General features: G+C 45.4%; 3 protein-coding genes across 6 annotated transcripts; 2 read left to right on the top strand and 1 right to left on the bottom strand.

Moving 5' to 3' along the window:
* Nucleotides 1-13,981: 13,981 nt before the first annotated feature.
* Nucleotides 13,982-41,944, top strand: SMYD1 (SET and MYND domain containing 1). Of its 2 annotated transcripts, XM_071447294.1 has the most exons (10): nucleotides 13,982-14,118; nucleotides 24,315-24,491; nucleotides 26,004-26,217; nucleotides 27,621-27,751; nucleotides 29,475-29,513; nucleotides 32,198-32,390; nucleotides 36,575-36,667; nucleotides 38,119-38,282; nucleotides 39,784-39,952; nucleotides 41,406-41,944. In XM_071447294.1, exons 1-10 carry the CDS (start codon nucleotides 13,982-13,984, stop codon nucleotides 41,562-41,564), a joined length of 1,476 nt encoding a protein of 491 aa, XP_071303395.1. In that variant the 3' UTR covers nucleotides 41,565-41,944. The 2 variants fall into 2 exon arrangements, with proteins under 2 accessions (XP_071303395.1, XP_071303396.1); XM_071447295.1 differs by lacking the exon at nucleotides 29,475-29,513.
* A 1,765-nt stretch (nucleotides 41,945-43,709) lies between these two features.
* On the bottom strand, nucleotides 43,710-46,742 carry FABP1 (fatty acid binding protein 1). Its single transcript, XM_071447435.1, has 4 exons — nucleotides 46,676-46,742; nucleotides 45,473-45,645; nucleotides 44,341-44,433; nucleotides 43,710-43,800 (listed from the first exon to the last, which is right to left on the bottom strand). Exons 1-4 carry the CDS (start codon nucleotides 46,740-46,742, stop codon nucleotides 43,750-43,752), a joined length of 384 nt encoding a protein of 127 aa, XP_071303536.1. The 3' UTR covers nucleotides 43,710-43,749.
* Nucleotides 46,743-56,313: 9,571 nt separating this feature from the next.
* Nucleotides 56,314-65,149, top strand: THNSL2 (threonine synthase like 2). 3 transcript variants are annotated; one of them, XM_071447343.1, is made up of 9 exons: nucleotides 56,314-56,613; nucleotides 57,292-57,516; nucleotides 58,168-58,362; nucleotides 58,612-58,764; nucleotides 59,472-59,702; nucleotides 60,554-60,702; nucleotides 63,413-63,538; nucleotides 64,425-64,564; nucleotides 64,686-65,149. In XM_071447343.1, exons 2-9 carry the CDS (start codon nucleotides 57,294-57,296, stop codon nucleotides 64,918-64,920), a joined length of 1,452 nt encoding a protein of 483 aa, XP_071303444.1. In that variant the 5' UTR covers nucleotides 56,314-56,613; nucleotides 57,292-57,293; the 3' UTR covers nucleotides 64,921-65,149. The 3 variants fall into 3 exon arrangements, with proteins under 3 accessions (XP_071303444.1, XP_071303443.1, XP_071303442.1); XM_071447342.1 differs by having other exon boundaries at nucleotides 57,289-57,516; XM_071447341.1 differs by lacking the exon at nucleotides 56,314-56,613 and having other exon boundaries at nucleotides 56,652-57,516.
* Nucleotides 65,150-70,380: the final 5,231 nt, after the last annotated feature.

Genomic DNA, 70,380 nt, shown 5'->3' with positions numbered 1-70,380 from the left:
GTAGAAGAAAGACAGGACACACCCAGATCCCTCCATCTTGCCTCTTGAACCTCCATTCTAAATCTCCAAAATTCAACTTTTTCACCCTGTGATAAATTCCCTATCATTCTATTCAAACCTCTGTGGCTTGTAACCCTTCTCACAAAGTTGGTGATTGTTTCCATGGGCTAAGATGGAAGGCACAGGTGTTTTTGACTCCATGCCAAGGTCTCTGAGACTCCTGCCAGGGTGCCAAGTCCTCCAGGGCAGCCAGAAGGATCCCATCCAATGCAGGAGTCCTGACACAATGACATGAACAGTATTTATAGATAATACAGCTCTGCTGCAGTTTTACACTAGAATTGGTGAATTTTACACTAGTATTTATGAAGGGAGCTGCTAAGGTGTCCTGTGGCAATGTAACCATGGCTTAAACATTAACAAAGAGCATTTCTGATGTCTGAAGTGATGCAAGATATTCCAGCAAAATGTTGTCAAGTACTGATGAGAATAAACCAGTCTGAAAAATTACACAGTATTATAGATGCTCAACTCAAAGCAAGCACCAATAGATACCAATCTAGTCAGTCCAGATTTCATTAAAATAAGATCAGTTTAAACATGATGTGAGACAGTATCACCCCAGGAGTGTGGCCCCAGCAAGGAATGCCAAACTGGGTATCAGAATGCTGCTGATTGGCATGGAGTGCCATTAGTTTCCTATATAGGAATTAATTTTCCAATTAAAACTTTATTTTTATGACACACAATGGGCCTGGTGGCTCATCTTTTAGAGATTCTGTATGCTGTGGTGTAAGTCATCCAAAAAAGTTCAATATTCTACTGTTACTGATTCATGCAGCTTAACCCCTTCAACAGAGGAGTGAAAGATGGACACAATAACTTGAGCTGAAGAAGAAAGAAAAGATTTTCACACAAGAAGAAAATTTTCACACAAGAAAATCCAGTGACTGAGTTCTGACCATCAGATGAAAGCCCTTCTTGCACACAAAATACATAAATTGCCAGTGTTTGTAGCAGAAAAGGCATTTACAGAGGAAAATTGCAATTTGCTCAAGTGTACTGAACTGCAGAAAGAGTTACCTAGAGAAAGATAGAAGGAACAATACTCTCTGTTAAAAACCTACCACCCAGTTAAACAAAGGCCAATTGCAGCTGGGCACAAGTCTATGAACTGTTGCTATCATGGGCAGTATTCACTCTATTTCAAGTTGCATAACTTCTCACTGGAACACATGTATTTGTTTCAAAGACAGACTTCTTGATATGAATCAAGGACAGTACTTTCTGTATATTTTCCTTGGATTAGCAGTGAACTGTGCAGCCTTCTTGGCAGAAATAACCCAACCAAGTACACACTACAAAAAAGCCCTAAAACTTTATAATGTAAAATTTTAAATGAGGTTTAGTTCACCTTTTTCTTGCTGACCACTCTACTGAAAAGATTGGATTATAGGGAGTAACAGTCTGGTTGGCCAAGTAACATCTATTGTGCCTCCTGGAGCAATCCTGGACCCTGCTGTGACCTTGTCCTCAGTATTTTACAGTAGCTGATGAATTGCACAGAAATATATTCTAGGGACAGCTTCAAATATTACCCTTTGTTATTACAAGATCCATTTTCAATCCTTGGTGTTGTAAAAAGGCTGACAGGACTAAAGATTCTTTTTTCTTTGTAAATTCATCATATTTTAGTTCTCTTTTCATATTATTGTCTTTTCCCTTGCTCGTTAAGTCAATTTCCCCACCTCTTAAAAATGTAGTGCCTCTGTTTGTGCTCAGTCTTTGCCAATATAAAATTAAGCTGCTCCAGCTGAGTCAGCAGTGATGAATGTAGAGCTACAACAACCTCTTACCTCAGTATAACACTTGTAGTGCTGCTAATTCATTTGTCCCACGAGAGAAACAGCCTCAAAAAAAAAAAAAAAATACACAGAATTCAAAACATTTGTCTCAGTTTTGGAACCTGTGGAAACCCAGGGCACACAGGGAATATTTCTCTGTCTGCTCTGGGGTGCCCTGACCCCCAGGGCAGCACTGACTCTGACCCTCATTCATGGAGAAAGTTTCCCAGACTTCAAGATAGACTGGAACCCACAAAACTGTGAAATAGATTATAGAAAGTAGTGTAGGTGTATCACTTGGGGAGAAATTGAGGTTTTGGGATTTTTAGTGTGTTGTAGATGGCAGCAAGATGGAGGGCACAGGGTGTCATCCTGGGTTTCTTCTTCATGCTTCTTCTTCCTTCTTCTCCATGGGTTTGGGTGGCATTTTGTAATTGGGCAGAAGAGTCTGCATTGTGGGCTCTGTGGGATCAGTTATTGGGTTAAAAGGGAAAATAATCGAGGTGTCCTTTCTTAATTGGATAGTTTAGTCTTAAAAGCCCTTGTAACAAGAGTTTGTTGGCCATTTTGTGCCTTCTAATGAAAGGCTGCAGAACTCACAGTAGAGAGACTGTTTTACTGATCAGAAATAACAAACACTTGAGTCTGAACATGAATTACTGTCTCAAGTGCCTTCAATCCAGACCCAGAAAAACCAATGACTGCTACCCCCACAGGAACCCTACAGGTTCACTCTGCTCAGGTTTTCTGCATGCTCACAGGATGATGTTTAACACATTTGACATGAAACAGGCTGGGTTCCCAAGCAGTGACTTGGCTGGGGAAGGCAGGGCAGCACCTCGAGCATGGCAATGTCACCTGCTCTGGTGCAGCTGCTGGCACTGCCCTGCTGTTCCATCAGGAAATAGCACAGGAGCTCAGCTCCAGCTCTGCCAGGGTCACAGAGCCCAGCACAGCTCAGCCTGGCCTGCTCCCCCAGCCCAAACAAGGCTGGGACATCCTGATCCACAAATGGGGACAGCAGCTGCTGCTGGGGATGGGGATGGAAGAACAGCAACTTCCAACTTCAGGAGTGCTGGGTAACCACTTTAAAAAGCCTGATCTGGTATAATTTCAGCTTCAAACCACATGAAAAAAAATGTACAGACACATGTAGCATTTTTCTTTTTATTTCTTTTTATTGTTACTTCTGCCCTGTCTGTAATATCACAGATTTTATTTATTTCTATTTTCTTATTTTATAAGTTATCAGATTTTTATGCAAATACATCAAATACATGTTTGTATATATATATATAAAATAAATAAATCAATGTACATATATATGTACATATATCTATATAGACATATCTATCTATCATATCTATCTATATAGATATATATTGATATACAGATATATAGATATCTATATCTATCTATCCTAGTTATTTATCATATATATCTATCTATACAGACATATACATATATAAATATATATAAATATATATATAAAAATAAATATATATATGTATGTAATACAGATATATAGATATCTATATAGATATCTATAGATATATAGATATACAGATATCTATATATAGATATATAGATATCTATATCTATCTATCCTAGTTATTTATCATATATATCTATCTATACAGACATATACATATATAAATATATATAAATATATATATAAAAATAAATATATATATGTATGTAATACCTGGGCAGGGTATTTCTACATTTGGTATTCTGACAAATCTGGACGAGGCAAGCTCAGGAATAAAGTGATGTGTCTCTCACTGAAATCCCAACCAGGCAGTGAGCTGTAAATGGTTTTCAGTTTGGTCTGGGACACTGCAGGCTCCTTCCCAAGGGCACCACACACATCCACAGCTGCTAAATGACACATCCCTGCTCACTCCCAGAGAGGGGTCATGAACAAGTCTGGCCTTTCTCCTTCATATTCTGCCTCAAGGCCATTTGTTATACACAAAATTGACAGAGCATGGGGACATCTACATTCCCACTGCCTGTGTGCAGGCAGTTCTAGAAATGTTAAGCCAAATTTTAGGTCTTTTTCCTTTCAGATTCACAAGACATCTTTCCTGGCAATGAAGAAAAACTTCTTTAAAAGGCTACCTGACAGTTTGTAACCATGTCATCAGAAACTTTTGAGAGAATCAATCAAAATCTGTGGCCCTGCAGAACTGCCAAACTGACATTGTCATTTATATGCCTCTGAAATATTTAATGGTGCTGGTGGTGTGAATTTGGAGTGGAACAAATTTCTGGCATTAAGAAATGGTTCACTGCAGAGCAGACCAACTACTGATTGTCACAAAGGTGCAGCTCTTGAATAAAAAGATATTAATAAAAATGCCTATGAAATGTGAGACGGATTTTAGTTGTTGGTTTTTTTAAATAAAAGATACAAACATGATGAAGTCAAACAATAATTTTCAGTTTTTCTTTCCCTTTATTTTTAGTCTAAACAATTTGTTTGTCAACAGCCAAATGTCAGAGGGGATGCCAGATTTCTGACTGGAGACATGGATCCAGCCCACATCTCCTTTTTACCAGAAACCAGATTTCCAGACTGGAGACATGGATCCAGCCCACATCTCCTATTTACCAGACCCAATGGCAATATCTCCTCATGTGATTCTTAGTAAATCCTATGGTCTGTCCTTGCCACGGGTTCCTCAGCTGTGTTTTGGAATTTATGGCACCTGGCAGTGCCACAGACATGCTGTGAGAGTTCATGGCTTGAGAAGTCCACTGACATACCATGGCTACAGCAAATATTGACAGCAGTTTAAGCATCTCAAAGGAATGCATAAATGAAGCAGCAAACATAAGGAGTTTCTAGAGAACAAATTATGAATCTGATCCTACTGGAATGCTAAGAAGGGCTTGGCAGGTGATTTTAGCACAAGATATTTAGCCTCAGACACTCATGAGATTCCACAAAGAGAATTGCAAAGATCCCTCCAAGATTTAGTTTCACATTCATGGGAAGTGTGGAGCTGTAACAATTCCCTCTGGCTTCTGGGGTGAGAAATCCCACAGAACAGATTGGTCCCCCTGCAGTTATGGCCCTGTTTTAGTTTCACAACACACCATCTGCCTCACCTGTACCATTGGCTTTGCCCCATCACCCTTCCCAAGCACTACAGAAATAATTCTTTTCAGAGGGAACTGGGCTGCAAAAAGCACCTGTCAGAGCTGACTAGACAGAATGGGAGATGAGTGTTGAGGCACCAGCCAGGCATAAAGGGAAAATCCAGCAATAAAACTGGCAACATCTTCCTGTTCTGTCATACTTCACTTGCGTGCCCAGAAAGTAAATGTGAAATACAGCCTAGACTTCCATGAATGTACTACCTAAAAGCTGTCCTTTAAATAGCAGATATATGTGCCAAGAAAAGCAGAATATTATTGTTGTTGGATTGTCAAGGCCAAGGAAAGCAGACCCTGGGGACTACTGCTACCCAGAGTGACATGATTCTTTTCACTACCAACTCTCAGCAGCCATAAAGTATTTCCTGTGATTCCTTAGCTCTTTGATGATTCAAGAACTTGAAGTCTAGGACAGAGAATCGGTGCCAAAAAGATTTTATCTATCAAAATGCCTGCAAAATGTTAACAAAGCAAAACACGTGCACACAAAAGTCAATCTGTATTCCTTCCTGGGTGTGTAACACTATTCATGTATAGCACTCATCTGAGATACTTGGGCATTTTAATAAAAGGCTGCTTTACAATCAGACTTAAATTCCAAATGTGCTCCTGAGGCTATGGAGCCCTAAGACAGGAGGGAGGGAGGAGGTGAGAAAGAAGAAGGCTGGAAAGTTGGTTTATGGCTCTGCACAGAGACAAGGGACAAGACTTGCTCAGCACCCTTGTATATACATTCTCACGTGTAGGTACTTTTGTATTTAGGCCTGTAAGTCTGAAATCTGCTTTTCACTTCTGTGCATCTCTGAATCCTGCAAAGGTAGCATGGGAGCAATGAGTTACTGTAAAGGGATGAGTTAAAACTCAATTCTTATGTATGAATGTAACTTTGATGGACTTTTCAGTATTACCCCAACCAGCAGCACTGGCATTAACAGCATCACTTTAAATGGCTGTTTTCAGTTGGGGTATGAACAATCTTTGTTTGAATTCACTGGTTTTATCAGAAAACAGGTGTTTCAAAACTGTTCTAAGTGCTTGACTCCTCTGAGCAAACACAGTCAGTGTTTTTGCTGCTTCACTGCTCCCTCTGAGCCAATGTTCACCTTAAGTCACACTTGGAATTCTGCCTCATAATTTAACTTTCTGCAATACCACTTTAAAAGCTTGAGACAGAGGTTTGTAAGGAAATAGTTTGATTGGAAACTAATGTTTTAGTGAGTTGGTCTCAGTCTTGCAAGTCCTCCAGCATAACACAAGCCATGGGTCACTGAAAATTTATTAATTAGCAAAAATCACTCAAACTTTACAAAGACTGAGAGATGAAGACTTTCCTAAACACATCTACTTTTACTCTCATAAAAATGGCTTCTCCTTCTTATCTCCAATGTGACTTAAAAATGGCATGAATAAAAAGAAACTGTTATTAAAACAATAAATCATAACAATAAATGCATGCTTGAAAGCCAGCATGCTATTTATTGGTGTAATTTTCTGACTTGTGCATTCTGAAGGAAGGACACAACACTTAATACACCAGATGAAAGGACATTAAAAGCAGTCTGAGATAATAGTGAATAACAGTGAAGACAGAGAACAACTTAATTGTTTCAACATTTAGACAGAAATTATGGACATTGAGAAGGCAATGGGAACTTCAGGCTCTCTTAACAAAAAAACCTGAAGCCCTTTAAATAAATAAAAAGTATAAAAGTAACTAAGGTGGATTTTGAAAACCTGAAACCAAACAAGTTGCCTAATAATAATTAATCAGATTCTTGCTGTGTGAATTGAAAGATAATGATTTGCTTACTGTTTCTCTATTCTCCATTGTGATCTTAGAATCACACCCAGCTTTTTAAAGTTTTTTTCCTCATTGTTACAGCAATTCCATAAAGCCACTAAAACTTTGATATGAGTACACTTAAGGACATTTTAGCATTATTATATTTGCAAATTTTACCACTTGAGAGAAGTTTGAGAATGTCTTTCCAACTTTAAACCGTTGCTGTCTGTTTCCTTACTTTTGCTGCATTAATTGTAGAGGAATCTTTGTAGAATTCCATGTAGGAAAGGCAAGGAGAAAGGTGTTCCCTGGGGGCAATATAAACATGGTAGGAAAAATAGTAACAGTAATTAAAATATCAGAAAGGAGGTAATTTTAAAAAGTCTGTTCACCCCAGGATTTTCTACCACTTGATTAAAAAGGAAATGCTCCCAGCTTAAGCCTATTATTAACTTTTCTTTCCCAATACTTCAGGGCAAAGAAGACAGAAAACAGAATAATGGAGTAAAGAAAATGTCTAAGCTAGACAAACCCCTTAAGGCAAAGGCATAAAGTTTCAAGTTCAAGGTACTAAACCCACAAAATGACACAGCCAAATTGTACCTTCAGATGCCAAGAGCAAACGCAGCATTTTAATGAGAAGTAGGTGGATGTGCATGAATCAGGTACAACAACTGCAGTTCCTCAAGAGCAAACACTGACTCACACCTTTCTCAGTTTATGAGCCCTTCCACAGCCTCACACGCCATGGGTGTGGGAATCCTTGAAATCAGAGGGCTTTGGGAAAGCTGCAAAAAGCCTCAGAGAGAGCAGCACTGTGATTAGAGCTAAGCAATAGTCATAAGATTTGTCAGCAGAAGTTATATGAGATGTAGAGAGTAAGGACAAATAGAACATTGGTCTGTGTATTAATGCTAGGTTAGAATAACTCCCTAGGCTACAGAAAAATTTATCTAGGAAGATATTAGGAAGTTCTAAGCTTCATAATGGAGCTCTGTGCATTGTATTTTAAGGTTACAAGCAGGCATTGTATTCAAAATAAGCAATTGTTTAAAATTTTTTTAACTAAAGTACGTGTATCAGAAAGCAGGGCAACCCTGACGAGGGGAGAGAAGCGATGAGGAAGACTCCATCAATATCAGAAGACTAATTAATTACTTTATTAAACTATATTATTCTATATTATATTACACTACATATAAACTGAATCTGCCAAGCACCCAACTCAACTGCTCAGAATCTCGTGACTGCCAGCCCACAGTCCTGACACACACCTGGATTCCATTGGCAGTGAATCAAAACACTCACACCAGAATCCAATTACCAATTCCCTTCAGATAAACAATCTTCCCCAATGCATTCCAATTGTGAACAACACAGGAGCAGTAAATGAGATAAGAATTGCTTTTCCTTTTTCTGAGGTTCAGAGAATGTGAATCCCAGAAATATTCTTGGGAAGTTGTGCCTCGCTTTTCTCTGTGAAGAGAAATGAGGATACATACATGTGCTTATAGTGGTTGGCTAAATCTACTGTCAATGTGCTTTTGCTTTGTGTGATTGGTCAAAAAACTTTTGAAGTGAGTTGTAACATTGAGTTCTTTGTCTGCTGACTGGGATGTGAGCTGCTGGCACCTTCCCATTGGCATAACCATGGAATGAGACTGATGCTGCAAAACAAACAGCTCGAGATGCAGCTCTGTCCAGTTTGTGGTTTGTACATAAACCCCTGGCTGGCAATCCTGGGGTTACAAACCTCACCAGGACCGCCTGGCAGCCCCACTGGAGCTGTGCATGCTCAAGCCTGTCCCAGCAGCACACAGAACAGGTTCATTTGCATCACGTGCACCTCATTAATATCCACATTCATTTGTTTCACTCTGCAAGCAGCGAAGGCAGCGCCTGCAGGCTGTCACTGGCTCAGCTGACTGCTTGCAGCTCCACATCATGTTAGAACTCTATCAGGCATCATATTCCTGCTCCAAAAAGGGAGAAAAGATGAACAGAAGCTTGGATGCTGAGAGTATCAGGTGTGTCAAGCTGCAGGCAAAGAGCAGCACTGAAATCCCTTTGGGCTGTGGGCAGAGCACAGGAGGAGTCACAGAGCAAACATGGAAATTCACTCAGATACCCACAGAAATTCAACTTAGAAAGGGCAGGCAAAGGTAACAGTCTTTAAATCCCCTATCAAGTACTCTGGACTGTGGTGTTACAGCTCTGTATTTCAAATGAGAAAGGGAGGCTCTACTAGTGAGATTTCCATTTCTGCAGTTAGGTGAAAGGCTTATCCAAGCAAACAATATTGTAGTAGCATTAAATTTTCATTCTCTCAGTGAGCTTACTCTCTGAATATATTTTGAGTGATTTTTGTTTTGTTTTCAAAGCTCATGGGAGTGCACAAAATTGAAACACCAGAGTGGTTTCTGCTTGGAAATGAATGCTGTTAATGCTGGCACTGTGTTTCCATAAACTAGTTTCATCACTCAAACCCAAAGAATTTCCCCCCACAGAATATTGAAACAAGAGTTAATTTACAAGCTTTCATAGGCATCTTTGAACACTACATTAGCATTAATTTGGCTATAACACAGGACTAAGCCTGTCCTCTGCTTCCTCCTTTCTATCACACCCATGAGAACTGGGCCAGATTATCAGTGCTGCAGCAGACTGAAATCAGCTATTCTGATTTTATTGGGGAAAAAAAAAGAAAAATCTGCACTTTTTTAAAGTGTCAAAAGATTTTTATTGAAACCAGTATCTCAGGATTTCAGAAAACAAGGATTTGATTTTTTGTTTCAGTTTCTGTGAGTATGGTTTGATCCAGCTGTGCCTTAATTCACGAAATACACCAAAAACTTGACCAGGGTGCAGCAGAAAGCTGATTAAGTCTATGCTGAGTGGCTGATTCCTTCCAAAGAAGAATCCTTAGGATAATAGACTCTTTTCCCTTTCCACACTGGCATGTTTTAGTGCTCCTTGTGCCCTGAGAACACAGTAAGAAATACACCTCACTCTGCAGACTCTCTGGGGCAGGTTAAGACAAGGTTCTTGTCCTTCTGTCCAGCTCCTTTCTGACACACAAATGCTCCCATTTGATTGTAAGAGAGCATTTTGTACAGTGTTATTTCCCAGCCTCCTCTCAGTGCCCTTGAAGAGGGGTTTGTGGAATTCTGGGTGAGAAACACCATCAGTAAATTGGTACCCAAACTCTTTCTCCTCTCCAACAAGTGAATAAGATGTGCTGAAGAAGGGAGAGAGGAAAATGAGTAATTTCTAACATCTGAGAGCTACTTATTGAGTCTTTTAAAAGGATGCATGACTTTAACTACAGACTGACTCCATTCCGACAGGTACCAAGGGGTTTTAGCTTGAACACTGAGTCAAAAGAAATTCCTTACACAAAAACAAACAAAAAGAAACAAAAATGATAAATTCTTTATCATTTAATCAAACAACATACACATGCTCCAAAGGGAGGATGTGTGAGCTGTGTGATAAAATCATCAAGAATTGTGCCATTGAGCTTTCCAAAGCTGAAAGTTACTGCTGATTTTGCATGGAAGAAAAGGGTACCCTCTGTTCTCACAGATTCTCAGACCAGAAAGTACCCAAAATATGCAGTTCAACACCTCTGTTTGGCAGAGGTATGAAGTGACAAACACAACCAACAGTCCTTGCTGTGTCTGGCTCATGACAAAACCCGGACCAGCTCTGCACTAAAAATAAGAGTGTGAGCTACCTCTAAAGGTTAAAAACCACAACCCTCAGACTCCTAAACCCCTTGCTGTTTCCAGGAGCTCAGAGTGCTTCTGAAGTTGTTAATGTACCAAAGCAGATTTTGGAGTTCAAAAACATGGCAATTCAATTTAGGAAATATGTGTGAAAGTAGGAATTTAAACCTAAACATAGCAAGGCCATGTTGGAACTTTCCCCAAGTATATTCTTTTGGAGAGCTCTCATACTTTCCTCCAGAAAGCTGACTGCTTAAAATAGCTGTCAGCTTTCTAAAGGGAGTGATTAATTCCACTGGAGTTATTTCTGCTCCCAAGAATACTAATAAAATTAACTGACAATGGGGAAAGCTGCTGCTAATGGATGTCTCACATATTTTAAATATAGCCCACATTTATGTGTTGCTAAGTGTGTGGGTTTTTAGTTTTTTAACTTGATTTTCATTATACAACCTATCAGTCAATGCTTAACCACTGACCAAAGCCATTCAATGAATTGTAGAGAATGCTAGTAATTAGTTAGTACCTGCCTTGTAATTGCCTCAGAGCTAGAAGAACCTGTCTAGTAATTCCCAGTAACTACTACAGCTAGTAAATCCCTAGGAACTGCTCAATAACTGCAAGAAGAGTTTCTCAGTAACTACTAGGAAGAATCTAACAAATTGCAATAACATAATAATAATAATAATAATAATAATAATAATAATATTGATACGATAATAATTGTGGTAACTGCTGATAATATCTTAGTGCCTGACAACTGCTAGTAATGACTTTGCAGTGTCTAACATCTAACATTTACTAATCTAAATATCTAACAATTACTAATATACATCTAACATTTACTAATCTAATATCTAACAGTTACTAAATTACTAATTAATTTGTAACTGCCTAGTAAATAATAGTTGCTGCCTAAGAGCTCCTAGTAGCTACTCAATACCTGCCTAATAATTACTAGTAACTGCCTAGTTGATACTATGCCTAATTCCAGCCCTTCCCTTCATGGGCCCATTGACCCAGCCCTTTTCAGGGCTGAATTCCCATTGTTTCCACCCCAAGGAGAATGAGCAGAGTAATTTCCCCCCACTTTTCTCCTAAAAGGGGCTTCACTGAGATCAGGGCCTCCTCTCAGCTGTAGGTGGTTAAAGCTGGATTGCAATGGCAGGAGGAGTCTCAGGAGCTCCTGCTTGGCACAGGGATTTTTTTCCTTGTGCTTTTTTTGTTTTTTTCCTCTCTAATTCATGGCTTGTCTGAGCTCTGCTCACAAAGTCCAAAGCTGCTGCCATTAAATTTGATAAAAATCGTGCTTTGGATAATTTTTAGAGGGCAGCAGAGGGTGCTGTTAATTCTCCTGCTGGGAGGATGGGGCCATTCACCCCTCCAGCCCAAAATCCAGACAGACCCAAAGCCCAGAATAATCTCCTGCTGAGGGCTCAGCCTTGCTCCATGCTCCAAAACTGGTGCTGAAATTCAATTCAATTTCTCCAGCTGGCTCTGAAATTCAATGGTTTTTTCAAGGGGCTCAGAGTAGGTTCACTGCTCTAAATATGGATTGAAAAAGAAGGAATCCCTGATATCCAGCACCTACTTTGAAAATATGGATTCTTTGTTGTAATTTTATTATTCTGTTCTGTATTATTTGTTATTTGGGAACCAGAAACAATGCTTGGTGTGATTAATGACTGTGTTCAACGTAGCCACACTGCAAGCTGTGTGAGTTTGGGAGGAAAAAAACAATCAGCAATGATTTTGAGGTGCTGAAGTCCTTCTAAAAGATGTCCATAGCCAAGGGAATAACCTCTGAACAAGAGATGAGACCAGAGCATCTCCTGCCATCACCTACCACACATGCAGAGCATTGCAGCTCAAATTGCCATTGCTTGTGGGAGTCAATTGCCTGTAGTGACTTTTCTGTGCTGCTCAGGGTGAGCTGGGAGCCTTGTGCTGGTGGCTCTGGGACAGCTCTGGTCCTCTCAGGAGCAGTGGAGGTGTCTGGTGGTTATGGAAATACTGCTCCCAGCCACATGAATAGCCAGATCAGCCTGCATTTGTGGAGCTGTGGATTGATCCTGCTTGTGCTTGGCACAAACAAGACAAGGCACTTGTCTTGCAGGCAGGCTATAAGGCAGGGATTTGTTATGATACCAGACTTCATCTGCAGGCAAGAAACACTGCCAGAGGCTTTTAGCAGAAGCTGCAGTGCAGTTCTGTGTCTCAAAGAGCCCAGTGAAACTTCCCACTGCCTTGGAAATGTAGAGGATTCATTTTACTGCCACAGGATGCACAGGATTTTCCCTCTTTATTTCCCTGCAGCTCACTTTTGCTGTTAACCAGGCAGATTTTCCTGTGCAGCACAGAGATGTGGGAAGAGGACTGCAATCACTGTTATCTGCACAGTGCTTAGAGCAGGACACAGCATTAGGTTTCCTCAGTGGAGGGTGAGATTAGCAGGAACCAGCCCTGTGAATGCTGTTGAATGATAAAGAAATGCTGAAGGGCAGTGTGGGCTGGGCTCAGTTTTCACAATGAGTTCACTCTTACACATGAGGGCCTTTCCTTGGGGATCCCTGGACTTGCACTGGTGCAGAGAGTAAAGCCAGGGCCTTGCTGCTCCTGAGTTTGGTCTCTCTGTTGGGCCCATCCTTTTCCACTCAGGAGGCTCAGATTCTGTTCCACAGCTGAGCACTGGAGATGGAGACAGCTCTCAGGTGCTGGTTTAAAGAGGTTTAGAGCATCCAAGGTGGTGAGAGTGTCAGGATGTCCTGCTTGCTCCTGCAGTCTGTGCTGAACTCTTGGTGTCCTTCCAGCTCCTTCCCCACTGCTCTGTACATACGCTGCCACTGGCATTTGGGATGTGAATTCCTCTTTTCCTGGTGCTGACAGGATGCTGAGAATGTCAAGGCACATGTTTCTCTGTTATCCCTGCCTCTGAACTCACTGTCCATCTCTTGGAGGGTAAAAATAAAGCAGCTTTGTTTGATTTCTAGAAAAAGCCAGACAGCAGAGCAGGGGTCAGAAATAGGCATCCCAGCCCTCCCCATCCCACTGTCTCAGCTGTTGCTTCCTGAGAGACAGAAGCATGTGGTGGCTAAAAATACCCTGTGAAGAGAATACACTCTCTCTCCAATGGGAGAGTATAAATTAAGCTGAGTTGTAATATATACAACTTCTTGTGGCTGGGAGAAACACCTCCCCACGTCCCTTTGGGAGAGGGTTTTCCTAATGGAGCAGAAACCCCAGCCATGTCCCATTCCTGCATAGCTCAGGGCTATTGAGCAGAGGATCTCCTGCCTCTCCTGTTCCCACCCCCTGGCCCTCCTATGGGAATCCATGTGCCCAGGGGAGGGGGCAGACCAGCCCTCCTTTTATAAACCTCCCAGCACATCCAAGCTGGCAGCAGTGCCAGGAGGTTTGGCTTGCTCTGAGACACGCACCTCCCAAAGCCTGGGGTCCCTGGGATGACCAAAGGAGGAATGGAGTCAGTGGAATTGTTCACAACTGAAGGCAAAGGCAGGGGTTTGAAAGCCCAGAAGGAATTCTTGCCTGGGGATGTCATCTTTGCAGAGCCAGCCTACGCAGCCGTGGTTTTTGACAGGTAAGAGAAAAGCGCTTGGAAAACTCAGAGCAAAAATGATCTCGCTGCAAAATTTCATCTGGGTGGTTGTACAAAAGTTTGGAGGTGCCTGGATGACATCAGAGGGAAGTCAGAAGTCTTCTGGAAAGACACCTTCACAGTTTATAGTGAATGTCCTTCCCAGGGCTCAGACCCGCTTGCTCACTTGCAGCAGGTGCAGTTTGTTTCCAGGATGTGGCCCTGCAAGGTGCTTGGTGGTGGAACCTTTGAGAGAAGCACTGAAAGGTGCATGCACTCAGTGCCTCACAGAAGCAGCCCCGTGCTGCACTGCAGAGAACTGCCAGGAGCCAGGGTAATTCAGCTACAGGAGTGCCAGACTGGCTTTGCAGAAGTCTCTGGTGGGTAACACATGATAAAAGTGAGTTCTGTGGTGCTCTGCTCACTTTTACCATCCCCAGCTGCCCTGGAGCGAGGAGCTGCTGGGGATCAGCAAGTGACACTGTTTCTGTTAAACAGATTTAATATTTACAGCTGGCTGAGCTAACTGGAGACAAATGTCTGCTTTTGCTCTTTCACGAGACTGGTTTTGAATTTATGTTCACACTGATGTAGCCAGACTCTGAGTTCTGGTGCAAGGATATTTTTCTTTTCTGCTGCTTGTTTTAATCACAACATTCACTCAACCTGTGCTGCTGGTGTTGCTGGTTAGGTGCACACTTCTGCCCTTTGGATCAGTGGAAGATTCACTTAAATAACCTGGAAGAGAAAAGATGCAAAAATGGATTTCTGTGTTGATTTCCATTGGATTAAATATAAATTAAAGCCTCTGACACAAATGAAATTTCTTCAGCCTTATAACATGGTAACTGAGAACAGAATGTGGCCCTGATTTTTAAACTGAGGACTTAGATGGCAGCTGAAGGTTTAATTCTGAGCTGAAGAAAGTTGTGAGTGCTCTTCAAGGGCATCATGGTGAGTCCTGAGACTGAATTTTTAGCCCCAGACAGCCAGTGACTCCAGTAAATAACCCTAAGCCTGCACACCAAACAGGGCTGTGAGCAATTCTGCTTAGCTGAGTTTGTCTAATTAAATCAGCTCTGCTGATGAAGTCTGGGGCACAAGCAGAGGCTGTGCTGCTGTATTAGCCCTGGTCAAATCATAGCTGAAGCTGCTCAGTGCCACGGTGTGATCTGGCAGTAGCAGAGAATTGGATATTAAATGTGCAGAGGAAGAAATAAGTTTTTTTATGTGTCTTTCATTCACTGTTTCTTTGTCCTTTAACTGTCAGTGGGTGAACATGATTATGAATCTTGGCCGTAGCAGGAACGACACCTTTAGTTTTTATTTTAATATGTCATTGCAAGAGCTCACATGAAAAATGTCTTTTTCCACTTTAAAATGTTGAGTTCTTGAAGTCTTAACCCTGAGCTCAATTACAGGAGTTGGTGACAAAATAATTTCTCCTTGATGTGTCCTTTTAGCTCTTCAGTGAGTACTTGTTTCACTCATGTCACCAGCTGGAATTTTGTGGTGATTTGCTTTGGAAGTGCTATGGACAATTATTTCTATCAAATGCCTTATTAAAAATACTTTTTTTTTTTTTTAAACAGCTGGAAACATCTTGGCTTTTGATGGTGGGTTAAAAATATTTTTTCTTCCATGTGCAATGTTGCACCATGCAGAGAGCAGAGCTGCCCATGTTGAAGAGCTGCAACTTTGGTGCATTTTCAAATGTCACTGGTGTAATGTGAGATAAGGGCAGAAGCTGTCACAGCTCAGACTGCAGGCTGGGTCTCAGGCTGAGGTTTCCAACAGAAAACCTCAGATGTGTTTCCCTCCCTTCCTGCCCAAGCTGGGCCTGTTTAGCTCCCAGAGGGCAGGTCCAGAGGTTGAGCAGCAGAAGTCAAGGTAAGCACAGCCCTTCTCTGCAACTGTTGAGCAATAACAATGGATTCTGACCCTCCTGTGGCACATTTCATCTCAAAGCACTGAATATGGGTCAGGGGTGAAACACAGCCCCAAAATCTCCGAAACAGACCAAATGCTTGTTGGTAAGAGCTTAGCAGGACATAGCCTGGGTGTGAGATATAATGGAAACACACATTTTCCTTGTGGCAATTACCCTGATGCTTTTCTTCCACACACAGGGCTTTGCCTTTAAAGGTCCCTTCTATTGCTGTCCCAGGGTTTCAGCTGCATCAAACTCCATTGAATTAATTGCTGTCAAAGAAGGGTTGCCTGCATCCTCATATTCTTTATTCCTGCAAGATTAAATCCACACCTGGCCTTGGTAGCTGGTTTTATCCTAGAGGAACTGCTGTTGTCTCTGCATGGATGAAGAGCCCAGTGAAGGGGCATGTGCCTTTCCTAGCCCACAAACACAGGTGTATAGCTCCTAAAATTGCTGTTGAATCTACACTATTAGAAAAGGGCCTCAGCCTGCACAGGGAAACCCAAAATCCAGAGTCCCTCATCCTAATTCAACTCAGTATCTCCCATGCCTTGCTGAAAGCACGGTGTACTATGGAAAAGGGACTCAAATATGAATGATTGCTGGGTTTAAGCTTTTGGCTCAGGCCCTACCAAATATGTGACCAGATTTTCCAGAGATCTCAGCTGCCTTTGTGCATAAAGACCACACAGATGCACTAGAGTGCAGAGCTGGTCTCTGCTTTGCAGCCCTTTGAAGAACTCAGTCCTTTGAGAAGTCCATTCCCAGTCTGTGGGTGTTGAGACCCTGAAATCCTTCCCCTGGTTTTGCTGTTGAAAAGTGTCTGGAAGGCAGCTGCAGTGCAGAGGCCACACAGGGATTTCTGTATGGCTGCATAGGATGTGCAGGCAAAGCAAAGATCTCTGAGATTAGGAGGAGCAGCTCTGCAGAGATACAACACTGTTGTGCTGTCCAGAGCACAGCTTGGAATGGAGATCAGACTGGGATATCAGCCACAATTTACCTGGCCAATAACCAGATGGTCAAGTTTAAAGTCAGTAGCAAGTTACACATGGGAGCTTAGACAAGCTGCCAGGCAAATCAATCAATGCCCTTCCTGCACTTACCCAGAAATTCAGGGCTGTTATCACTGCTGGGAGCTGTTTGGAGAGGTTCTTCTATCAGCCCACTATGGATCCAACCCATATATATACATATATTTATATATACATATATATATATATATATATATATACACACACACACACACATTTATATATTTATATATTTATATATTTATACATTTATATTTTTATATTTTTATATTTTTATATTTTTATATTTTTATATTTTTATATTTTTATATTTTTATATTTTTATAATTTTATTTATCTAAATGCATATATGTACACACACATACATATATATATACATGCATTTTTATATATACACATACATACATTTATATATAAACCCTGTGGATATCACAGTACAGACTCCGACCTGACTGACATGTGTAGATAGAGATGGATACCTAGACAGACAGATACATGTGAGGAGCTGTCAAAGTAATTTGTCACCCAGCTGCACTTTGTTGATGTCTGTCTTTCAGCACGAGGCTGAATTTGAGGAATTGAGATTTTATTTTGCTAGGAAAAAAGGCAAACGTTTCCTTTGACAAAACTCTATCATCAGGTAGAGCCTAACACTGGACTTCTGTGTCCAGACAAGTGAATCCAACACTAAATGCTGATATAATTATTGGAATTTTGTATGTTCAGTGAACACAGACATCTACCTTTGAGCTGAATGGCTTTCCAGACCCCACTGAGTCTGGTGGGGAATCTCTACTCAGACACAGGGGGTCCAGATGAGCACATCTAGGTGTCCAAATCTACAGGCTGCATCCCACCCTGGAAATCCCTGAAGGTCACAGGGACCCTGAAAGCCCCTGAAGTTGTTTAAGTTGGGGAGGGCTTGTACTCTTTAGGACAATGATGATCATCTGAGCAGCAGTTTTTTACATAGTGCCAGAGATTTTAATCCAGAAGTATGTAAAACTCAAAGAAAAATGAGGTTCCTATAAACACCAGCCAGCTCACAGTCAGATTTTAAGGCCAGAGCATGACTCACAAGGCTAACCCTGTTCATTTCAGGGGGGTTGGACTAGGACTGGGTGACCTTTAAAGGTCCCTTCCAACCCAAACCATTCTGATTTTATGATTTTATGACTTAGTTGCTTAACACACTGTGTACTTAGCATTGACTCCTGTATCAAGCCTGTTACTTCTACCTGAATGAGAGCAGGCTGCTTAAAGAAATGGTGAATACTGATGGCAAAGGGATGCAGAACTCTGTGTGATTTCCAGGATAAAGTGCAGACACAGCCTGATCTCTGATTTACCCTTGCTGTCCCCAGCTGAAATATCACCCCGAAAACATCACTGTCAGGCTTTGCTCAAGCTGGAAATGCATCTTCTCAAGGGATTCTTTGCTTTTGTTGGGGTAATTTTTCAATTTGCAAGGGCCCTGAGACTCTCACTGAAGCTTTTTCTAATGCTCCCTCCCTCTTTGCTTTCTCCCTGAAGATCCCAGGTCTCCTTTCCTCCATCACCTTCCCCACCATGGCATTCCCAGTGCCTGGTCTCAATGTGCTGTATGTGACCTTCTCCTCTGACACATCCCTTGGCTCTCAAACCTACAAGAGTTTACATTTCCTATAAGCAAGGGGATGCCTCATATGTCTCTGTCAGCCTTTGCCAAGAGAAATTTGCTCTTTAGCCAGCAGGATTTGAGGGACAGTGGTCAAGGGAAACAGTGTCATGTGGTGGAAAGTTGAGTCACCTGAAGGTCTGCTTGATGAGTGATCTGCAAATTGATAAAAAACTGAGATCTTGCAATTTTTGTGTGTCTTTTTGATGTACAAAGAGGCCAAAAACATTTTCCAAGGAAATGTGGGGAGGTCTGCTATTGTAGTTAGGGTGATCTAGACATACAAGAAATCCAAAATTTTCCATAACAGCATAACTGAAAAGATTATGGGAACAAATTCTTTGAGTTGTCACCAATAAAAACTGAGAGCTAATGTGATCATATTCATATTTTAAAAATGTTCTGGGGTTTGATCTTTTATTACTATCTCATTTGTTCAAAAGCCTAATTAAAACCTGGGAACAAACCCAGATTTCTAAAAGAAAATCTCACCCACACCTCTAAGAAAAGGCTGGGAAATCTTGTAATGAAAGACTAAAAATAAAATAGTCAAAAATTAGTCTAAAATAAATCCTCCTCTCAAATCAGAAAAACTAGGATATCTCATCCCTGACATTTTAAAGATGAAAGTACTAAGCTCCAACTCTTTTTAAAGGAGCAAACCCATTCTTATGCTGATAATTCATCTTTAGGTAGCAGGTGCATTTTCTTAGGCTGTTGTCTTTAATGAAGTGTTACAGCTTCTGCTCTGAAAACCAAGGAGACTTTGCCCTACATCCTAAGTTGTTCTTATGCTGTTCTCTGTAGCAGACTGAGGAGAGAGATGTCCTGCCAAGCAACAATAAATAGGATTTAGGTGTAAGTTAGGCTATCTCTGTGTATCATCTGTGATGTACAGAATAGCAGGGACCCATGGTTAACAGTTTGGGAGCTACTCACTGTGTCTATCAGCTCCTCAATGAAATCCTCCTCAGTTCTTTGCACTAAAGCCATCTCACCTGGCTTCCCCAGGCCATTGAATGAGATGTTTTGTGTGCTGGATGGCAGATGTTTGGGCTGTGCATGTCTCAGAGATGAGGGTAATACATTTCCTTGTGACAGTGCTCAACTCTGGCAGGTCCAACAGACCTTAATCTGTCTGAATCCAATCCAAGCAGTTACAAGAGTTATTTGTTTCTTGTGCTTTCACTGCAAGCTGGGCTTGCAGGAGCCATGGTTTAGCTGTCAGTGCTGTGTTACCTCTTGCATTTGTTGGCTGGCACGTTGAATCACTGTAGCTGCATTCAGGATTAGTTGGAGCTGTGTGTCCCACCTAAGTGTGGGGGTCCCAGTTGCCAGGGTCCCAGTTGTTGATTTCTCTGGGTCTGGATTTTAGGCACTTGAGACAGTAAATTGTGTTTGGACTCAAGTGTTTATTATTTCTGATCAGTAAAACAGTCTCACTACTGTGAGTTCTGCAGCTTTTCATTAGAAGGCACAAAATGGCCAACAGTCTCTTGGTACAAGGGCTTTTAAGACTAAACTATCCAATTAAGAAAGGACACCTAGATTATTTTCCCTTTTAACCCAATAACTGATCCCACAGAGCCCACAATGCAGACTTTTCTGCCCAATTACAAAATGTCACCCAAACCCAGGAAGAAGAAGGAAGAAGAAGCAGGAAGAAGAAGCATGAAGAAGAAACCCAGGATGACACCCTGTGCCCTCCATCTTGCTGCCATCCACAACATACTAAAAATCCCAAAACCTCAATTTCTCACCAAGTGATACACCTACACTGCTCTCTATAATCTGTTTCACACTTTTGTGGATTCCAGTCTATCTTGAAGTCTGGGAAACTTTCTCCATGAATGAGGGTGAAAGTCAGTGCTGCCCTGGGGGTCAGGGCACCCCAGAGCAGACAGAGAAATATTCCCTGTGTGCCCTGGGTTTCCACACATAAGTGATGCCAGAGCACGTGGGCCCTTCAGAGTTCAGCTGGGTTGATGCTGGGGTGGGAAGGAAAAGTGGCCAAGGAAACCTGAGGCTCCCCAGAAAGTCATTCAGTGACTCAGTCAGTGGCATCTGCCCTCTAAGTCAGCCCTAAATCCTGACCTGGCAAGCTTGTGATGGGCTGGAGGCATCACTGTACTGAAGAAGGTCCTGGTTTGGGCAGGGTGAGAACCAGTTCTCACTATGTGTGGAAAAGGGCACTGATCACCTCAGGGGCTGTGGAGTGCACAGACAGAGCAGAAACCAGTTGTGCTGTCCCTGTGATGAGGCAAGGGAAGCTGAGCAGCAAGACCCAGAGGGTTCAGACCTCCAGGGTTCCTTGGTGGGTGCCACAGCAGAAGGCGCCTCCCCAGGCTCCTCTCCAGGAACTTTTAGTGCTGCCTTTGTGCCTCAGGTTTTAGCTTTTATATTTTTCAGATTCTGTGCTGCTTTAGTGTGTAATTCTGAGCTTCATGTTAGGGGATGGTGAGCTCTCTGCACAGAGCAGGGGGAGAAAACAATTCCTGCTCTAGCTGGGAACCAAGGACAAATCTCAAACCCAAGAGCATCAAAAACGTGGACTGAAGAGAGAAAAACAAGAAGGATGGGACTTCATAAACTGAAGCTGTAATTGGACAATTAACTCCAATATGCAAATGGAGCAGAACTTATAAAAGTGACAGACCCTGTGACTGGTTGTGCATTTTGTGACCATTTTGGGTTCATCTTGGGTGCAGCCCTGGCTGGGTTCTTGTGCTGCCCAAGGTGGATCCATTGAGGCCTTCTAATAAATCTCTACTTTATTCTTTAGCTCTGTCCAGCCTCAGCTCTAGGTCAGCCCTCACAAGGCATCAGCCTGGCCATACATGGGCATGGGCTGCTCTCTGTACTGGAGGGGAGATCTGGGGTACCTGGCACCATTTTGGGTTGTGTCAAACACTTTCTAGACCAGACAGAGAAGGTTTTGTAGACCAATGATTTCCGCAGGCTGAGAGACTTAAATTTAATCTCAGGCTGCTCCACCTGGAGAACCTCAGCCTTGCAGAGGGGATGAGAGAGGAGCCTGTGAACCATGCAAGCCTTTGGTGTCTGGGTGTTGTGTGTCTCCAAGACAGGTGGAACCAGAACCCAGCCAAGGCAGAGCCCCACTTTGTCCCTCCCTTTTGGAGCATCCAGTTCTGAGCTCCTCTGACACAGCAGGAGTTTCACAACTGCCAAGGGGCACCTGGGGGGTTTAGGTGCTTGCAGATGCTTAAGCAATGCTAGTTGAAGTTTTATGGAATGGATCTCAAATACTTGTGTCTCCTGATTTTTTTTTACCGTGCCAGGAGTTGAGCCCAGGCCTCTAGAGTCCTGATAACACACAGAATCCACAGATCCAGTATTCTTTGAAAGCATTTTGGGGCACAGAGGATCCCATAATGGTTTTGTAAGAGCTGCAGTATTTCTTACACTTGCCAGTCAGATTACCTGGGAGTAATTGTCTCTGTAGTTTCAATACCACAATGGCTGCTCCTTCTCTTTCTCAGAAAGTCTTGTATAACATTTTTGGAGCATTTCTGCATCTCCTCAGAAATGAGGGATCTCCAGAGCTGGTGGTAAGTTCTGCCAGCCAGGTTTGCTTTGGAAAATCTGGACACCCCATGCAATAAACAGCAAAATGCAAAGTCAGCATTTCAGTATTATTTTATTCTCAGGGAGCAAACTGAGGGGAGAGAAGTACCTGTTGAAGCCTTGGATTTTTTTTTTCTTTCTTTCTTTCTGACGGCCCTTAAAACACCTGGGTGGCAGGAGGGACCCCCATTCCCCATGTGAGATATCTCCCTGTGCTTCCTGGCACGATGTAACCATGTGGGTTTATCAGCTCTCTGGCTCTGCTTTGCCTTACAAGGAGTTTAATCTCTCTTGCACCTCTCTGCCCCCCTGACCTGACAGCTGACAGAGCACAGCCTCACATTTCTCACCAGCTCTCAGCTCTCCCATTGGACACAGTGGAGCTGGCTGCATCCCCCTTCCCAGACACATTTCCCCCTGCCCCATCCCAGCTGCTTGCCTTACATTGAGCTCCCTCCAGCACTGCTCACTTTCCTAAACCTTTTTTTCCAAAACCTCATTTTTGCACATGGTTTTGTCTGATGTGGGGGTCATCCTGCTTTTAAATATGTGGCCCTCTTTGTCCTGCAAGAGCCAAGGCACAGGGTTGATTAAGTCAGCAGCTCACACAATATTTTCAGAGAAAAGAAAATGCATTTAAAATGTACTGTGATATAAATATAAATATGCATATGTATGTGTGTACCTATATATAGGTATAGGTAGCGCAGGGACAAAGGAGAATCTTTGGGCTGGAATCTCTGGGGCTGTGAGTCTGATTCCTGCTTGTGGCACATCCTCCTTACAGGCTCATCAATAATATCTTTTTTTATTTCCCCATGCCTCAGTTTCCCCAGTCTGCACTGTGCACAATTATAAATGTTCCTTTGATCACGAAGCCTCTGTGGTCCCTGAGCTTTTTGCAGTGAGGAGAGCCTCCCTTCTGGCACCAGCAGTGCCTGAGTGATGGGAATTTAAATTCTCCTGTACTGTCAAGCCTGGCTGGAGGCCCAGATAAAGTGGGTGGTTGCCTGGAGAAGCAGACAGCTGCAGACACCAAATCAGGCAGTGAAAGCCTTCTCTAGCAGCAAGGGGAAAGTCCCAAAATTTTTTGGACAGGAGACCAAAGTGTCTCCCCCTCCTTCTCAGTGAATTAAGTTCTAGGAGCAAGAGCTGGACACCTGAAGGGGAATATGGGGGAGGTTTCCCCCCACTTTGGGACCCTGGACACTCTCAGAGGGAGGATGTGAGGTCAGACTTCATCATCAGTATCCTCCCCCAGCCTTGGTTATGGTTACATGCACACAATTGTAGGATGCTTCTTGGAAATCCTGTTTTGAACTCCCCAAAGATGAAATACCCCTTTTGAAGGGGTCCCAGTTATTCCATCACCATTTAACTTACAGCAACAGCACCAGGCAAGAACACAACCATTAAGCTGGGTGGGATGTTTCTCCATCCTCCCCAAAAATCTTGAGGGGTTCATTGTTGTGGTGTTGAGAGGGTCCTCAGGATGAGGTGAGAGATGAGAATCTGACTCCAGGTTCTCAGAAGGCTGATATTATATTATTATATTACTATATTATATATATTATAATATATAATAATATATATTATATATATAATATATATAATATATATATATTATATTAAAATGATATACTAAAACTATACTAAAGAAAGAGAAAGGAGACATCAGAAGGCTAAACAAGAATGAATAATAAAAAACCTCTGACTGACTCAGAGAGTCTGACACAGCTGGCTGTGATTGGTCCTTAATTAAAAACAACTCACATGTTTTGATAAGCAATCTCCAGGCCACATTATAGAGGAACAAAACATGGAGAAGCTGAGGCTTCTCATCTTGCCAGGAGAAGAAATCCTGGCAAAGGGATTTTTCATAAAATACCACAGTGACAGTTCATTTGTGCGCAGGGGTACAAAACTGGCAGGGATTTCACTGGGCAGAGCTGGGGCCTCACTGATCCAAGGTGTCCTTCTGTCCTTGCAGCCTGACACACGTCATCTGTCACACCTGCTTCAAGAGGCAGGAGAGGCTGCACCGCTGCGGGCAGTGCAAGTTTGCCCATTACTGCGACAGGACCTGCCAGAGAGCAGCCTGGCTCAACCACAAAAACGAGTGCTCTGCCATCAAGAGGCATGGCAAGGCACCCACCGAAAACATCAGGTGAGAGCTGGCCCCCGTGGCCTGGGAGAGGACAGGACAGACATGGGACATGTTCTTCTTGTGGCAAAGAACAGCTGGGTGGCCTGATTTGGGCAAGGTGGAGGTGGGAGAAGGTGTAGGATAGGCCAGGAGCATCCCTGAGATAGGGAAGGTACGTGGAGGAGTGTTGTGGTGTTGTGAGGGTCCCCAGGATGAGGTGAGAGATGAGAATTGACTCCAAGTTCTCAGAAGGCTGATTTATTATTTTATGATATTATATTAAAAGAAATTATATACTAAAACTGTACTAAAAAAAAAAGAGAAAGGAGACATCAGAAGGCTAGACAAGAAATTATAATGAAAACTCATGACTGACCAGAGTCCAAACACACCTGGACTGGGATTGGTCATTAAGTTAAAACAATTCTCATGCTGGGTAAACAATTCTCCAAATCACATTCCAGAGGAGCAAAAACATGGAGAAGCTGAGGCTTCTCATCTTGCCGGGAGAAGAAATCCTGGTGAAGGGATTTTTCATAAAATATCATGGTGACAGAGGAGCATCAGTGGCACAAGAGATGTGTTCTTGTTTGGGTTTTTCTTGGTGCTGGGCCCCAAAAACTCTGAACATGGTAAGGTAAAGCTACCCTGCATGGTTTAGGAAGTGTGGGAAACTGGGGAGTAGGTGGGAAAGTGAAAGAAGAGATGGGTTCTTCCCCAGTTTGCCTATAGGATACACTAACTTTATTGTATTTGCTGGGAATGTCCCAATGAAGGCAGGAATGATGAATCTCACTCCATGTTCTCAGAAGACTAATTTATTACTTTATTATACTATATTATATTGAAGAATACTATACTATACTAAAGAATACAGAAAGGATACTTACTCAACACTAAAAAGATATATAAAAATGAAAATAATGAAACTAATAATGAAAACTCCTGACTCTTTCCAGAGTCCCAACACAGCTTGGCCCTGATTGGCCAAAGACTGAAACCAACTCACACCAGAGTCCAATGAAGCAATCACCTGTGGGTAAACAATCTCCAAACACATTCCACATGAGCACAACACAGGAGAAGCAAATGAGATAAGAATTGTTTTCCTTTTTTTTTGAGGCTTCTCAGCTTCCCAGGAGAAAAATCCTTGGCAAAGGGATTTTTCAGAGAATGTGAATGGCACATAACTTGTCTTCACATTCTAGCTCCACCATAAAAAAATGAGAGGAATCCTCAAGGGAACTGGGAGCAGTTGTGGAGGGCTGGGGACCTGGGGACCTGTAGAACATCTCCAGATGAGAACACACATGCTGGGACAAACCCTGCATCTCCCTGTCCTTCAGAAGGCTGAGGATGCTGACCATCCATCACCCACTGGATGCTGAGCCTGTCTCAGTCAATCTACCTTCACACCATTCCCCCCAGGAGATGAGTTTTGATGAATTTTGTTTTCTCCACGATGAGTTTTGATGAATTTTGTTCTCTGCCCGTGGCGCTGGTGCTGTGACCCCGTGGCTGTCCCCTGGCCAGGCTGGCTGCCCGCATCCTGTGGAAGATGGAGCGGGAGGGCACCGGGCTGTCCGAGGGCTGCCTGGTGGCCATCGAGGAGCTGCAGAACCACGTGGACAGCTTTGGGGAGGAGGAGAAGAAGGAGCTGCGAGCTGACGTGGAGAGTTTCCTGGAGTTCTGGCCGCCCCACTGCCAGCAGTTCGGGATGCAGCTCATCTCCCACATCTTCGGGGTGGTATGTCCGAGGGGGGCAGTGCACCTGGGGAGGGTTTGTCATGCCAGCTTGGGGAGAAACTCTGCAGCTGGCCTCATGGGAGGATGGCTGACTTCATCCCATTCCCCACCTGCTTCTCCTCTGCACTGACACTGGGAAACTGAGGCATAGCAAAGGCTGAAGCATTTTGTCTGTCTCAATGTGCAGACAAGTGTTTTGCTCAACCATAGGTGCTACATTTTCATCACATGTCCCACTGGGCATCTCTCTGCACCTGGGAGAGCTGAGAAAGTATATTTTTAGTGAATACATCTAGAATATATTTGAATATAGAAGATCTGGTTTAGTAGATACATTAATGTCTACTAATATTGCGTGCATTAGATTTTTTACGTTGACATAATATATACAATAAAAATAGTAAAAAATGGAAATATATTTAATAATATCAATCACGAAGTTGTTAACTACACATTTTTGTTCTCAGTGTAGCAGAGAGGAAAATTCCAGTTCAGGCTGAGCTGCTCTGCTCCCAGCCCTGGGTATCCCTGCACTGCCCCCTCAGCTCCCAACACTGCCAAGAGGAGACACAGGCTCTGCTCACCCCTCTGCCAGTGGCTGCTGTGCAAGACAAGCTGGCTTTTGCCACTCCCAGCACAGGGAGAGGACACAGCATGCTTTGGTCCTTTCTTTTGGAACCCACACCACAAAGAAAACCCAGTCCACTGGACACAGGGAGACCCTCTGTGCTAGTGACCAGCACAGCTTGTCTGTGCAGGAGAAGGAAGTACAGAAAAACAACAGAATCAGTTCACAAAGGAAATAAAACTATTAATAGGGTAAAATAATCAGCAGCTGAGTTAATTATTTCCTTTGATTTATCCTATCATGTTTTCTCTTTGCAGATATTTCCATTATTTATGCTTGTGCCTAAGAACTGCTCTGTTCATAATAGTGGATCATATAGAAAAGTGAAATAATTCATTCTTGGAATATATGTCATGCAAAAGTAGGAATGCTGAAAATTCACAGCAAAGAGTAGTAGCTGGTTTTTATGAGTTTTGAGGGCAACCCAGCAAACATGAACAGGTTCAATACAGCAGTCAAGGTTAATTTCTAACTGATACCTGTTTTCATGAGTGTGAACTTTGCTTTCTGCTTGAATTGCCTCAAAGTCATTTTCCTGTGACCTTTCTCTGGATTATTTTCAGGAACCAAATATAAGGAAATCAATGCATGGCCAAACCAAGTTTATCTTAGGCATCCCAAGTGAACACTGACAGCAAATATTCTCTAACATTGACTCAGCTCTGGCCTGGTCCCTCTGCACGAGTCCTGCATTGCTTCTCTTCTGATGCTTTATGCCAAATGTGTTTCAGCTTTTTCTGCTTTAACACTTCTTCCTGCCTGTGTTTTGGGGCTAGATCAGCTGCAATGGCTTTACCCTCAGTGACCAAAGAGGACTGCAGGCTGTTGGTGTGGGAATCTTCCCCAACCTCTGCCAGGCCAACCACGACTGCTGGCCCAACTGCACTGTCGTCTTCAACAATGGCAAGTGAGTGGATTTCTTTCCTTTGGTGCAGCAGGGATGGATCCTAACAGCCAAAACTCAGCAGGGTCTGCCACCCCCAGTGCCAGGTCCCTGCCCCAGAAAAATCTATTCATTCTTCTTTCCTTCTCTAGCTCAGAAAAAAAACCCCAAACAGTATTTTCTTGCTGAAGACAAACTGGTTTTTCTCCTCATTATTTAAAAAATTGCCATCTGATGCACTAACAAATACATAAGATTTGACTCCAAATCCAGCAACTAGCGAAGAATTTTTCCCTAGTCTCTTATGAGTTTTGTAACTAGTCTCAAAATAGGTAGCTAAAGTAGTAGCAGCTGTTTAACTCACCCCTTAGATTGAAGTCTCATTTATAGACAGTTGAGGAGTAATTCTACTTGCAAATTATCAAGCATTATGCTGAGTCTACAACCCAGGAGTTTCTCCTAACTGAAGCTTGCACTCAGCTGTGTATCACTGTCTGCTGGTGTGTTTATAACCATTCCTAACACAGCCCCCAGCTGGTGAGAGTGCCATCTCAATTAATCACTGATTAACTCTTTAGCAACGGGACCTTAGTGACAGGTGTGATTGCTATCTGCAAGCAGAGTCACCTGAGAGTGCAGGGTGCTCTCAGTCTCTGGTCTTTTCCTATTCCCACCCCAGTCCTGTAAGAAAACCTCTGCAGGACGAGTGAGATGGGAAAACATTCAGTGGGAGATGGGAGATGTTTCAGCAGAGCTGGGAGGGGAGGTAGCCCACAGGAGGGATGCTCTGCCCTTCCCAGTTTCCAACCCATGGCAGGTATAAGCTGCTGTTGATTCAGAAAGTTGCAGTGTGTGCAAAACATTAACTGTGGGAAATTGCTTGCCAAAAACTGCACAGCCACAGGATTTCCTCTGATCTTTCTGCTATTTTACAGCTACCTGTCCTCACTAAACTTCAGTGCTATAACTTAACCGCCCCTCTTCCCCCCTGCCCCTCCTTTTTTAACTAACACATTGGTTCTGCACTCCAGTTATCACTGCTGGTTTTCCCTGATAAAACTACACCAGAATTTTCCAAGCAGCTGATAAGCCAAGAGAAAACAAAACTGGGTGATTACCTTGGTGGGAAATAGAGTCTGATCCAAAGTCAGGTTGGAGTCTGTACTATGATATCCAGTTGCCCTGGATTGGATCCATAGTGGGCTGATAGAAAAGCCTTTCCAAACAGCTCCCAGCAGTGATAACAGCCCTGACTTTCTGGGTAAGTACAGGAATGGCATTGATTTGCCTGGCAGCTTGTCAAAGCTCCCACATGTATCTGGTTACTGACTTTAAACTTGACCATCTGGTTATTGGCCAGGTAAATTGTGGCTGATAGCCCAGTCTGATCTCCATTTCAAGCTGTGTTCTAGAGAGCACAGCTGATGTCAGTGGAGACCTTTCTGTGCAGGAGATCCAGTCCCCTTGCTCCTGCCAAATATCAGGAGCAGGTTTTTTGTGTTCCCTGACCTAGACCACTCCTAAGATCACAGTGCCAGGGCAGTTCTCCACCAAATCCTCTATGGCCCAGTGATGGACAGTTTGGTCCTGGCAGCTGCACATCCAAAGGGAAGCTCTCCTGCAGTGCCAGGCACAGGCAGCCCCCTTGTCTCCTGTCAGTGCAGTGTCCAGTGCTATGCCATGTACCCATTTTTTTGTTGTTGTACTTGTACACGTGTAAACTGCAGATGTTTGTTTTGTCTTTCAGTCATGAGGCTGTAAGATCAATGTTCCACACACAGATGAGGTGGGTCAGTCTTGAAAGCATCATTCTCCTCCATTACCCTGTACCCCCCATGTCTAATGGAAAAGATGCAAAGACCCCAAGGGGCTCCCTCTGTTTACTCCAAATTCCACTTTTCCTGTTTTCTAAACTTCTCCTCTTCCCCTGTGTAAAGCCCCACTAAACCCAAACCTCACTTAACTCTGCATTTTGTAGTAAATTAAAATAATAGTGGTAATAGACTGTTCTTCCCCAGGGTGAATTCACTCTCTGCCTTCCCACCCCCTCCCTTGGCTTCCTCCCTGTCAGTATTTCCCCTCTCCACTTCTCATTTCTCCTCCCCTGACCATGGCAAGAGCATGAAAGTCAGAACAAGGTCTTGCTAATCTTGTACAGCCCAAAATAAAGCCTTGCATATTAGGAGATGAGAAATGACTGTGTTACTGACACACTAAATACTCATGCAACTCATGTTTCTCCTGCAACAAACTGTGCCCGAGGAATGTGTTGCCTACAGGAGCAGTACCATGAGATGTAGGTTTCAATTCCTTTTTATCATAATCCATGATTAATGTTCCACCTTTTAATGATGCCACTGTTACCTGATCCAAACTAAATAAATCACAAAAAAATGTGGAAAAAAAAGTCTTTGCTTGACTCATGGCATTTGGTATATTATAGTTAGTGTTCTTAAGGGGACACTGTTTGCCTTTAAAATTTAATTTCAAGCAGGCATGCACTTTCCTCAAAGAAGATGTGAAATGCATTTGAAGTGCTCTTCTTCACCACTGAATCTTACTCAGTACATTATAGATAAGGCCATAAAAAGGGGGGGAAAGGAGTTTCAGTTCTGATTAGAGTTGCTATTTGGGGCAATTTGAGTTTTGAGCTATCAGGCACTCACTGTGCCTGTGCATGCAGCTATCCAGGTCCCTGCTGCCCCTGGCAGACACTGGGGAAAGAGCCCTTGACAAGCTCAGTGGTGTACTCCTGGCTGACAGTGTCTCTTTAACTACAGTATTTAAAATATGCCATGTGTTTCCTGGCTTACCCCAAGGGCTATCAATGCCCTCCACACAAGGGATGGCTGCTTAAAATACCCCTGTGGTGCTTGGGCTATCAGGGGCATCATGAAAGTCAGAGGCTTGATTTTGCTTCTCTGGTTGCATGACTCACTTTGACAAGGATCCTGTGAAGTGTGAACAGGAATGTTTATGTGTGTAAACTTTTCAGTTGGGAATTGCTCTTTTTTGTGCACTTCCTCCTGGAATAGCTGGTTGCACCTTTCTCTGTCTGGCACTTTCCTGTGGTTGTGACATAACTAATAGCTGCCCTTTGTGACAATGGCATGTTTGGTGGTAAATTTTGTATGAAACCTGTTTTTGATATGGCAACACCCAGAGAAGATCAAGACCAGCCTTGGAGAAGAATTTTGACAGCAGCTTTAGCAGAGCTGGAAGACTTAGAGCTACGCCCTTGGTACTGAGAGCCTGTAACAGGAATTCCAAGGGAATTAAAAGGCAATTACAGGAGAATTAAAATCCCTTTGCAAAAACATGATCCCATAGAATAAGTCATGTCCTTCCCAAAAGGCTTCCTTCTAAAGCACCAGGTGATAGCTGTGAGTCCTCTGCCACCTCTGCCTTTGGTGAAGCTTTTGTTGGGTTCCACCTAGGGCACCTCATGCTCAGGTGGGAGCCAGCAGGTCCCCCCCAGCTCCATCTCAGGGCAGACATGTACATTAAACACACTGTTGAGCTCACTAGTAGCTGGGAGAGGAGGTGGATACAAAAGAACCCCTCACAGTTGGTATTTGATGGATTTTTTCCCCATTCTGGCCAAATTCTCTAGCCAGTTGTGCCTGTTTAGCCCCTACATCTGAGAGATGGCCCAGAGAAACTGGGACATTCAGTATGTGGAGTGAAACAGCAAGGGAATAGTTCTGAATCTCCACATTATTTAAGAACTGTTGTAGGGAATGACATGAGGAAAAGGGAGGTACAAAGGTCTGGCTTTCCAAATCCCATCATCAGGGGCTTGCCATGGATTTCAGTAACAGAGATTGGCAACTGAATTGTGGTAATAGGTCAAATGAGCTACTTAAAAATAGACTCTCTCCAGATAATTACTTCTAAGCTTTTATGTGGAAATGCATGAACAGGGTGAGGGCATCTCTTATGCAGCACCCAGAGGGAATTTATCTTAACTTTTCAAAGTGAAAATGATACCAAAGGCAGCAGAGCTCAGGATCTGGGAGTATAGCCAGGGGTGTGTGGGTAGAATGCAAAACAGCACTTAAAAAAAGACCCCAAATCCAAACTCAGCATTTTGGTGTGTATTTCTGATCTCAATGGGTTTTTTTTCTTCTGGTGAGATCTGCAACAAACTAAAAATTGATGTCTAGGTTGAGTCACCACATGGATAAATTAATGGAGCCATAACTTTATAGCTCAGACCTTTACATACCCCTACCAGGGACTTGTAGAAGAGCAGGAAAACCTGGTGTGAGTGTGTTCATGCTCTGTATTCAGTTACCAGGCTGCTGTTCACCTCTGCACTGCCTCCCTGAAGACTTAAGGCAGCGCCTTAGGGCGAGGGCTCACCTCTGCAAGCAGGGCAGGCTGCAGGATTTGTCCCTGCCGGCTCTGTGGCTGCACTTCTGCTTCTGCTGCTTCTCCAAACGCACATCCCATCTCCTGTGCCCCCAGGATCGAGCTGAGGGCCCTGAGCAAGATTTCCCCGGGGGATGAGCTGACAGTTTCCTACGTGGATTTCCTCAGCCTGAGCGAGGAGCGGCGGACGCAGCTGAAGAAGCAATATTACTTCGACTGCACCTGTGAGCACTGCAAGAAACAGCTCAAGGATGACCTGATGCTGGCAGTGAAGGCAGGGGAAAGCAAGGTATGGTCTGTCCTGCAGTGTCCAAACCCAGGGGTTGTCGGGTCCGGCTGTCTGTCTCTACCTGGACATTGGGTAGGGTGGTTCTTGGGTGGCACGCGTTTCAAAGGACGAGTCTGGACTCTTCAGCTTTTCGATCTTCAGATTGTTTATTGTTTCTTATCTACAAAATTTTCTGTCTGCCCAACAGAGGTCTGATCTGCAAGGCAGCCAAGGGCACTCTGACCACCCACGGGGCGGTCGTGTCTTTTTATACTAAAATCTACGTACATGATATTTACTTTATTTTCTAATACTTTTCACCCATGTTGGCAAGTGCACCTTCACCATAAACCAATCCCCAAGTGCCAACATCACCACAGGAGATGGAAGACAAGAAGAAGAAAGAAGAAGGACGAGACACGCCCTGATCCCTCCATCTTGTCTCCATAACCCCCTGTACCAAAAACCTTGAAGTTTATATTTCACCCTCTAAATGTGTCCCTTTTACACCCTTCACTCTAAAGTGATTCTCAAGCCCTCAAACTGCTGTCACTTCTGTGGATGGATCAAAATCAAGCCACCAAGCACTCTTGGCAAAATTCCAGGATTTCTGAGACCCCCAAGGGTTCTCCTGGCAACTCTGGACATCCGGAGTGATGTGCTGAGTTCCCACAAGGGGTGGCTGCTTCTCCTCTACCAAGGCACCTGTGGGTCTCTAGGATTGTGGTTTCTCAGCAGTCTCGATAGGAACATAGTCAGATTTTGGCAATGTAAAAAAATGAGAGCAGAATTGGACCTTGATTGAGCACAACAGCAATTCAAGCCCAACATACAAGGCTAGCTTAATCCTTATTATGCAAGATAAGTACAGTTTTTAATTTCAAAAAGCCTCCAGAAGTTACCTTTAACCTAAAAATCCAACAATAGACAGGATGCAAAAATATTGTAAAATTAGGTCTAGAGCTGAGAAAAAATGCTGGCATTTTGAGATTCTTGTGGTTTTTTGTTCGTTGTTTTTTTTTGTTTGTTTTTTTTTGTTTTTTTTGGTTGGTTTTTTTTTTTTTTTGGTTGGTTTTTTTTGGTTTTGTTTTGGTTTTGTTTTTGGAAAAACTGCAAGGGACTCTACATTTTGAGTGCAGAAAGAGAAATGTGTTGCAGGTGAGCCACGGTGACAGGACTAATGAGGGCTCCTGAAACTCTGTGCTTTGTACCCTCACAGCAGCTCCAGGAATGTGGGAAGCCTGAACTCCCAGCCCCTCTTTGCAAAGGCCTGTCACAAGGAGTTTGCACCTTCACTTGACATCTTTGCAGGCTTGCTGCAGGCAGACTGACTGTGAGGAATTAACAAGTTGAACTGCTCATTTTTAAGAAATCTTTCTTTTCCTTGGAGGTCTCACAAGTCATCCAGTAGGAGGTATAAGGCTGTGTCTTGCTGTTGGCAGTGGCTTGGCCAGCAGCTCCAGTTTATGAGTGTGCTGGCAGCTCTAAGAGCTTCTTTTTAGTTCCTCTGCCCAAGGATATAATTGCTCACAGGTTTTGTGATCTCTGGCAGTGTTAGCTTGGGGATTTCTACTCCTGCAAGCCTTATAAAGTTTATAAGGAAAGGCAAAGCAAGGCAGAGCAATAAGTGTATCACCAAGTCATTGATCTGCAGTGTTGAGCAGTCCCACCATGAATCAAAGAGCCCAGGGTTGATGTGGAGCAGGTGGGAAACGAAACAGAAAAGTTGGGATGAGGAAAGGTGGGAAATGAAACAGAAAAGTTGGGATGAGGAAAGGTGGGAAAGGAAACAGAAAAGTTGGGATGAGGAAATGTGACCTCACAGAAGCAGTGCCACCAGGAGAGGCCCAGTGAGATGCAGCTTCCTGGGAAGGAGCACAGAACTCTCAGCCTCCCTCTCAGGAGGTGCCAGGATGCCAAGCTCAGTCCTGTAACTCTTCTTTCAGAGAGATGGAGCCAAGTAAGGCTGGATACTGCAGAGTGCAAATCTCTCCTTGAGAAAGGTTTAGAGAAATACTGTTGAGCAGATACAAGGGAGATCCCTTAAAGGAGAGACAGGAGATGGATCTAGAGGAGACCCTTTCCTTGCTGGGTCATGTTCTCCTCTGCTGCAAATGACCCTGCTATAAACCCATTTTAAATTATCAAGCTTCATCTTACAGCTAATGCTGACAACTGTACCTCTCCACTTCTAATATAAAGCTGTTCAGAGCTCAGTTCTCTGATGCAGAAGGATTTTTATCTGGTTTTCTGCAGGAGTATTTTTGAACACATTCTCCAGTAGACAGCATTAAAAAAAAATCTCATCCCTCATTCAACACCTGCTATCAAGTCTTGACTGAACAGTGAGACCATGAATCACAGAATGATTTGGCTTGGAAGGGACCTTATAGATCATCTCATTCCATCTGCCCTACCATGAGCAGGGACACCCTTCCACTAGCCATGCACCATTCCCTTTTTGAGAGCACAGCACATAGCAGGAGGACATGCACTTCTGGGGGAATGTCCTCCACAGTGTGAAGTGCTTGTGCAGAAAAAGCCTGTAAGTATGCCAGGTGCATGATTTCAGCTATTAAAAATACACCCCATCCACAGACAATAAGCATCCAGGCTGACCTCACCCTCAGAGCACGTTGGCTGTGTCATATTTCCTGAGCTCAGGCACACCTGTCTGGGGGCAGCAGCACTCACAGCTGCATGGAAAAAGAGCTAGGAATACATGGGAGATGGACAGCTTCCATCCTCAACAGCTGCTCTGACCTCCAGTCCTTCACCCCTTCCAAAGAGTAGCAAAGTTCCTATTGTTTATAGTGGCAACTGACTTAGAAGTCTAGTAAAGGCAAGGGAGGATTTTTATTAGACAAAGCCACTGTGGAAATGCTGTTTAAGGTGCCTATTCTGGGAGTCTTGACTCAGCACAGCAATGTGGTTTGCACTGACATTAACATTGCCATTAACATTGCCTTTGGGTGTGCTCTGTGCCCCAGGACACCCTGTGCTGCTCAGACAGCTGCCCAAATCTGATTAGCTACAGTAGCTTCAGTATAATGCTATAGAATAATAAATCATAACACAAATGTTAACATAATAACATCTGAAACAGACAGGGGTAAATGGATCTGAAAATGATGGGTTTTCCTTCAATACTAGACTTTGAAGAGGATCTCCCATCTAGATGAATTTCAGATTCCTCAAAAGTCTCATTGACCAGGTGTGGAAAAAAGACAATAGTTCAGTCCTACAGTCCTGACTGCCAATCTTTGCATCCTTCATTGCAATATTGGGACTCAGCTTTTGATCTACACCCAGAGGTCTTTCCTGGCTGCTGGCTCTGCTGTGTGTCTCCAGACCAGGCTCTTGCCAAAAATTCCCAGAGTCATGTGACTGTGGGCTGATTTCAGATTCCTCATTTATGAAAAGGAAGGCCACGATAGAATAGTAGAGAAGTACAAATTTGAAGGGCTCAGAGAAGCAGAGGATGAATGCTTGTGCTGGATATCATGTTATATTACAGTATTAAGAGAAGAAAGAGGTAGCAGCTAATTATGAGCTCATAAGGGTTTTGCCAGGGGTTCCTAGATGTGCTTCATGTCTCTAAATGGTGAAACAGAAACTTCTTTGAGGTGTGAGGGAAAACACATTTCCCTATCAGGGTGCAGCTGAAATCTGACCTCAGACATCTTAGGGAATTTGGAACTAATGACAGCATTTCTCAGGGTAGGTAAAATCCAGGGATCTTTCCTATTCCACTGATCTCTCATTAAAGACCCTCATTTCTCTCTAGCAGCTGCACTAAGAGCACCTTATACTCACCAGCTGGTGGCTTTCACAGCCTCTTTGGTATCTCACAAGACCTCACAGTTGCAGGGTGAATTCTGCCCCTTCTCAGAAGGGAAGAGTGGCAGGGAGGGTTGAGGAACCTAGCCATGCATCTCAGAGGCACATGGCCAGTACCCTGACAGGAAACACTCGGTGAAGTCAGCAGGACCTTCACCTTTTGACCTGGAACTGGGACATTGCAGCCCATTTCAGCCTTGGGCAGGTCTGAGGGGCACACTGGCATTTGCAACCAGCAGTGGGAAGCGGTGATGTGGGAAGCATCCCACCAAGGTGATTTGGACCAAGCATTCTTTCAACCAGCACCTCTTGGCATGTGTGAGGCAGTGCCTTTTCCTCATTGGTGTCCCCACTGCTGTCCCCAGCCCTCTGCAGACACGGTGAAGGAGGTGATCCAGCTCTCCAAGGACACGCTGGAGAAGATCAACAAGGCCCGCATGGAGGGACATTACCATGAGGTGAGTCCTGGTGCTTCTGCTCTCTTGCTGCACACACGCTGCCCAGGAAAGGAGGCCTTGTCCCCCTCTACATTCTTGATTTATGGATGAAACTGTAAAGCACAACCATGTCTGAGACACCCCAGACTAATTTCTTTTGTAGTGATGACACCAGGAGATTCAGGTGACTTCCAGCGCCTCTGACTGACACAGGTGTTGAAGCCAGGGCTCCTGGGTGAAACTCATGAGTTACAGGGCAGGTGTAACAAGTCAGCCCTGGCAGGTAGCCTCTATAAAAGAAGGACAGTGGGTTTGGGAAAGGAACAAGACCATCAGGGGTCTTTGTGTTGATCTCTTCAGTGTCCTGTGTTGCTCATTTGTTGGGTGCTGAGTATAGGTGTGTGGTTTGGGTGAACCATGGCCCACCTTGGAGCCCAAGCTGCAAGGGCAATGGCTGAGAGAACTCAAACAATTTCTTTTTTCTCTCTCTCTTTTTCTCACCCAGGAAATATTTAATTGTTCTCCTCAGAAAGTGCTCCAGGTTGAGTAATGACCTCTGGGTTTTAATTGTCTGTGGGAAAAGGCTGAAGCCCCCTGGAACAGGAATCTGGACACTGACTCATGGCTAGATCAGGCATGGAACAGTGCAGCTCTGTGTCTCCAGCCCCAAGGGTATTAAGAGTATTCCTTGCACTGAATATTTTCAGAAGGCTGGTGGATGGCACTGGGGTATGAGTCCTACAGGCACTTGGTGCTTTCTTCTCCTGAGCAGTAGAAATCACTTTTTCCTCACCAGTTTGAGGAGTGCAAGCCTGGGAGAGAAAGCTGTGAGTTCCAATCATTTTCATAGGCTGAATTCTCTCAATAAATCAAAGCACATCCTCTCTTCCCCAACCTTCACAGAGGCTGGCTCAGCTTCTGGGACTGCTATGGACTGTGCAAACCACAGGGTCTTGGGTCTTGGGTCAGCTTCAGGCCCAAAGGTGTAGGAATGTGCCTCCTGTAGACAGAGTGACAAAACTATCCTTTGCCCCCTTAAAAAGGAAATAAGTCTAGAAGTTGTTTTCTTTGATCAGGTGAAAAAGGCATCTTATAGGCCTGGAGGACTTCACTTCAAACTTAAGGATAGCTAATTGGACAGGAGCCAAAAAGTCCTGCCTGGGCAATTTACTAGAAAAAGAAGAAAGCAAAGCAACTTATTGCTTTTGTGAGGTGTTTTACCAGGGGCAGGAGAGCCAACCTGGATCGGTTTTTCGCTGTAAAGAGTTTTGTTATTTTGCCTTTTATTAAACCTTTTTGTTTCCAACACTGCAACAGAAGCCATCCTGCTGATTTTATGCCTTCTAAGGTAGCTGAACTATCTTGGGTGTGATGTAGACCTCCAAGAGCTTATGAGACCTGGCTTGAGGAGGCTCCTATTTCTCAAAGGTGCTTGGACTGACCCTTCCTGTCCCTGCTTCCTCCACACCCAGGTTGTGAAGCTGTGCCGTGACTGCCTGAAGAAACAGGAGCCTGTGCTGGGGGACACCAACATTTACCTGCTGAGGATCCTCAGCATTGCCTCCGAGGTGCTCTCCTACCTGCAGATGTTTGAGGAAGCAGCTGACTATGCCAAGAGGATGGTGGATGGCTACCTGTGCGTGTGTGCCCTACTCCTGGCAGCTCTCTGTGCTCCTGCCATGTTCAGCACTGTGTCACAGGAAACATTTTCTCAGTCTGCTCCCATGAGGGCAGTGATGGTGAAATTCATATGGGGACCTTTTTGTACCACCAGACAGAGAGGAGTCCCTTCCTAAATGCACAAAGGCTCCCAAAAACCTTGATTTACTAAACTGGAATTGGCAAATGGTTTAGGAACATCTTTCACTGGCCTTTTTGTTTTGTCTCAGAGGCATCTTAGGGCTGCCCTGATAGCAAGACACAGAGCCTGGACTGTCACTGCAGGAGATGCCTGTTCCCTGCACCCTGCAGGAAAGAGAGGTCAAAGAGAAACCATGTCAAATGGCTGTCACTCAAGATGTCCCCTCACTCCTGAATATTACATGGATTTTCTCTTGGCTCATTATATGGTCCTGTGGTAAAAGCTTACTGAGAATGAAGAAATTCAGGTTTAGATCCAGGGTAAACCTCACATTAAAAATTACATGCTTTATTATTACTGAGGTTTTATGACAGGACTGATGAGTATTTAACAGAAGTAAAAAAAAGGAAAGAAAGAGAAAGAGTGGAAACTGTTGAGAAGAGAGAAAAGCCTAATTCATCATCTCATTCACCCTCCTACTGAGGACATCTCACTCATTACTTATCTTTTTGGGTATTCTACCCCAAAGGCCTGTTATATCTTGTTCTTTTGCAGAGGGGTGACAGAATCACCTCCCTGGCTTGCAGACCTAACCAGCAACTTCATGTCCCAGCCCTGGTGCTGAGCTAATTGACAGAGAGAAAATTCCTTCCCCTCTGCGTTCCTCACCTTTTCAGCCCATGGCTAGGACCTTGGTAGTTTTCTTTCTTGCTTTAAGTGCCAATTCAAAATTCCAAAGAAGCCCTTGAGGGCGGGTTTTCAGCTAAGTCCAAGCAGCTTCTAACTCTGCTTCAGCTTTCAAAGTTGGATATAGAGGAGAACTTTCATTTTTCCCACCTTAGGCAATGAAAATTCCCAGATGAAGGGATGCATCTGCAGAGGGTGAGACGAACATTTCTGGAGTTTCTGGAACCACCTGTTTCTCTTCCTGCTTTGATTGAGGAACTGGTGATTGTTGCATTGTTACCCCACTAAGTGTGTCGGGTTAAGCTGCTGCCCTCTGAGCTGTAGGCTCAGATCTGTGCTCTGCTTGTGCCAAAATATTGACAGAGCGTGGTTTTCTCTTGGCATGAGATGACAAAGCTTGGCTTTCTCCAAGCCAGGAGCTGAACTTTCCCAGTTCACATCCCATCTTTCATAACTCATGACCCTGTACAGCTCTGTCCTTGAGTAATGTGTCCCCTCCCCTTTCTAAGAAGGGCACATTTCAAGGGCATTAGCTGCAACAGGCTCTTCACCTGAGCAAACAGCCTGCTCTTTGGCAAACATATCATGTCAGTGACACTTTTAGGAACCCAGATTTCTCCTGAACTAAAATTACCCAATGTTTTCCCAGGAAAATTTACCATCCCAACAACGCTCAGCTGGGGATGGCCGTGATGCGGGCGGGAGTGACCCACTGGCACGCTGGCCTCATTGAAGCTGGCCATGGCTTGATCTGCAAAGCCTATGCCATTCTCCTGATAACCCATGGACCTTCCCACCCAATTACCAAAGACCTGGAGGTAGGTGCCATCTCCTGTCCTGTCTCTGCTCTCTACCTGGGCAGGATTACAGTTAAACTGTAGAAACAACAACCTATAAGAGCTGAGATGTATGAAGTGCTGACTGCTTCTTACCAGTGCTGTGGTTTTAATTAGATTCTGTTACATTCTGCTGGGAAATGCATGTCCTTTCTTATTGGAAATTTTCATCCCTGAAAATTCCAGCGAAAATTCATCCCAGCTTTTATTCTGCACCAGGAGATACATGAGAAACGGCAGCTGAGCCCCTGAATCTTCTTCGAAATTGCTGTGCCAAAAGACAGAGCCCCCATTCTTCCAGCAGGCTGATTTCACTGCTCTCAGATGGATGACATTGCAATTTGAGTATATCAAATTACATGTGGTGGATGTGCCCAGTTTCCCATCTGATTTTCTTTATTGGTGTCCATTCTTCTTCATTTACCACTCCCCACTCCTTCTCAGCAGCAGTGTGTTTTTTCCTCAGATGACTGATAGGTGCATTTCCTAGCTTAGAGTCAAGACTGGAGATCCCAGGGAATTGCACCTGCTCAGATGTGAGGAATAATTTACAATTTCAGCTGGGGATCTATTATTTCTGTAGCCCCTAATTCACTTCATGTAACCTGTTTGCTTTATAGCATTCTCCTTTATTGCCCTCCAAAAATTATAGGATACTAGATGAAATCCTTTATTGATGTCTTAGTCCCCATATAGCAGAGCTATAACCTTTATTGGTGCAATTTTATATCTTCAGAAAAATTAATATCTACTACCTAAAGCCAACCTGTTGACTGTTTCCATATGTGTAGCAAAGGATGAGACACAGCACCTCCATTTCTGTGTTTCCCTTCACATTTTAGGAAGAAAATAGCAGATATATGGCACATGTTTATCCCTGTGCTCCTAAACAAAGGGCTGAATAAACACCCAGACAGGTGTAAATATATATCCTAGAATCCCTTCTGATCCTCTGCTATAATGCAGCACTAGGAATGACTGCTGCTGCTGAATCCTGGGGTCTAAAGGGTGCAACTGTGGGACTGAGCAACCCTCTTGTCCCACTTGAGGTGTCCCCCACCCTCGTGATGAGCCACCCCAAGGGCCAGGCCCAGGGTGTGGATGGGAAGTGCACTCATTTCCTGGCTCTGCACAGCATCACCTCCAGGTCCTGCATCACTTTTTGGAGTGTGAGGCTTCACAGTAGGCAGTGGAAAAGCTGGATGTGGGAAAGGCTGATGCTTTCTTCAGCACTCAGGCAAATGGGAGTGAGAAAGGAGCAGAATATTTGTGTCCAGCCAGCTTTGGTCCTGCTGGTGGGACACTGAGGGCAAGGTGCCTCAGCCACTGCATGGCCTAGGACATCCCTTGGGGACAGTGCCTGAAGCTGGCAGTGTTTGACTCACGTGCTTTGAGGTCCCTGTGTGCCAGGATTTGTCACCTGCTGTGTCCCCAGGTCATGCGCGTGCAGACGGAGATGGAGCTGCGCATGTTCCAGCAGAACGAGTTCATGTATTACAAGATGAGGGAAGCTGCCCTCAAGAACCAGAAGATCCAAGTCATGCCTGAGCCCAGCAATGAGAATGCACCAAGCCTTTTCCACAAAAAGGAATAAACCCAGAGCTTGACACCAGTTCATGCCTGCAGGATACCATCACCCGTGGTACTTCCAGACACTGGGAATGTGATACAGCCATGGGATATATCCACAAGGATTGTTTCCAGTGGCACAAGTCTGACAGCATGGACCTGCTGGGGGAGCATCCTGAAAGCTCTTCTGAGGGCTTAAAGCAGAAGAGGTCCTGGCAGAAACAACACCCCTTTTTCTATCACTAAGGCATTAAATAATCTAAGAAAAAAACCTTGTTATAAAATTATTTACATTTTTATTGGAAGCGTGTTTCTCTCTACACATGTCCTGGTTCTGAATTCCTTTGTTAAATTTTGATTGACTTTTCCTAAGAGGTTCTACCACTTCCTTGAGAGGACATAATATCTTTCCAGTGCTGTCCAAGGGATGATAGAAGTGGGAAGCCAGTCCCAAGAAGTGCCATGTACACCTGTGGGCAATGAATGCAAACTGAACAAGACCCACAGATGGTGTTTTGTGTTAAATGATATTTTTTCTGATTAAAAACTGCTGGAAAATGATTTTGCAGCTGGCACAGGTGCACCATCAAACTGTGGGCCATTTGCAAGTGAGACTACCTGGAATCCTTACATCAAGATACGTTAATTGAGAAATTATTCTCCTTAGTTACAAATTAGAAAATGTCCACAGTGATGGACACAGGGCCATGCCAGAAGCCAGTTGCTGTAGTTTGGTGCACTGGCTGTGTGGATTGTTCTAACTGGACAAGGAGTTTCCAGGGAGGGGAATCCACCCTTGCTCACCTTTAGGGTGAGCTGGGGGCTCTGATGACTTAAAACACCTGCCTTTTATCTTAAATTGTTTAACCAATTTTTCACTGAGGAATAAAGGATAGTCCATAGATCAGCGGCCAGTGGACTGCTAACACAATTAAGGAGAAGTCTAATGGCTAAAGTTGGATTTCTAGACATTAAAAAATGTATTTGTTGTCTGCCCATATGTCTCAAAATCCAACTGATTTCCTGCACATTTTCAGTGGCAGCCAGGAGAGGAAAAAGTTTATTCAAGAATCTCCTACCTGCTCCTCAGCACAATAGCAAGAAAACAAAACCAGGGCTTTTTCTCTTTGACATTTCTCAGTGATTTTTCCTGATGTTTCTCCAGGTCTGAGTTCACTAAAGACCAACACCTGAATTTTAGGCACTGTTTAGCTAAGCCCTTCCATTTGTCTGTGAGGTGCCTCTGCTGCCCTGTGTGACAATCCAAATTGGTTCAGTTCTTGGCATGAGGGTCAATGTTGATTTGTAATATGAAAAGCTTTCCTGGGTGCAGAGGAGTCCTGGCAGCAGCTTTGGAAAAGGCAGGTAAGAGGAAAGAGTTTCCTTTCCTGTGTGCAGCAGAAAACCACATCTCCATTTGGCTTGAAAAGAGTACAGGAGATGACTTTGGTGCTCCCTCTGTCTACACTGTGAACAACCAGCCCATCTCCTGCCAGGAGAGAAAACCTGTATTTCACCCTGGAAGAAGTGTTTCATTCCAGTTCAACCCAATTTATCAGGTGCAGCTTGGGGTGAAACACACACTGGATACCTGAAGGGAGTTGTGATCCTCCTGCTGGTGGGAAGGGGTGGGGAGGAGATGGGGATGGGGTGGCCAGAGCCTTTAGGGCTGGATCCCACTGCAGAGGTGTGAGGATGAAGACAGCAGCTGGTATCCCATGCTGGTGTCTTTCCCAAGGCAGCTTTCCAAACAGGGTCACTGGTGCTTCCTTGACTCCACCAAAACCACCCCAAATCCTTTGGCCCTGCTGGTCACTCTGATCACTTGGGCCATGTCTGCAAGGAAAGGGAACAGAGCCCTTTTCCTGCCCAGTGCTCCCCAGCCCACATCAGCCACGGGTGCAGGACCCACCAGGGCACCCCCAGCAGGCTGCTGGCACCTGTCCCCAGGAAAGGGCTGGGAGAAACTCCTCAGCATGTGTCACTCAGTGGCTCTGAGCCTGTGCCTTGCCTCAGCTCGATTCTCCAACACCAGCACACCCTTAGGTCAGTTTGTTGCCCAATTTCTACCATTGCCTCCATGAGCTTTAGAGGCTTGTGTCTATTTATAGTAGCAATGAAGAGGTTGATGACAATGAAGAGGATTCAAAAAAAATTTTTATTTTAATGGCCCCATTTTACATGGTAAACTACTGGCATGTGTAATATTTCTAGATTCTCTTGCTGACTCTCTTCAAGGTGAGGTCACCCATGGTCATTGTCTGAAAAAGAAATGGAAAGTATTAGCTTTTTATGAATTTGTAGAATCATTGTATATCCCAAGTTGAAAGGCACACATAAGGATCATCATGGTATTTAGCTCCAAACTATGTTTAGGATCTGGTCTTGCAAATCAAAACAGGACTGATCCCCAGTCTACCTCTCAAAAACTGTTTTTTAAAACTTTTAATTTCTTCATGACTATCCTAAAGCATGTAGGGAAAAGCTAGCATCCCTCAGCTGGGATCAGTTTGCCTCACCTTTCTGCTCTAAGAGTGCCAAGTCCTGGCACATACCTGTTCCTCTGGCTGGGTGAGAACATGCCCTCATCACCCAAAACTTTGATCAGCCTTGCCTAAACTGGGGTCTTAAAAAGTACTTTCTGTATCATAGTCTACTGAGAGACTGCCTTCAGCTCCTGGCTGCAGAGCCTGTGTGCAAGCACGTGCTCTGCTCCAGCACCTCCCAGTGCCTCTGCAGCTTCCTGGGGCAGGCTCCTGAAGGCAGCCCTGTTGTTCCAGCCATTGCCCTTCTACACTCACGTAGGTGATGGTGTCTCCGTTGAGCTCCGTGACGGATTTCATCCCTTTCACCTGTGTGACCAGTTTGTTGTTACCCTCCAGCTGCACAACAGCCTGGTGGAAGACAGAAGCATTCATGTTATTGCTGGAGACCACCTGGACCCCTGCATGCTGTCCTTCCCCTGCCACAGCAGGAGGGGACTGCAGAGCCACCTGAGCTGCACATCTGAAAAGGCTACAGACAGCACCAGCACCCTCAGGGCAGCTGTCACTGATCAATGAAATTAACCAAATAGATAAGACAGCAAAGCCCATTTCTGTTTATCTGTCTTGCCCAGCTATAAGATGTGTTCATTTGCCCTTGAGCTGCTGATGTACAGAGGCTAAAAGTCTTCTAATAACTCTTTCCAAAAGAGTTTATGCCAAAGGGGGTACAGAGATGCTGGAAATCGTGACACAGCTGGTAGAGCTCTCAGAGCCCCATTCACAGAGCATTTCTTTGGTGATCACCCCTCCTGCTTTCAAAAGTCCCTGCAACTCCATCTTTTCTTGAGGCAGAGATGAGAGGCAGATTTTGCCAGTGGTGTTGCCTTGACACTCTATGAACCATTGGAAACTAATGTCCAGGAAAGGGAGCACCCAAGTTAAAGGGTGGTAACTCCTCACCTTGCCAAACCATCTCCCCCAGAGTAACCTGAAGCAGTGAGAAAGGTAGCAGAGAAGCTACTGGGACTTAAAAGGAGATTTATTGGTTTATGATTGATGATCTGATTTTCCTGCACTACCTTTGAATCAACAAAATTAAGGCAGAGGTATGTTTTGTGTTGCAACACAACACAAAGTCAATCCTTTTCCACCTCAAATCTTTCAGAACTCTTCCTGTCAAAAATTTTTACCAAAGCATCTCCATCCCCTTTTTCCAAATGGGATATTAAAACACTGGCTTCTAATGTTTTCCAAAATTACTATTGAAATTCAGAAATTACTATTGAGATTCAGAAATACAAGGCTTCTTCTGCAGGAAGTGCAGTGCATTAATTAATACCTGTGGTATGGTCAGTCACTTTGCTCATATGCAGAGGGAATGGCTGGAAAGGAAATTTAATGTCCCTGAGCCTCCATGGCCCTGGCAGAGGAGGGGCTGCTCACTCACCTTCACTTTCTCTCCATTCAGCATCTCTATCTCACTCTCCTCTCCAATGGTGAACTGGTTTTTCATCACTTTGGAGCCAGTGGTTATGGTAACTGTGAAGTTTTTCCCATCCTGCACAATTTCTGAGATGCTCTTGAGGTCCTTGCCCTTCTGGATCTGGTCCTCAGGGAGCCCTGCCCAGGAACAAAAGACATGGAGTGAATGGTGGAGCCATCTGTGGGCAGATTGCTGCTGCTGAACAAATCAATGTGGCAGCATTTGGGGACCTACAGCTAGGAAAATTTCTATTCCAGTGTGGAAAAACCTTTCAGTGATGGTGCTTCCCCAAGAGCCACATGTCCCTGAGTCTGCTGGGGAGGAAGATTAATTCTGTCATCCTGAATTTTGTGTGGGAACTAGGCATGTCCCGTGTCTTGCTGACCTGACTGGGAGCACAAACACCACCTCCCTGTCTAAGAATAAATCCTGCTTTCCTTGCTTCACTGACAGGCAAGGAAAAATGGATTAAATAAGACAGAATAAAGGAACAAAGCATTTTTTAATGAGATCCGGGATTCCTCAGAACCAGTTTATAAAATCTTTTCCCAAAGCCTGAAGGTGATCTGACAGGTAGAGCCATTCTGACATGTAACTGTGCAGAAATATTGCAAAGCCCCCTGGATCCCTGCAGGACCACATTCCCTGTCACAGACACAAGTGGAAATCTTTCAGACACATTCATCATTCAGCATTTAAACAACACCAACTATTGTTCTGATGAATGGTGGGATGTGAGGCTGTGCAGCATCACAGCTCAGTGGCTGAGCAATGTCCTGCTTGCCCCCAGATTTCACAGCCTGATGGAGCAGGTCTGCAGTGCCCCTAAGTCAGCAAGGTCCTGCAGGCTTATCACATGTGTGCAGCACTCAGCCACACTGGCCAGTGGCTGCAGAACCTGCCAGGACTGACTTCCTGCAAGCCATAAAACTTCACCCATCATCTCTTGACCCCTCGCCCCAGACAGAGAGATGCTTTCTCTTCTATTTTGAGATCACATCTCCCCACAAATACATTTAAAACCCCAATAATTACAAGGTGACAGACAGAAATAGCAAATCTCAGAGATGTCTCAATCTACATCATCAGTACATCAGCACAGTTGGCTCCCAAAAATCAGTGGGATTTGCAGAGACAAAGCAGTACACAGCACATGCAGGCACATACCGAGGGCTCTCATGAAGGGCTCAAAGTTTTCCTGGTGCTGGAGCTCATATTTCCCAGTGAAGCTCATGGTGGAAAAGCTCTCTGTGCTCCTAACACAAGAGAAGGTGCCTTGCTGGTAAGCAGAGCTTGGTTTTATATCATCCTTCCACCTTAAAAGTTGGCCAGAGGTAAGATGATGTAATTGGTTTATGGGCATGTTCAAACATTAACATAAAACTGGGCAATGGTCAGTGATAAATTTCTCTACATTTTACAAACCACAATTTACAACGTGGGGGCAGGGAAAACCCCATAAAATATGTTTTATGGAGGTTGCAATGTGGCATCCATAAACAAATGATAAAAATATAATAATAATTGTGCAAAGAGTCTCATTATCAGAGGAACGAGCCAAATCATCTAATGAGTTTGCAGTCTGGAAGCACGTATGTGGAGGAGGAGGAGGAGAATGTGGTGACTATGTGTCCCCTGGGGCTGACATTGGGGGGTTTCTGCTCACTGGTGTGTGCATGGTGGGTCTTTAGCACTGGCAGAATAGTGGCTGCACAGTGGCAGGGACTGACTCACTCACAGACCTGTGCTGGTGGGCTTTGGTGTAACCCAGATGTAGCAGCAGCACAAACCCATGGCTGTCCTCTAAGAAAAATGCTCCAAATCAATTCCTGGCTTTGCACTGGCCCACCTGAAGACTGCAGTTTGAATCAGGCTCCACCTCTATGCTCCTGTGTGGATAGAGAGCTGGTGCCATTAGTGATCTACCAAATCACTTTCATCTCCTTTTCCCATAGAAGCCACAGTCACTCTGTATTGAAGAAGCATCCCAAGCCTTGGAGCTGCAATTCTCCCAGGTGCCACATCAGAAGAAGGGCCAGCAGCAGCCTCCAAGCTGAGCCAAATTCCTCCCTCCAAAGCAGGACCCAGAGCTGGGCTCCTCTTCCAGTCCCTTTGGCTGAGCAGCCCAGGATGGCTTCATGGCATCTGAGCATCCATCCTCTGGGTCTGAACCCCCAGGCTGGGCTTCTTGCCTCAATGAATTCCTCCTCCCTCCCAAAGTCAGCTCACATCTTTGTCCCTTTTTGAAGTGAAATAATGTATAAGAATGAAAAAGACCTATCTCCTTCCAATTTGGAGATGCTGTCAGAGCCTTCTGCTGCTGTCTGTCCTGCTGCTGCCACCTCAGCCCCGCTCTCTGTGCTGCAGCAGTGAGCCTCAGTTTCTGGTTAATTAGTACAGGCAGTGTCTGCCAGATGAGGCAAGAGAGGGAAAACCTTGGCTGGTGGGATGGACAGTGGATGAAGTTGGCTGGGAGGGGGGAAAACCTGCAGGGACATCATCCCTGTGCACCATGGAGGGAGCCAGGCAGGTTCAGAGAGCATTCATGGAGGGGTGGATTGACTCAGCAATTTCTCCAAACAGCTTTTTGGGTCTTTTTCCATTTTATCCCCTCAGGAATGATGTCATGTTAGGAACTGCATTTCATTTTTCTGCCTGCCTCAGGTGAATAGCCCGGTGTCACACGGGGCTGTGCTGACATGTCCCTTTTCAGTGTCCTCTTCATGGGGACAGCGGTGACTGACCTCTTTTGCTGTGTCCTGGCAGCACCCTGAGCTGCCAGATCCCTGCCTCCTGTCAGCCAGCATTCTCTGCCCGTGGGCTGCTTGGAAGCACATGTGTGCCTCCCACATTTTTATGCCCTGGACCTCCAGCTGCTCCTCCAGGCAATTCAGGTTCCCTCTCTTTGCCTGATGGGGAGAGAGATTAGGCTTGAAAAAACTGCAGAGTTCCCAGGCCCACAGTGTGCATGGAAATGAAGCTCCTAAGGGCTGGATGTCACTCATCAAATGTTAAAAGGGGAATATAATTGTCCAGGACTCTCTTGGTAACAGGGTGGAAATTTTTCCATTCACAGAAATGGACAACTCATGAGAGAATTCACCCAATTTGGAACACAAGTTGTTTTCTGTAGGTATCCTCTCCTCCTCTCCTTACTGTGAATAGCTACAATACATCTCTGCTCCTGATTTGCTATTGCTGAGTGGGGACTATGTGTCACTGTTCAAAAGTTTGGAAATGTGGCCAACTGATTTTTGATCAATGAACAAAAATAAAACATCTTTGTGTTCTGTTGGGCTCAATGTTCTTTTATTTTCTTTAGCAAAGATATGCAGTTCATACTAAAGAAAGGAGAAATGCTTATTGAATGAAATTTGGCCAAGGTAATTATTATCTAGCCAGGCCTGCTGAGCAAATGGCAGGTGAGATAAACTTAATCTCAATAGCAAAGTTCAGAATACTTGTACATCTCCCCTACAGAATACAGCATCTTTTAAAGTATGATATAATTTTAACTTTTCAAGAAAATGCACTTGATTTGCATTAACATGAGGCCATGTCGATTGATAATTTGATTAAAGTAAATCCATATCCTAAAACTTGAATCTGGTTTGTATAAAGAGAAAAGGCATGGACCATTTTCAAAAATTATTGAGGAAGCTACATCTTGAGGGAAGCCAGCAGGTACTTCTGTCTTTAAGCTCCTTTGAAAATAAAGCAGAGGATCTTAGAAGCTTGTCAGAAAAAAAAAAGACTGAAGTATCTTATTTCTGCTTTTTGCACCTGAGTCAGAGATAGGGACATCCAGAACATCTTAGGCAAGAATAGAACCAGTGGATCAGCCATGGTTTTGGCCAAATTTTAAACCTCACCTCCTCCATCTCCCTGGGCACTCATCCTGGGTCTCCAAGACCCACTTCTTGAAGGAGAGGTGCTCAACCCAAACCTCCCAAACTGCAATTTGTGGCTGGTGCCTCATGTTACAACGTCTTCCATAATCAAGAAGAATCTGTCTCTGTCATCTCTGTAGCTGCCTGTGGAGCAGTTGCATCCTTTTATGGCATCTCCTCAACCCTTCCCTGGGATTCCTGAGCTCAGCTCTCAGCTCTCACTTTCACTCACTGTCTGGGAAGCCACCCCCCTACCTGCACTCCTTGATAAGTTGGACATTATAACTAGATTTTCAGGTTTATGGCTCCTACAGGAAAAAATAAAGTGTCTCTGCCTCCTCCAGTTCAAACTGAAGCTCTTAATTAAGTTCTGAACTACAAAAATGGCTTTACAGCCAAAGTATGGGGAGAGGCACTTCCTGTAGCCCAGGGGAGGGTCCCAGGCAGCATTGTGGAGGTCTGGGAATGTCTTCATGCATCTTTCCTCTATCAGCTCACTTGCTTCTCTTCTATCAGCTCACTTGCTTCTCTTATCTGTCCCACCAGTGACTCCCCAGACTCCAGTGAGCCCAGCACCTCAGTGCTTTGAGAAGCCAGGGGTGGGCTCTACACTAGGATTATTTGGCCCAAATGTGAAAGGATACAAGGCAGGACCTTTGATGATTCAGTCCTGGATTTTCCTAGTGCAGGTCCAGTTGAACACCCCAAAACCCCTAGACATTTTTTAAAAAGCTTGGTCACAAGCTTGCCAGTCACAGATCCCCAGGTGGGCTCCCCTCTGTCTCAACACATAGTATTGTTGGGTAATTCTATTTCTGCTGCCCTTGAACCTGGAAACTTGGTCTGCTGCCAGGTTTTCACATCTCTGGTATGATTAATTTGAACCTTGAGGTACAAAGGTTTCTTCATCAGGCCACATGAGTGCATTGCTTCGAAAGGTTGGATGGGATGGAGAAGATGCTGCTGCTGCCGAAAGCTCTCCATCCCTCTTGGTTTTCCCTGTGCTGTGTTACCAAGACAGCACTGAGATTAAATACAGCATCTTCCCAGATTCTTCTCTTTTTAAAATGCCCTTGGCAGTCTGGTGAGATTCCTGCCTCCAAGCTGTAACTTCCAAGCTGCAGATATGCAAGCGCCATTTCCTATAGGTTTAGATTAGATATGTCATTATCAGAGCCCTGATAAGAATGCAAAAGCAGGAGCTTGTGCACAGAGCTGCTGCTTGTTAAAGCTTTCCATCGATGCTGTTATTCAGAAAAGAGCAGCCCTCAGCCCTTGTCATCTTATTGCAAAGGTGCCAAAGGGAGCAAAGGGTTCGTATTGCTTCTTCAAGGTCAAGGTGGCTCTAGCACTGATAGCACAAGAGCCTTAGCTCTGCTTATCAATGATCACCTGGGGACCACAGCTTACAGAAGAGTTGGACTTTGCTGCTGGGATCTTGCTTTACAATAGGAATAAAGCTGCTGGCTCTGCCACCCACTTCCCATTCTCTTGCTTCCAACACCTGTGGTGTAGAGCTGCGGTCTCTCTCCAGGCACAGGCACCCTCTGTTTATGCCCTCAGAGGATGTGTTTTGTCCCAGCAGGTTGGCCTTTGGTGGGGTGAGGCTGCTCTCCATCCCACAGCCCTTGTAGAGTCAGGGTAAAGGACTGAAAATGGTGCTCATTGCTTATGGAACTAGTTTGTGCCAGGACAAGGGAAGAAAATGTTGGGGAAGAAATGAAGCCATTAGCAGTCAATGTTCTTGAGTGAGAAAGGTCTGGAAGAGACCCCCAAAGCAGAGCCAGTGATGATTTAACCAATGGTGCATCTGACCCCACCACACATCTGCAGTGCAAACATTTCCCTCTGCTCCAGGCACGTGAAGAGCCCCTGAGACAGAGTGGGGACAAGGAAACTTATATGAGCAAGTGCAGGAGACCGGTGTGTTGGCATGGAAAGGGAGCAGCCTCCAAGTGCCACAGGTGGTCAGGTGAACTCCTGTCCTGGAGGGACACCTGGCTGTCACTGTGGGCCAGTACTCACCTGTCCAGCTGTGCTCCCCTTCATCCTGATTTATCAAGCACAGTGGCTCACTCAGTGCTCCTCACAGAGGGCTGCAGGTGATTAGCCAAGGAGAGCACCTTGGGGCCAGACAAGTGTGGGGAGGAGCCTGTTCCTGTCTCTCCCTGAGGTAAATATATAACCACAATTTATATAGAAAATGAAGGAAAGTCCAAGCAATAACCCCCAAGACCTTCCCTGGCAGACGGTGCCCCTTGGCTGGGGAAAGCAATGAGCCAAGAGTGATGCACCAGCCAGGGGGTCAGTGCTGAGGCAGGACACAGCTGTGAGGGGGGCAGAGAATTGCATGGAGTCTGACAGCAACTGAGCCTTCACCAGGTTCAGGGCCACACAGGTGCTCCATGGGGAACAACCATGGTGCCAGCAAGAGCAGAGCTGTGGACAAAACCCAGGATTGCCACTGTCCATTTGGTCCTGTTGTGTTTTTATAGTCAAAGTGTCTCCCTGAGCACCGGTATCCCCATTTTGCACATTATGGAGCCTGACTTTTCCAAAGTCACCTGGAGAAGCTGATAAAGCATCTTCCTTGTCCAGTCCCTAACTGGGGGTCGTAGAGCCCACACGCTATGGGATTGCAGATTTTGATAAAAAATGTGGCTATGGGGTACAATGTAAACTTCAGCATGGTAGAACCAGATTGCACAACCTTCTCCAGGATACAACAGCTTCTCCAATATCCCACCAGGGATGCCAGCACTGCACAATTCCTTGAGCTCCCTTTCTGCTCTGCCTTTATGAGTGGGTCCTGCACTTTGGCCTACAAGACCCAAACCACAAGACAGATGTCCTTGACCTGGTTGTGAAACACCTTGCTCTGAGGCAAGAGTGTTGCACCCAAATGTGGGGAAAGGGCTGACATGCTGGCAGCTCCTTGCCCTGCAAAATCAGCAGAGGTGGAAAAGTCTCTATGTGCACATTTGCAGATGAGAGGAGGTGATCATGTGGAAGTTCTGCCTCACATCAGCTGAGATACTGGCAATTTAGATCAGATTTAGAAACTGGGGGAAAGAGCCACCTTTGCTGTAACAAAGATGCAGCTTTTTACAGTTTAATTTATTTACAGTCATACATTTCTGTCTTATATCTCCTTGACATGAGGCTCAAATAAATAATTCTGGGTGCATGTTTGCTTGTGCAGCTGCAGACATTCTGCAAACTTCCTTAGCCCCCTTTCTGGTGTAGATTCTGAGCCTGACTAAGGTGTGCCTGCCTCTGAGAAGGCACAACTGAAATACTTTGATTTCTGGTCATAACCTTGCAGTTTTTACCAAGAATCTCCCTGTTCTCTTTGTGAATGTTCAAACTTCTGTACATGAGAGGGCAGGGGACACAAAACTTCCACAACCCCCAGTGATAAACTCCTGTAATTTTTCTCAGCCAATGTAACACTTCCCACTGGGAGGTACTCTGTACAGGGCAGTAAATGGCATTGCAAAATCCCAAATATCCTGGTCACTGCCTTTCTGACCTGCCTGGTGTTGTCTGGGTCTGGAAGCCTTTGTTTGAATGTGATTTTCAGACCCCAGACAACTTGTGGGCAGAGACAGGACTGGGAGTAATGGGGACATTTTTGTTCTGCTCAGGGTTATGTGTTACTTTTTTATTAAATGTGGTGGACCTTTCTGGACCTGCATGAGAGTTGGGGTCCTTTCTGTGTTCCCTTTTCTGAGTGTCTCACTGGGGACAGGAGAGATCTCACTGAAAAGAAGGTAATAAAATCCCAGGATGGAATCCTCTGGGGAGAAGATGGGTGAACATGAAGAACCTCCTTCCCACCCCGATGAGCTCTTGCATCAGCTTTGTATCCAGCCCTCCTGCCGCAGGACACCGCCCGTGCTTCCTTTTCCTCAGCTCCAAAACTTTGGGGAGGTGTTTCCCGGCTTTTGTTGGGACAGCGCCCCTAACCCGAAGGGCGGAGGGACCTGTGGCAGAGTGGGAAAGGCTGGACGGGATCAGGGACAGGGATGTGCAGCTCCTCCAGGATGCCAGGACACGAGGCACTGCCGCCATCTAGTGACTTGGGATTCGCCGGCTGGTCCACGGCGCTCCTGGGGATGCTCTGCCGGGAAATGGGCCGGGGACCCCCACCCAACGCGCCTCTTGTGCCTGGGACATGTAGAGGGGCACGCTTTGCTGGAGAGGATGGAAAAGCTGCTCAGCAAACACGAAGTTGAGAGTATTGTTGTGCTTGTCTTTGAGTGCTGCAACACTTGGGGCTGACAGATGCTATTTTAGGGGGATTGGTACAGGAAAAAATTGAATTTTTGCTGTTATACGTTTCTCTGCTTCCTCAGTCCTCATCATGATTTGGGATGCTTTTGGAAGGTGGAGAGGTTGAGGAAATCCACCTGGAGGGATGAAAAATGATGCATTCCAAAAAAAGAAAAAAAAGAGAGAGAAAAAAAAAGGGAAACTCTGATAGCAGCTTGATCTGGGGCTTGCAAATACAGGTGATTCCTGACATAGGAGTCCAGAGACCACGAACTGCTCAGGAATGGGCAAGGTCCAAACTAGAATTGCAAATCCCAGCAGAAATATGGAGGCAGTGAGTAAGGCCAGGTTAATTAAAGGCTATTACATTTTCTAGCTCTTCATCTGTTGCTGCAGTGGATGAGTCCTGACAGGCAGCATGGGCACACTCCTCCCCTCCTTTTCTTAAAAATTCAAAATAATATTAAATAATCATAGAATGAATCATGGAATCATGATGGTTTGGGTTGGAAGGGACCTTAAAGATCATCTAGTTCCAACTCCCCTGCCATGGGCAGGGACACCTTTCACTAGACCAGGTTGCTCAGAGCTCCACCCAAAATGAAATGCCACTCTAAACTTGAGTTCATGGAAATTGTAGGGCTGAGCATGGAAAAACCTCTCCAAGTAAATGGCAGTGTCATCCTGGTTTGTGTCCCAGGCTGTGTTCTGTGCTCACCTGTGACTGCCACATCAGCAGTCCCTGCACCCCAGCAGTAACCACTGACCTTGTTAATGAGGGTTATCACTGCTGATAGACCCAGGGCATGGACAGACCTGTGGCAACAGCCTCTTTGCAGATGCAGAGCAGCAGGTATCCTGCTGTAATCAATTTTATATTTTTGCAGGGCTCCTGCATCCCAGAGGGATGTAATGCTGAGGGAATCATCAATCTCATTGTAAGCTCTTCACTTGGAAAAAAAAATTGCATGCACTATTGAAGTCATTTCACACAGCTAAAACACACATTAAAAGAATTAGACACATGGTAAGTGAATGCCCAGAGACACAAGGTCCCATGCTGGTGGGAAAAGGTGAGGTCTCATTGAAGTGTGCTGGGTGTCTCTTGCAAAGATGTACACTGGTGATATTAAATACTTGCATTGGTAATAAAAACTATCAGTTTGTGCAGTTCTTCCTATGGATTTGATCCTGTCCTTGTTCTAGCCTGAATCTGAGCTGAGCTCAAAGTGTGCTCTGCCTCTGCATGGGCAAGGAAGGAAAATCCTAACTTCACCTTGGCACACCATCATGGAAAAGGGGAGAGGTTAGAACAGAGGAGGCAAATCACATATCCTGCAGCTTTTGCTCTTTCCTTTATTTCTAACATTTCAGATGTTTTGTCCAGAGATACTACTTGCAGTTTTTTGTGGCAGCTAGCACTGGAGCATGTTGAGGAGCTGAGACTCTTTTGGAGATATCAGCCACTCCCCCCAGCATCTAAGTAAAGCATCACTAGGAGCTTCCAGTGACTCCAGGGATGGTGATAGGGAGGTTTCACCATCAATTTAAGCCTAACCAATCCCTGAAGAACAAGGTCCAGCCTTGCTGTTTTATCCAGAACCTTCTGAAAAGACCTGGACCCACATCTGGAATGGGAACAGACCTCCATTACAGGGTGAGCACCCCACTGCATGCCATTGTGCCAAGAGGATCTGGTGACTACAGGTACAGGGAGAACTATGGGGCCACAGCAGGTTTGGGTGGCTCAGGCTTCATCTTTGCAATGTCATGAGGAATACTGAGCACAGAGATGGTGGGGAAATGCAGGCTGGCTGGCAATATAATTTATACAGTTATAGATAAATAGCTCCCTTCCTAGCTGATTTCCTAAAGGTGTGCTCTCTCTGGCCCACTGTTTGAGCTCAGATATATTATTAAAACACTTCTGTTTTCTTCCTGCTCTGCCCTGTTCAACCTTCAGCAACACCACCAAAAGCAGCTCTGTCCAGAGCCTGAAATTTACCTATTGCCTCTATCTAAAGAGCCTGCAGAAAGAGTCTTTTGGGATGTTGGGTGTAGAAAAGTCATTTTCCACACCACTGTCCAGGGCAATGACTGGACCACCCTCCACCAGATATTTTTCTCATTGCTCCAGTTACAACCATAAGAATAAGGAGAGAGAGGCAATGTATTTGGGGCAGACTCCAGTGCTTTGGCAGGTGGTATGTCCTCTGCTGCAGATGTGGCTTCCGTGGCTCATAGCAGGCTTCCTTTGTTCCTCATTATCAGCCATCCTTTGTACCTCAGCTCCTGCCTGCCTGGGCTGAAGTCCTTTTGCTTTCTCCAGCACTGAGCTGTGTCCTGGGTTTGTCCAGCCACTGGTCCTGTGCTGACCTTTCCCTTCAAAAAATGCTAATTGTATTAAAATAAAAAAAGCAGCAAAGGGATGCACAACCCTTCCCTGCAAAGAACTGGATTTTTTTGCACAACGCCTCCCATGTCTCCTCTCTCCCCTGTGCCTCAGTTTCCCCGTTGATGTGACAGGGCTGTTGGGAGGCTGAGCAGAGCTGAGCTCCAGACTGATTGTGCTTCTGGGGTTTCCTGACTCAAACCCTTCTTTAGGCAGTTTCAATCTCAAATTTAAGTCCAAACTCATGGTTTAATCAGGTGTCTCCATGTTTCCCCACTCGAAGTCGGAATATCTCCCGGGTTACACAAGAGACCACAAGGTCTCCATGCCCTGTGCCTGATCACTCTCAGGTTAAAAGCTGGCTCCTAATATTTAACCAGAGTTGCCCCTCGCTGCAGCTCGCACCTGCTGCCCCTTGTCCCGGCTCCTGGCACCGGCAGAAGCAGCCGAGCTCCGTCTCTCCCGCGTATTCCCATTCCAGGCTTGCTGCCGGCCGTCTCTGCCGTGGCACCGGGAACACCGGCGGGTGGCACCGGGGACAATTTTCCGTGAGCACCGGTGCAAAGGGTGGCCGGGCTGGAAGCGGTGGCCGCAGCTTCTTTGGGCAGTTCCTGCCGTGCTGAGCCGCGCTGAGGGGGCAGCGCTGCCCCGGGGCCTGAGGGAGGCACAGCCGAGGGGGGCACAGGGGCAGGGGGAGACCGGGCCGGTCCCAGCAGCGCCGGCGGGATTTGCGCCGGTCCGGAGGATTTAGCTCAGCCCTTCCTACACTGCGTCAAATCCTGCCCTTAGTTTAACCCCTTTGAACAAAACCAGCCTGCTCTGAAAACGTAGTGATTTCTTTTTTAATTTAAAGCTCCAGCTTTTGCAAACAGCCCACCAAAGGTTCATGACGTGCTTCTGCAGCGACTTGTGCGCCGTCAGGGCTTTTCCTCAGGCGGGAAGTGTCTCCCCGGGCAGGGTAGAGGGAAAGCCGGACAAGGAGGCTCCAAAGGAGACTCCAACCTTGGCACAAATCCCAGGCAGCCTTTCCACCTCCTGCAAAATGCCGAGTGCCCTGCACTGACCCTGGCTGCTCCAGCTCCCTGTGGAAGGAGGTGGTTTGTCCCCTCGCGAGTTCTCTCTGCCCACAGAGGAGGTTTTGGAGGGAGTTGTTTGGGGGTGAGGGCCTGTTCCTGGTGTGGGGGTGCTTTGTGTTGCTGGCAGTGATTGCGGTGCCTCCTCAGCAGCCATGGAGTACATCAGCACACGGGGAGGCACGGGGGCCGTGGACTTCGAGGGAGCCCTTTTCTCTGGCTATGCCCCCGATGGGGGCCTCTTCATGCCCCAGCGCGTCCCCTCGCTGCACAGGGACACCCTGCGAAGGTGGAGCAGCCTGTCCTACCCTGAGCTGGTGAAGGAGCTGTGCTCCCTCTTCATCCCGGCTGAGCTGGTCCCACGGAACGTGCTCAATGGTGAGCTGAGTGGGGAGCTGCTCGTGGGGATGTGGACAAGGGTTTGGGGGGTCTGGATGCTTCTGCCTGCCTTTCTCCATCCTCATCACAGCCCCCAAGAGAAGGAGCCTGCTGCACATTCCCTGCTCCTTTCTGTAGCCTGGTCTCTTCTGTCACCTTTCTGGCACTGATGGAAAAGGTGTCCCCTGTTTAAAAATAAGGGTTCTGGTGACAGCAACAAGCTGATGTTGTGGCCCTGCTCACTGCTGGCACTCCCTCCAGGGCTTTCTTCTGCTTCACACTTGCCTTGATGTGTGTTTTTAAATGTTTTTAACACTTATGAGCTATCTTTTCCACCAGAGGGCAGCTGCAACCTCTGTCTCAACAGCACGTTGGTATAAAACTCAGGTTTCCTGTATTTTATGTATTAATGTAGTTTTCTGATTGTGTGGCATGTCCCCTGGGATTACTTAGCTCAGAGTTATCCAACATCATGAAGCTGGGCTGGTTCATTCCTAATAACCATAAATCACTTTTGGGGTACCTGTCACTGCACAGAGCTTTGGTTGTGCAGGAGGGTACCCAGGAGCACAAAGAGCACAGATGCAGGAAGCCATGGGTCAGAAAAACACTCCTTTCATTTAACAGGCCATTTATCCATTTTCCCTCTAGAGCTGATCGACAGGGCCTTCAGCAGATTCAGACACAAGAATGTTGTGCATCTGTCCAGGCTGAAAGATGGGCTGAACATTTTGGAGCTCTGGCATGGTGTTACGTATGCATTTAAGGACCTGTCCTTGTCCTGCACAGGGCAGTTTTTACAGTATTTCTTGGAGAAAAAGCAGAAGCATGTCAATATTCTGGTGGGTGAGTATGACTCCTTGGAGGTAAGGTTCTTGGGCAGGCCTTTACCTTGAGAGCCACCATCCTACAGCCCTCCCCAAAGATGCCCCAGGATGGTATTGCCTGATAATCTCCAGGCAATGCCAGAGTGGCTGCTCTGGCCAAAAACATCTCATAGAGCATCTCTGCGTCTTTTTCTTAAAGTGCAGTGGTGCAGGTTTGATTGACACAGCAATTTTTTGCTTTTCTTGGTGCTTCCTCACCTTGAAACAGGGACTTCAGGGGACACGGGGAGCTCGGCCATCGAGAGTGTGAGAGGGCAGAAGAACGTGGACATCTTTGTTCTGCTGCCCAAGGGGCTCTGCACCCAGATACAGGAGCTTCAGATGACCACTGTCATTGAAGACAACATCCACGTCTTTGCTGGTTGGCACTGCTGCTTGAACTGTCCACTTTATGGCCCTGCTGTGTCAAAACCTTGACCCTAAAAGTCTGAGGGGGCTGCTCAGTGGGGTTTGCAGCTTTAGCAGCTGCAGCCAGCTGGGTCATTGCTATCACCATGCCCAGACACCTGGCTAACAGGAGACAACATCCCCAGTTTGACAACCAAGCAGTTTAAGGCTTTTTTTTCTTCTGGCTGTAGATCAGAGCTGCCTCCATGCAGGTGGTTGGTGTTTGGTTGAACTAAATTCAGCACCATTTTTTGTCACTAAAAGGATTTGGAACCACCCTTTCCCTCTGTCCTCTTGCCTTCATGGGTGAGCCACCTCCTACCACCATGCCGTCTCTGTGGGTTGGCATCAGCACTGGGTGCTTGAGCTGCTTGAGTTCCCATGGAGTCCTCTGCTCAACCTGGTCTCACCTTGGCATCTCACAAGGGGATGCAGCATTTGCCTTCCTGGCAGGTTTATATTTTGTAGAAGCAGGAGCCCAGAGTGCTGTGTCTGCAGAAACCACCTGACATCCAGAGGGTGCCACTCAGGCCCTGGTTCACACAGCCCCCAGGGCAGATGGGCAACTCCTGGCCACAGCAAACCCCAGGGCTTGAGACCAGCCCTATTTCTGAGCAGAAACACCTCATGCCTGATGCACTGCTGCTGGCAGATCTAATCTTTCCTTTCTCCTTTTGACAGCTCATGGGAACAGCGATGAAATTGATGAGCCGATTAAGGAACTGTTTGCTGATGTCAATTTTGCTGGAAAATACAACCTGATGAGCTTGAATTCTGTCAATTGGTCCAGGATTATGGTGCAGATTGCCCACTACTTCTATGCTTACTTTCAGTGTGCCCCATCCCTGGATACCACCCAGCTGCCAATGGTGGAAATTGTTGTGCCCACGGGAGGAGGAGGAAATATCACGGGTAAAGGGAAAAAGAGATGGGTTAGATAAGAGAGAGAGAGAATGCTCTGATCTATGGACCAAAAGCACTTTGCAGATACTGGGTATTTCTATTTATTAAAACACCCACTCTCTGGTGGGATTTCTTCAGAACCACTTACATTTTATTACTCATGTATGGTTATTACTCAATTTAAGTGTCACTGATGATTTGCAAGGTGCAGAAAAACCCAAACCACTCTTTGATGATGACTGTAACTATCTTGAGGATGGGCACATTGGGAGAGGACAGAATGCGTTTGATGCAGAAAAGAGGGAAAATGCTGTGGCTCTGATTTCTTAAGTGAGACATTAACAGAGGTGTGGAGTCCTGCCTGGTCCTCTCTGGTTTGCATGGTAATGCATGGTCAGGACAACCACTCTTAATTGCATAATCTGGCCTTCTAAATGAGAGTCCTTGATTGCCTCAGTCCCAAAATAGGTGTAGAACTGTCTTATGAAAGCAATAAAGGATTTTATATATTCACTGCTCTTCCAGGCTGCCATCAGAGAGGCAAAAGCCCAAAATCTTCATCTCTCCTGCTTGCCTGTCAGCTGCCTGAACTCTCTGCCCCCTGCCTGTCCACCAGCAAAAGTGAAGATGAGCAAGGGTCTGTGTTCAATGGCAGGTGGAGCATTGCATCCCTGGATTTTATAATCTGTGCCCTACCAAGCCACTGAAGTCAGATATCTCAGAGTCCACTAGGGAATATAATTTCTGCCTGCTTCTGAACTAGATGCTTAATCAATTTGTATGATGACTTCTTTGCTAAATCTCCTTCAAATGTTTCTTCATCGAGCACTCGTGCATTTTTTTCACTTTTTTTCCCCTAGCTGGCTGTATTGCCCAGAGGATGGGTCTCCCAATTCAACTTGTTACTGTGGTGAACAGCAATGACATCATTCATAGGACTGTTCAACATGGAGATTTCTCACTGGCAGAGAGCGTGAAGGCTACGTTGGCATCAGCCATGGATATCCAGGTATGTAGTGAACTGGCCAAAATGCAAAAATAGAAAATATTGCTGGGCTGGTTTTTAATCTTGTACTCTGTTCTGCCTGTAAAATTCTGCCACTCGATGATGCATTAGGAGGTGTGACTCCTATTGACCATTTATGCTACAGACTGCTGAGTTGAGATAGATCAAACTCCTTCTCCCTCACTTTTCAGGGTCTGACTTTCTGATCTTTGTTGTTGAGTTCTGGGTTTCTGGGGATTGTTCTGTGCAAGCTTAGCAAGACAGGGACGTTTCCACAACATGAGACAGCTAGAGAACTAAAAATGGCATCATGTCTCGAGGATTTTGTTGATGCTTCTGAAAAGCTCCACAAAGAGCAAGAGGAGAGACTAGGAAGGAGGTGGAGAAGTCCAGAAGAAATGCCTTGTTCATGGCTGCCTGCAGCTTGCTCAGAGCAAAACAAGTCCCAGCAGGCAGGGAGAGGTCTCAGAAAGAAAAGTCATGGAGGTACAGAAACCAAACACCTGGAAGCACATACCTCCCCTTTCATTCCCACCCTGGGATCCCCAGGGATTGGATCTGCTTCCAAACAAGTGATCAAAGTGGGAAACCCTTGGTGTTGCATCTCTGTGGCCTTAAGCTACCTGGATTTTCCAAAAGCTGTTCAAACACACTGGGAGGACCTGGGAGTCTGGAGGGATTGCCATGCTTTGCAGTCACTAAGTCCTTATGCTCCTTTCACCAGACTGTGCTTGGCTTTCCTCCTGAGCCAGGAACTTGTGGGGCTCCTCAGAGCTCCAGGGATAACTGGGCTCCTCTTCAGCCCATCTCCCTTCAGTAGCACTGGTCAGCAAGTGCCACACTTTGGGATCTTGGGGGTAGTCAGGTGAGGAGATTTCCTGAGATTCCAGGGGAGCTAGATGAGTGAATCCCTCTGCACATTCCTCTCCATGGCTGCATGGGATGTCACTGTTCACTCACATCTGAAACATCCATGCAAATATTTCTGTAGCTAAAGAGAACATTTGTTCTGGAGGGGAATTCAGGAGGTCTCTGGTTGGGACTTGGTTAAAGCAGATTCAGCCTTGAGGTCAAGTGGGATTGCTCAGGGCTTTGTCCATTTGGGTGTAGGAAACCTTCGAAGATGGAGAGTGCACAGCCTCTTTAGGTTGCTGCTTCTGCAGACTAAGATAAGGCAGAGAAAACTTTCCTGTTAGATGCTGCCTGAAGAGTTGAAGGTGAAGCAGAAAGTCTGGTGTGGATGAGCCTTGCAAGGAGCAATCCCAGGACAATCCCAGCAGATGCTGTCTCTTTGCAGCCAAGCAGGGGCTTTTCTCTGTCCCTGAGGTCAGGAAGAGCCACAGAGCTCATATCCACACTCCAAAACGTTGTCCCCAGCATGACCTGGCTTCCAAACTGGGCCCCGACATTCTCCTGGAGAGCTCTGGTGGTGTGGGACACAAGCAAAACACATTCTCCTGGAGAGCTCTGGTGGTGTGGGACACAAGCAAAACACATTCTCCTGGAGAGCTCTGGTGGTGTGGGACACAAGCAAAACACATTCTCCTGGAGAGCTCTGGTGGCTGGTACTTGCACCAGTGCCCTGGCCCAGTTCAACTTAGTGGTGTCACCATAGTGTTCTGTAATGGAAACTGTAAGGCTGGTGGGAATGGAGGGTGAAGGGGAAATGTGGGAAGATGTTGGAAGGATATGGGAACAGCAGAAAGAAGGACAGGAGAAAGGGTGTCAGGAGCACAGTGTTGGAGGCACATCCAGGAGCAGGTCATGGAAGTCAGGCACACTGACCAGGACAGCCTAAAACAGGGGACAGCCTAGAGCAGAGGGCAGGCTACACCCAGACTAGACTGAAGATTAGAGGCTGAAGGCTCTGGGAGATGATGGTGGGTAGATGAAGAACAGAACTGAGCCTATAAGACACCTAGATAAGGACACAAAAGGCTGAGTAAGTCCTGATGACTTGACAAGGTAGGACACGATGGAGTGACAAAAGGTCACAGGCGCTGTCAGCTGCTAAAAGTTACGAAGAGTTTATCCAAACTTGAGCCCAGGAGGTGAGATTAGGACTCTGTAAATTGGTGTCCTTGTCCTGTCTGTCCCTACAAGGTATCTCAGCCAAACCACCTGGATGAATATTTCTTGGTGCTTGTAAATGTGCAGGAATGAGGCAGGGCAGAGAAATTGGTTTGGGACCCTCCTGTATGGTCTTGCACAGAGTTCTGCTGCAGTGTTGCAATGCTGATTGCTCCACAGCCATATAGGCCAGTCAGGCCCTATATGTGCCCTGTGAATTCAGAGAGATTATCAGCCAGCCCTGCAGCGAGCTGGGTGTCTCATTAAGTCACGCAGGAGCTGACTCACAGCAGCATCTGCAACACTGAGTAAACAGCTGGATATGTCTGGTTCTCCAGTACACAGTGTGTTATTAGCCTGGGCTCCTCACAGTGATGGTACAGATGTGGTCAAGCTGTTGATTCATCAGCCATCCCTTCATTTTCTGTTTTAATCTGATGGTCACTGACAGACTGCTCTGACAGGTCAGAGGTTCAAAAGACATTGTGTTCCCAAAGACTTGTCCTGAGATGTAAAAAAGCCCACCCTGACTTCCAACAAGAAAAACACAGTGGTAGGACCTCAGCCCTAATGAGACATCAGAGAATCCACAAGGATGCTCCCCCCTGTTTGAATTTCCTCACCTCTTGCCTTGTTATCCCAGGAGCCTTACAATGTGGAGAGGATCCTCTGGCTGCTCTCGGGCTCTGATGGCCACCTGATAAAAACTCTGATGGAGCAATTCAACATCTCAAAAAGGCTGAAGCTGCCAGAGGATTTGCACAGAAAGGTCAGTTCCTCACCCATACAACTGTGTGTGTGTCTGTAAGATTATTGCCAGGTATTTTCAATTCATTTTCAGAATTAAAAATATCATAATGGAGAGTATGCAACCAAAAATTTAAGCGTGACTCCAGAACAGTTTGATATCAATGTGTGGGCATGGAGATACTAAAAACCCCTTTATATATTTTTTTTTAAGAATGCTCTCTCTTCTTCACAAAAGTAAGTTAAAAATTACCTGCAGTTATTTAGGTAGCATATGAAATTGGCCTATCCTTGGCCATGCACTGAGGCATTGTACAGTGGATGCTGGCACAAATCGGGTGTTTGGGAGTGGGTCTGCTGAATTTGGTGCAATTCAGCCTTGCTGTTACAGCAAAGGGGAGCACAAACACAAAGCAGAGAGAGATACAAGAGAAAACCAAATATTTAAGTTGTGAGAGGGACAGGTACAAAATCCTGCCTTTTCCTGTCCAATTTTTGATGTGTTCTCCTTCACAGAGCAGCCTTTGCCCAGTGTCCACTCCTGCTTGTGCTGCAGGAAGATAAATATAAAACTATTTTATTATTAAAAGCAAAAAGAACTGTTACCCTGAGGTGGATTTTACAAGTCCTCAGAAACTCCCTCAGAGCATGGAAATAGCAGTGCAGAGGTGAGGAGCTGAGCCCTGGCTCCTGCTCACCCACACTCACAGCACCTGTGGACAGAAACCCCTTGCCCACACTCCATCCCTGTGGTTTATTCCAGCAGTGCCTCATCCCCAGGCTGCAGCAGCAGCAGCCCCTTTTCCTTCAGTCTCTGGGGGAACCCATCCTCCGGCCTCTCTATTTCCACCTGCTTTAAAGCCAGCTGGGGGGTGGTGCCCTGTGTGACCCTCCCTGTTTCTCCACAGCTCTCTGAGACCCTGGGATCGTGCTCAGCCTCTGACCAGGACATTGTGGGAGCCATGCGGCGCTGCTGGGAGGAGAACCAGTACCTGCTGTGCCCCCACTCTGCTGTGGCTGCTCACTACCACTACTCACAGCCACCCAGGTAGGGACAGCCATGGTCAGGAGCATTAGGGACTGGACCATCATTATCCCCTTGCTCCTGCAGCATCTCCAGCCCAGCTCACTTACACCATAAGTTTTCTTTGCTTGTCTTTACTTTCCAGCATCCCCCGGTGCTGCTTGGCTCCAGCCTCTGCAGCCAAATTTCAGGATGCCCTTCTCCGAGCTGGCCTGGCTCCCCAGATCCCCCCTGAAATCTCTGCCCTGACAGCAATGGAGACCAGGTCCACTGCCCTGGAGCGGGGACAGGACTGGGCACAGGTGCTCCGGGGCCGGATTGAAGCTGTGGCACAGCAGTGGGAGGCACAGGCAGGTCACTCTGCACCCCAGGGCAGGTAGTCACACAGATGTGACCACTGGACACAGCTGGACAATGTCCCAGGGCTCATTCTCCACTCCCAGAAAAGCCCTGTCTTATGCTGGGAGTCTCCATGCAATGATGTATTAGCAAGAATTCACTTCCCTGTGTAATTGGACAATTTCATAACATTTTCAGTAAAGAGCACTGCAACTGTATCCCTTTTTCCTAATAAATCAGAAAAACTGAATTAAACTCTGAGTAAACCTGGCTGTTCCATCATTGCTGGCTGTTCCAGAAAGCTGTCATAGCACTACCCACAGCTGCCTGCTTCTTGAGCATTATCCAGTGATTCTGGCTCTGTGCTGGGATGTTCAGCCCAGCAATCCCAATAGCACCCAAGATGCTCAATAGGAAACACATACAAGAGTGGGGTGGATCCACTTTACCCATCCCTGTAGTTTAAGCAGTGCCAGGATTGTTCCCAGGCATTGAAACTTGCTGTGTGATCATGTTAAATAGCAGATGTTTTCCCTGGACAAGTTTCTCTTAAAGAGCTATTTTCCAGTGCTGTATCTCACAGCTTTTGGTCCTAGTCCTGCTTCAGACTCTTCCCAGGCAACTTCCACTGTAACAAGTAGGAAATGGGAAATTCCCTTTATCTTCTGCCTGAAACTTCAGGTCTTTCAATACCACATTCTCATCATATACATATAAATACATAAATACCTTGTGTGGGAGCTGCCTCCACAAGTCATGCATCTGGCAAGAATCTCTTGTGCCTAAAAAAGGGGGAAGAAAAATAGGAATAATTATACCAGGGGGAAAAATCCCCCTTTGCCATCAAAAAAAAAATTCCCCCTTTGACATCAAAGGAAGTCCTGTAATGGGAGGATTAATTTGAAGGTTTAGTGGCATTTAACAGGGTAAAAGTAAATTCTGTGAAGTGATTCAGCTTGGGATGTTGCAGAATGTGCGGGAAGAGTGGGAAGCTTGGCCTGGGCTGCAAGCTGCCTTGCTGGCACCCAGGCAGCCTTTTCCTTGGCTCCCTCTGGCACAGCTGGCTCTGTGCCACCTCCTTCCATCCCACCGAAACCCTGCAGGAGAGGAGGGACCTGTGCCTCCTCCAGGGTGGGGGCTGAGGCTGCCCCATCCTAATTAACGGGATGAGGGAAACAGCTTAGCTGAGAATGATGTAAAAACCACAGCACTTGGATGTTTTTGATGCTAGCAGCTCTACTTGCAGGGATTGAGCAGCTGGGAGGTGGGGTCCAGGAGTGATGTTTTGTGAGGCCATCATTCACCCTCTTCTTTAAGAGCCAAACCAGCAAAATACGTCTTCTTTAAGCAGTATCTTCATCCTTACAAATAACCCTTCCCCAAAGCATGGCTTTTCACTGGGGGTAGTCAGGACATCTCTGGGGGTGGCAATAAGAAACTTCCTGATCCCTTTTGACCCCCATGATCAGTTTCCCCTTTCATTGATGCAGATGTTATGCTTATTAGACCCCACTGCCCTTAACAGCTGCCTCCCCAAATCTTGTGGTTCTCAGCCAGGCCCAGTTGCAATTTAGCCCTTAATCATATCTCAAGACACCCTGCAAGAAGGGAGAGGCCCGAAATTGCACCCAGTTCTGCAATTGGTTGCAAACCTGGCTGGCCAGACCCCAACCCCTCACTGGGGAGCACTGTGAAGGATGGGGTGAGTGGGGCTGGACTTGCAGCCTGCCAAAATCCTGGTGTGTTTTGCAAGCAGAAAGCGTGACAAATGCATTCCATGCTCCCATCCCAGTGCCCTCAAGCAGTAGGATGAGTAAAGGGTCCAGCCTCATTGCAGGGTAAGAAGGAGTTTAATTCTAAACCATCCCTGAGGATACCCTTATGGGGTGAGGATGCTACATCTCCCCCAGCCCAAATCAGACCTTTTTTTAGGGCAGGACACTATGAAACCTTCTCTAAGATCTCTGGAGCAGAAGAACAGCAGGAAAAGCATGTTCCATGCCTGGAGCCAAGGCAGAGGGAGCAAGACAGGCTTGGCTTGCAGAGGCGCTGTGCTCCCACAGAGGACAACGCACAGCCATGTGTGCCAGCCCAGTGCCTGGGATGTGGGAATGAACCTGGCCCCATGGATGTGCTTTGTCCCACCACCTGCTCAGGCACCATGGCATCCATGGCCATTCTCACACTGGGAGTTCCCACTCTGTCCCCAGAACTGGTGCTTGGGGCTCTGCTCGCTCATCCTTGGGTCTCTGGCTGAGAGGGAAGGTCAGCCTGGTTTGATGGAAAGATGGGAAATGGAGGGAGGAAAGTCACACAAAAAGTGGTACTTCCTCACCCAACACTGATGGGTGGCTGCAGGCTCTGGCAGTTCACATGTTCCTGGGGTTAATGGTATTTTAGTCCTGCACCTTCCAGAGCTGATCACAAACCCAGGACAGGCTTGTCAAATAATTAATCTCATACATCAACTGTTCTTGCTTTTCTCCAGCAAAAATTCCAGTTTCAGGTCCCTGACCCCAAGCCTGTCTGACACGTCATCCAGGAGATAGTGATGCCCACAAACTGGTGACCATACTCCATGGGGACACTGAAAGACATGGCTGGGACATGTTCCCAACTCCTAATGTCTTGGGATGGAGATGGAATGTGTTGAGATAGAGGAATAGGGTCATAGCTCAGCTGGAGTTTCTACTCAATAACTCACATGTACCACAGCAACTTGCTGTCCTGAGCCAAAGCCACTTGTAGTTGGTGTGTCCAGCAAGGGATTGAGGCACCTGTCCTGGTGTGGTTTGGGATCTGTTGGACTGCAGGTGGGATCTGCCCTCTAAGCCATCTGCCTCTGTGCCCCATGGGGGCTTCATCTGCCAGCAGAGCCATGCAGTGGTTCAACACTCCAGTCATTAAGAGTTCCATTAAGAGATCTATTCACTAAAGGGAGACGTGGGATGACTGGCTGACTGCTGCTCTGCCTGAGATAAAATTGTGAGGAATATAAAATCCCAAAGGAGCTGTGGGTGAGGAGTCTCTTTCCCATGAGCAGAGCAGTCCAGCCTTCCCCTGAGCTTTGTCACAATGTCCATCCTTGTGTTCCAGCTCGTGGCCACCCAATGAATTGATCTTTGGGCAATTACCCCACTGACTGGGCTGTCACGTCCTTCTACTCCATTTATGAGCTGGGAGGAGCCCACAACGTGGTGAATTATAAGCCAATGCTTTAAAACAGTGTTCTGAAGGTTTGGGAGCTGAATTATTATTTATAATGCCCTGGGGCCCCCATGTAATTTATGGACAGGTATGAAGACAAGTAGGCGCTCAGACATGGGGATGAGCCCAGTGTAAATGCTGAGATAGAAGGATAGATAGATGGATGGATGAAGATAAGCTTCTTGGCCAAGAGAGCTGGAGATTGAAAAACTGGAGATGGAGAAGGCTGCTCAGACATCTCTGCTCTCCTAGGGTGATACCTACACTCCCACTACACTCACTCTGTAAAATGTCATCTCAAACATGGTGCAAACCATTTGTTTACTCTTATTTTTTTGAATTTATCCAAAGTGCAAGGAAAAAAAAGTAAAAAGGAATTGCTTTGTTGTTGCAATTTGCTGCTAGGCATTCCTATGTGTGCTAATGATAAGTATTAATTAAATAGCTTTCTGTTGTCTTTTAAATGCAGTTCTTTCAGGCTGTAATTAAAAACAGACACCCAGCCCTTTCTGTCTGCATAGGAAGAGGCAGGTAGGCCTCTGGAGCTCTGCACTTCTTTCCTTGTAACAGGAGAGAAGTGGAAAATGAGGCAAAACCAGTTTCCACTGAAAACTCACTTCCCTGTGCATGTCCCTCACAGGGAAGGCAACCAGCCTAAGGAAATTAAAGGAATGTGACTTCCAAGATCTCAGCCCTGCTATCAAAGTAAGTTTATTTGCCCTTAAGATCTCTCAGCTTCATACATTTAAAAGGCAGAGGAGATCACTTTGTTTAATCTCTGGGCTACACAGGCTGCTGAACATCCTCCTGATGCATTCATCATGCCCAGAAGAAACTTGTTGCCTTATGAACATTTTGATCTGAGTAGCTGGAGATAGGATGCCATGCCTCTCTCTCCATGCCTACTTGTTTCTTGATTTCCTCGGTTTTTTTCACTCTTGCTGTGAAAAACCAGACACTGCTGAAAATTCCCATCCCTGTGCTGCTCCTCTGGTCATTATTAATCTCCCAACTCAGGGTCTGCTGCTCAGGGAAGCTGGAACTCCCCCCAGCCCTGCTGCCCTCTCCTTTTGCCATCTTAAAATACACTAAAGCCCTCTAGAAATGCAAATAAAATGTCAGATGCTCATGTGATGGAAGGCAACCACCAAATAAAATTTCACATTTGACCACAATGCTGAATGACACCTAAGCCCAAATTTTTTCTGCCCTTAAAAGCAACTGGGCTTCACTGATTTAAAATGCTGCTGTTAATCAAGAAATACATGGAAAGACAATGAAAGACAATGGCTGTCTGCTGTGAAGCTTATGAGAGTGGTGGGGGAAGATGCAGCTCACTCAGAGGATGCCTTGGTCAGAAATAGTCCATGAGAGAAAAGTTTCTGTGTTCAACAACTGCATATATATATATATATATATATATATATATATATATATATATATATATATATATATATATATATAAATTTTTTTTTTTTTTGTGAGTGGAAACATTTAATTATGCATTTGAGCAATTTATAACCTGAGATGTGTAGAATTTGTGTAATAAATACCCAGAGGATATAACACAGACACATTGCCTGTGAGGGGATCCTCGATTTGGGGCAGTGCAGCACTTTGGTCACCCAGGACGATGCTCCTCTGCCTTGATAACTCCTGACATAGTTCATAAAACAGCCACAGCCCTTTTGGGGTCCTATCAAGGCTGGATCTGCTATGGGGTTTTCTGTCTCACTCAGCCCCATGGCTATCTTGTGATTTTGATGCAGCTGGACAGAAATCCACAGGGAATTGGGAACACAAGAAGGAGTCTGGGACACTCTGAGACTCCTTCCGTGGTGAGGGAAGCATGGGGTGGGAGCATCTTTGGGGCTGTTGGTGGCAGCAGCAACAGAAGTGCCTAAGAAGGGATTTTTTTCTCAATTATTTGCATGTTAAAAATGAGAAAGGGGGAGAAATAGGATAGAAAAAGCAGGGGGAAAAGTAAGCATTCAGAAATTAAATGCTTAATTAAAAAGGAGTTTGAATTTGTTTGAATTGAATCAAAAGATTTTTTCTTTTCAGCAAACATGAGCTTCTTTTGAGCAGAAACTGAAAAAAAAGAGCCTTAAAAATGTGTCTTAAAGGCAAAATTACTCACTTTTAGCTCAAATGGTTAAAGTTATGTTTCAGTTTTAGGAAAAAGAAGGAAATGTAGAAATTTTGCAAATTCTAGGAATATTTACAACACCATATGATGACAAAGAAGGTGTTATGAGGGAGATGAAAAGCAGAACAAGAGGGCTGGAAAAGAC

Source organism: Agelaius tricolor, unplaced genomic scaffold (assembly GCF_023055355.1).
Source record: "Agelaius tricolor isolate 1412-34295 unplaced genomic scaffold, bAgeTri1.0.p SCAF_24, whole genome shotgun sequence".
In the NCBI taxonomy this organism is placed as follows: Eukaryota; Metazoa; Chordata; class Aves; order Passeriformes; family Icteridae; genus Agelaius; species Agelaius tricolor.
The sequence above is the reverse complement of the archived record's forward strand: the minus strand, read 5'-3'. Positions and strand labels throughout refer to the sequence as shown.

Coding starts and splice junctions, on each gene's coding strand:
- FABP1 (XM_071447435.1), bottom strand. CDS start 46,742: ATGAGCTTCACTGGGAAATATGAGCTCCAGCACCAGGAAAACTTTGAG. Junction 45,646..46,675: donor GCCCTTCATGAGAGCCCTCG/GTATGTGCCTGC, acceptor GTTCCTGGGCAG/GGCTCCCTGAGGACCAGATC. Junction 44,434..45,472: donor TGAATGGAGAGAAAGTGAAG/GTGAGTGAGCAG, acceptor GTCTTCCACCAG/GCTGTTGTGCAGCTGGAGGG.
- THNSL2 (XM_071447343.1), top strand. CDS start 57,294: ATGGAGTACATCAGCACACGGGGAGGCACGGGGGCCGTGGACTTCGAG. Junction 60,703..63,412: donor CATCAGCCATGGATATCCAG/GTATGTAGTGAA, acceptor TTGTTATCCCAG/GAGCCTTACAATGTGGAGAG. Junction 64,565..64,685: donor CACTACTCACAGCCACCCAG/GTAGGGACAGCC, acceptor TTTACTTTCCAG/CATCCCCCGGTGCTGCTTGG.
- SMYD1 (XM_071447294.1), top strand. CDS start 13,982: ATGACCAAAGGAGGAATGGAGTCAGTGGAATTGTTCACAACTGAAGGC. Junction 26,218..27,620: donor TCTCCCACATCTTCGGGGTG/GTATGTCCGAGG, acceptor TTTTGGGGCTAG/ATCAGCTGCAATGGCTTTAC. Junction 38,283..39,783: donor AGGATGGTGGATGGCTACCT/GTGCGTGTGTGC, acceptor ATGTTTTCCCAG/GAAAATTTACCATCCCAACA.